Below are 62,597 nucleotides of genomic sequence, written 5' to 3'. Positions count from 1 at the left end.
AATCAAATAACAATAAGTTGTGCAAATAAAGGTTTATGTAAAAACATTATGTGACAAATGAATTAATAGAATATAAGAAATTAGTATACAAGAATATAATATAGAATGTATAACAAGAATTTATGGGTTAAATGTTAAATAGAAACATATGGAAATAAGAGATAAGATATGTGAATTTGTGATAAGAATTATATGATTAGGAATTATGTAAATAAAACGACTTAAATGATGACAGTAGAATGTGATATAAGCTAAGTGGTGTAAAATAAATGATTATAAGAATATGAAATAGTAAACACTCATATATGATACGATGATATATGTGTATGTATGTATTTATTTTATGAAAGTGGATATGAGGTTGTATGATATGATATCATGAAACATGCATTCATTGTTAGAAGTTAGAGTTTATATTATATGTTTTATATGTCTCACTAAGTCATAGATTTAGCGTGTGAATGTTTCACACGTAGGTTTTGTTGAGAATAAGGAGCAAAGAGGAGCAAGACATATCAGATTCTCCTTCCCAAAGATCATATCAAAAAAATATTTTGAATTATATGTATTTTGTTTTATTGAATGTAGTTGACATGTAAGATAAACGATTTGAATTTTATATGCTCTGATAAGTTTGTAAACTTTTATTTTGAGACAATATGAAGTTTTGTTTTAGGGGAAATTTTCATTATATTGCAAAAGTAAAGGTTTTGGAAAAGTCAATGTGATACCTCGACTCGGATTCGGGTCGGATACGGGTTTGGGGTGTTACATGTCACTCATTTCTCAGTCATTGTGAATGTTGTACATGCCCCTATTTTTCCATCTTGGCATTTTAATCAGATGCAAACAAAATGACGCAACTAGCATAATCAATTGCTAGACCTTTTAGAACACTTCTATTTTGGTTCTCTGAAATCTTCCATTTGTTCAAGCTTTGTAGACTCCATCAATAGAGGTAGTGCAAAAATATCGGTCTAAAGACAAAATTCCTGAGTGCTTGTGTGAAGTTGACTGTAATAAGTATTTATAAACTCCTTTAGTTTATTTTCACCGATACTCCTTATTTAATTAAATTCAATTTAATTTGCCTTTGTATGGCTAGCTGAAGTCTATCCATAAAGCCAGAGCTTTTAACCAATTTCTTTAGAAGAATAGCTTAACTTTATTAAATATATATATATATATACATATATATATATATATTAGCGTTATGGATATACAAATTGAATTTATTAAGCTCATCGAGAAGAACTTGTTGTAGTTGAAAGTAAGAAAATCTCATCTTTAGAGTTCAATTTCCAAGCAACTGACATAAACTAAATTTATCTACTCGACTATTCCATCTGAAAAGATTATGATCATCATTGAACATCATCAATAGAAGTATAATCTAATCAATTTTGTAACTTTATACGCAAGATGTCCCATTTTGTCCTCTCTCACGCATACATGAATAGGGTTGTAAATGAGACGAGACAGATCGCGAGCTATTCGAGATCGACTCGATCAAGGCTCGATAAATACTCGGATCGAATGGACTCGACTCGAGCTCGAGCTCGACTTGAGTTCTTAACGAGAAACGAGCTACTCGATATTCGACTCGAAAAGCTCGTGAGCAGCTCGAAAATATAATATATTAAGATTTTATTTTAAAAAAATAAATCAATAATAATATTAATATTTATGTATTGATTGTTTTTAAAATACAATAAGATTTCATGTATTTAAGGTTCATGTTCGAGTTTGAGGCTTTAATCGAGTTAAGTTTAAGATTTTTTTTTTCATTTCGAGCCTTTTCGAGCTGCTCACGAGCTTCAGTTTAGGATTTCGAGTTCGAGTCGAGCTTGAAAATTTTAAGCTCGCGAGTTTTCGAGTCGAGTCGAGCTCCATTTCAGAGTTTTCGAGTCGAGTCGAGCTCAGCAATACTCGAGCTTGACTCGACTCGTTTACACCCCTATACCTGAATGCCAAGCCTTTTGATTGTCTCTTCATGGAAAAAGAAGGCTAGCTTGGTCCATGTAAGATAAGGGTGTGATGTTTGGGTGTATCCTCTGGAGCAGGATCAAAGGTCTTTGTTTTGCGAGAGTTCAATCTTGTCACTTTCCAAAAAGGCCATAACTTTAATTATTTAAAAAGCTTTTAACCCATTTAATATTTAAAAAGGCCATTTAATATTTAAAGAGTTTCAAGATTGAAATTTACTCACTGCTCATAACCTTATAAGGTAGCATTTTAATTAAGGTTCAAAAGTTAAGTGATTTACACAAAAAGAAAATAAGAAAATAAGTTCAAACAAGACAATATGCTTGCAAGTGCAGCAGATGTTCCTGGAATATGCAGTGGCTTCCTCTTGGTTCGCATTAGAATGCCCCATTGCCCATTAAAGGACCATGACCCTGAATATATCAGATTCTAAACCTTGAGCTTCAATGCCCCATAATTGTCAGTAGTGTGTTGTCAACACCGTTTTTCGCCCAGTAGGAGAAAGATCGATACTGATTCGGGGTTTTTCTCTTTGAAAATCATTTCGAATGTGAGGAGTCGCCACCAATCATTTAAGGCGAGATTGGAACACCGTAAAAAACTGGGTGATTTTAATAAAACATTTTATTTTAATAAAATATCAAGTTTTAGGGTCTGTAAAAATCCAGAAATCAGGTTCGGGAGTCAGTTACGCGTGGGGAAGGATTAGCACTCCCACAAGCACCCAAAAATTGGTACCTAGTTGATTACCCTATATTTAAAATTATAAATTTTGACTTCGATCTTTATTTAATTTAAAAATCATTAAGGATGCAAAGTTTGAAAAGGGTATTCGTTTATTGAGACCGATAGCATTCGCCCCCAAGCGTAAATGCGGGAAATCAACTATTGTGTCTAATAACCGAACATTGTCTCGTTTTTAGAAAACACGATATGGTTTTGAAAAGGATGTAGACTTATTTAGGGAATTACCAGTAGTCACCCCCTGAGCATGATCGCAGAGGTATACTATTAATTCCTTAATAAGTGAACAATGCCTTAAGTTTTAAAAACAATGTAATCAAACAAAATTTTATTCAATCTTAATTATACTAAAAATAAGTTAAGGTTTTTTCTAACCTACGATGTCAAATTATGAAAATTAAAGAACCTAGGGGCTCAAACCTAAATATGTAAGTTTTAATATTAATCCTATTCGAGTTTAGTTAATTATTGAGTAGAATAACTGAAATGGTCCCTCGAGCTTTTAAGTGAGAGCAGCTTCGAATTATCCCTTAAATTAAGAGACTAATTTGAAATCTAAGTTAAAATAGAGGCTCTAGTTAACCTATTTAATTATGTCAATATTAAGAGTTTAATCAAAGGCAAATGACTAAAAGGATCAAGGTCTAAAGAATCAAATTCTAAAAGATTTAAAAGTTTAGGACCTAAATAAAAAATTTCTAAAGTCAATGATTAATTCTAAACTAAATACCTAATTATTATCTAAATTATTATACCTAAATCGAATAAAATTTCTATTTATGCCTCCACGCCGGCCTCCAACCACCGGCGTTATTGACCGTAACTTGATCCTTCTCGCCCACCGGCCACTGCTGAGGTTTGAGTTTAATCATATGGCATGCTAGATAACCATCCTTACTAGTTCCCCTCTCATCGACATTTACTATATAAACAAGACAAACATTATAATACCAATGTTTGGGAAATCCTACGCATATTTAAGATATATTTATTATGGTGCTAGATCTGTTTATTATGAACTAGACAAGGCTTATAATGGCAGCCACATTAGTATAATATGAACAAAACTGAAAGCCTAGCAATGTTCCTGTATTTTCTATGTAACTTGCAAATTTAAATCCATACTTCTAGATTTCGAAACTAAATTGAATACTAAAAAAGAGAAGCTTAAATTGTAGATGTCACATAATTTACAAGCTAAACTATATCAGTTAAACATTTCTGTTTATAGTTTTCAAAAAGGATTAAAAGAATTAATCAAGAAACATCAGCAAAATTTCCACTACAAGTGAATCATAACAGAATACAGAGGGTATCAAGAATAAAAGCTTATATAATATAGCAAGTGAGAATTACGTAAACATCAAATAATTATATCGAATATTAGTAAATCAAGTTAAACTGGAAGTGCATAGATCAATGAACGAAATTAGAAACAAGCTTGAAAGATCCACAACCTCCACATAATCACACCAAACAGATAACACCAATGATACTCCATATTATTTATTCCTGCACTGTTAGTAAGATTTAAATGAAGCCAGTCCAGTAAAGGGGTTAAGAAAAATAGCGTGTAAAGATGATGCGAGATTAGGTGATGCCAAAGTGATCGGGTATGCTGACAGTCCCTTAACACGTGGAGGATGGTATCCTATCCTACTCGACAAAGAGGACACTGGTCATCATGCGATATTCCTCGCCTCTTCCGTTCGGCATCCGTCATGAGGCGACGGTGGAGTACAAGTTAAACTTTAAATTTTTGTTTCTAGAGCATTGAAAAGGAAACTAAGATGCATAGAAAGAAAGATAGAGAAAGAGAGCCGAAGAGGAGGAGAATGAAGCCAAAATAAAAATGAAAATGGAGTCAAACTATCTCCCATTTTTTCATATTTCTCGGGGAAAATCCCCCTTGTTGATACATGCATTTGGCTTTTTTATAGCCAAATTTATAATGATTTTACATTTTAAAATCATGTAACTTGGTTGGTGTGATGATGTTTTGATTTTTTTAGCTTATCTTCTAATAGTGGGTGGTAATGGCAATAACAAGTGGGCATAGGATGGCTGACAGCTTCACGTGGGCATGGTATGGCCTGATTAAAAAATGGTGTTCACAGCTGCCCCTCTTTGCTTATTTTCGTGAAACAGGAATGAAGCAAAGATAATAGAGCACCATTTTTGACTCAATCTCTTCTCTTCAAGTCGCAGGTTCTTCTGGAAATATTGATCCCTCAAGTGAGGTGTTGTTGATTCAACTATGTGATGAATGAAAATGTCGATCCACCTCTTTCTGTGATGGAATCAAAACAAGGTGTGTGTGCTAATCTACCTCCTTCTGTGATAGAATTGAGCTAAAAGTTGGCGTTGATCCAACTCCTTCTGCAATGTATTTGAACGAAAATAAAAATGCCGATCCATCTCCTTCTGTGATAGAATCAAACGAGATGTTGTTGCTGATCTACCTCCTTCTGCGATAGAATCGAGCTAAAAGTTTATGCTGATCCAACTTCTTTTGCGATGGATTTGAGCGAAGTAAATGTCGATCCACCTCCTTCTGTGATGGAATCGAATGAGATGTCGGTGTTGATCTACCTTCTTCTGTGCTAGAATCGAGCTAAAAGTTGACGCTGATCCAACTCCTTCTACGATGGATTTGAGCGAAAATAAAAATGTCGATCCACCTCCTTCTGTGATGGAAATCGAACGAGATGTTGGTGCTGATCTACCTCTTTCTGTGATAGAATCGAGCAAAAAGTTGACGCTGATCCAACTCTTTCTACGATGGATTTGAGCGAAAATAAAAATGTCGATCCACCTCCTTCTGTGATGGAAATCGAACGAGATGTTGGTGCTGATCTACCTCCTTCTGTGATAGAATCGAGCAAAAAGTTGACGTTGATCCAACTCCTTCTGCGATGGATTTGAGAGAAAATAAAAATGTCGATCCACCTTCTTCTGTGATAGAATCGAACAAGATGTCGATGTTGATCTACCTCCTTCTGTGATAGAATCGAGCAAAAAGTTAACGTTGATCCAACTCCTTCTGCGATGGATTTGAGCGAAATAAAAGTCAATCCACCTCCTTATTTGATGAAATCGAACGAGATGTCAGTGTTGATCTACCTCCTTCTGTGATAGAATCAAGCTAAAAGTTGACACTAATCCAACTCCTTCTGCGATGGATTTGAACAAAAATAAAAATGTTGATCCACCTCCTTCTGTGATGGAATCGAACAAAAGTTGAACAAGTTTTTCTCCTTATGAACTTCTTCTCCCTCTGTCGGATGAGTTCTTCTCATTATGAACTCTCCATTGGAAATGTTGATCGGTTTATCTTCTCTCTGAAGATTTTTAAACATGCAAAAGATTATCATGTGTCAGTATTAATTGTGTTTGAAGTACTCAAAGGTATTGACCCAAAGGTCCTCGAATCTTCTTTAAGATCCACTTCTTTAAAAATAAAGACGTGAATTGATTCTTTGTTTAGATATTCCTCTTCAACATGGGATTATGAAATGAAACCTCTGCTAACTTTGGAATTCCTGTCAAATATTCAACATCTGGATGAAAATGAATAAGAAACATATTTTAAGATAAGCTTTCTCGAGTGAGATAAAATTTCTTATTTCAAGGGAAAACTGTCTTAAGCGAGACGAAGTTGGTTTTAAGAAAAGCCATCTTAAGTAAGATAAAATTTCTAGTTTCAAGGGAAACTGGCGCAAGCGAGACAAATCTTCTGTTTCAAGGGAAACTGTCTCAAGAGAGACAAAATTTTCTTCAAGAGAAACCGTCTCAAAAGAGACAAACTTTGTTTCAAAAGAAACAGACTCATGCTTTTGTTTTGAGAGAAACTGACTCAAAAGAGACAAAACTTATTTTTGAGTAAAAATTATCTCAAGTCAGAAAAATTCTTTTTTTTTTGAGATAATCGTCAATAATTCCCTGAAAATCAGACTTAGTTTCTAAAAGCTAGTTTGAAAACATCCTGCCCGAGGGTCTTATGGATGGCCCGAAGAACTTATCATCTTGCTCGAAAGACTTATAGATGGCCCAAAGAACTTACTCATCAATAAACCCTTGAAAATCAAGCTCAGTTTCTTAGTTGTCATCAAGGAACCTCTATATATCACGTTGGTCCCTCAAGCCTTATCATCAAGGAACCCCTACATATCACGTTGGTCCCTCCAGCTTGTCATCAAGGAACCCCTACATATCACGTTGGTCACTTCAAGCTTGTCATCAAGGAACCCCTATATATCACATTGGTCACTCAAGCTTAGTTTCTTATAAAAATTCATTGAAAATTGTCATCAAGAAACCCCTGAAAATCAGGCTTAGTTTCTTAAAAAATCTTTTGAAAATATCATGTTGTTTGGGCAACGTGCCCCCACATCAAAGTAATGATTCTTCTTAGATTGGGCTCCTCAATTCTTGAGGTTCTTCCAATCATAATATAATTCCCTTCATTCAAGGCTTGAATATTTTCTTTTTCTTCTCTTCTTTTCTTGAAAAATATACAAAAATATACTCTGGTGCATGAAATGTGAATGCAATAAATATCTATCTGTAATGCATGACTTTCTTATGTGCAGAAATGTTTATCAATAATCCTCTTTTGACTTTAAAATGGAGATCTCAATCTTCCTTCACTTGATCACTCTGGTATGGAGTATGCCCCCAACATCAGCATGGTTAAACTAATCACCCGGAACAATCATATCCCTCTAATCTTCTATCTTTTGTCTTGCTTTTTCAACATGATTCTAGAAGAAGTGAATTCTTGTTGCGATCAAGTAGATGACTGGGCACCTTACACATTTTTGACTTGACCTTTTAATCAGAATTGTTTCTCTACAGTTATTGGATAATTACAGCGTGAATGATTCATTTCTCTGGGTAAGCTCTGCTTGTATTCATCTTTCGACCCTGGCACTCCAAGCGACAGAGGTCATTCATCATGTCTGTTTGGAATCTTGTGATCTTAACGAAATCTTGTTTAGGTAATTCCCCAATGCGGGTACTCATGGCTCTCTTTGTGCCAAAATCATGATTTCGAATGGTTTCACTCTAGTGTCACTAATCAACAATGTTATTGAATAGCTTGAGGGCTTCTCTTCACGATGCCCCAACCAGATGGACACTTAAGAAGTGATCATAACTGTCTTTTATTTTTTTTTCATGAGCTGGGATATGTGCCATATTAAACTAAGGTGATCATCTGCTTCTGATAGTGTCGTGATGAAGTATTAGTAATTTTGTCCTTTAGTTCTTATGATTTCTCAGACTATCTTCTTTCAAGAAATGCTTCATTATTCTGGCATAGTTTGCTCTTTTCTTTGCTAGAGGCAGAATGAGCCTCATCAGCTTCAAAGACCTTTTTTCACTTGAGATTGTCCTGTTTGAAAATGTTTCTCTTTTCTTTTATTTTGGAAATGTGAAAAAATGTTCAATAAAATTCAAAAATGTTTTCATTTTCTTCTGCCTCATAATCAAAACAAATTATAAAACAAGAGTTCATTGATTATCAAATAAACCAAATTTTCTTTTAATCTTTCAAAAATTATATACATTTGAAAACTGTAAAGATTAATGTTGGTAAAAGCCTCATGTTAACTTGGGAAGGTAATGTGTTTCAAGCTAGCTTCTTGCGTTCTTGATTCTGGCGTTCATTGATTCGATGAAGCAGTCGTCACGCTGTTCTTATGGAAATTTTCACTAGATCTCAGCCCTCGTGAACGCCTTTGGACTGTGCAATGCTTTATCAAGAGATTTATAAGATCGTCCTTTGTGTAGTGGTTGACAACCTTCATGTTCGAGCTGCCTTTTCAAGTTTTCAACTCGAATCCTCATTTGGTTTCAAGAAGTCATCTAAAATTATACGTCTTGAACCCTCCTTTTATTATTTTTCCCTATCATGCAAAAAATGTTTTAGAAAACTAATTTTGCAAATAAAATTAACCTTGAGGGGCGGAATGAAATCTGAAGATAGTCTCTCCACTTAGAAATTCATGAATGATTAGAAGGGACTTTTCAGACACGTAATGTAGGCTAAGGCTCACGGTTATGAAAGAAAGGGATAAACAGGCCCAAATAAGTGTTTAAGGGTTATTAAACCAAGGATCAATTTGTCTTGATGTCTTCAATTTTGTCTTGCTGAATTTAAATCCGCTTGTGTGTCTTTTATTCTCTTTTCTTTTCATGTTCTCTGATCTTCTGGCGAATTGATTATAGATCTTTGAACCGCTCGTCTTGAAGTATTGGATCTGTCTATTTTCTTCTTTCTTATTTTTTCTTTTTTCTTTTTATCTATTTTTTTCTTTTTTTCTATATATTTTTTCTTTCTCTCTATTTTATCAACTTGATTTGATCTTCGAGCGTTTCATATTTGGTCTACCTCGTGGTATCTTGTCATTCCTCACCTTATTTCATCATGAATTGCTTCTGTAGCAAAATCTAGATTGATGATCTTCACTCATGCGAGCATATGTCCTTCATCTTTGCCCCCTAGTGTGGAGGGTGATCCTTGGTTAGGGTTGAATCAGAATAAACAATATTATAGGCTCAAAAGGGTACAATGGGTATATATACATATAAAAGGATAAATGAAACAAAGCTGTTCATCATCTCATACACAGAAGTCTTTGTAAAAGAGGTATCCCCAGGGGACGAGTATTCAGGATTAATCATATTTACATGAAAACAATGTAATTAATGCATGATAGAATTATTTCAATGATTTCATATATTTCTTCTTCTTCTTCTTCTTCTCCTTCTATTTGCCCCCAGTTATTCAAATTCTCTCGCAACAATTTGATCTGCAACACTCTATCTTATCTTTATTGCATAAAAGGTCCTCGTAATGCCCGTAGGATTTAAGGTTGGGAAATGAATGTTGGTTCTATGTCTAGGAAGGGAAATGTATACTTTAAAGTCATAATTCTGAAAAAGGTAATGTTATGGAAATGTTATTCGTTTATTGAGACCGATAGCATTTGCCCCCAAGCGTAAATGCGGGAAATCAACTATTGTGTCTAATAACCGAACATTGTCTCATTTTTAGAAAACACGATGTGGTTTTGAAAAGAATGTCGACTTATTTAGGGAATTACCATTAGTCACCCCCTGAGCACGATCGCGGAGGTATACTATTAACTCCTTAATAAGTGAACAATGCCTTAAGTTTTAAAAATAATGTAATCAACAAAATTTATTTAATCTTAATTATACTAAAATAAGTTAAGGTTTTTTCTAACCTACGATGTCAATTATGAAAATTAAAGAACCTAGGGGCTCAAACCTAAATATGTAAGTTCTAATATTAATCCTATTCGAGTTTAGTTAATTATTGAGTAGAATAACCGAAATGGTCCCTCGAGCTTTTAAGCGAGAACTGCTTTGAGAGACTAATTTGAAATCTAAGTTAAAATGGAGGCTCTAGTTAACCTATTTAATTATGTCAATATTAAGAGTTTAATCAAAGGCAAAGGACTAAAAGGATCAAGGTCTAAAAATTGAATTCTAAAAGATTTAAAAGTTTAGGAACTAAATTGAAAATTTCTAAAGTCAAGGATTAATTCTAAACTAAATACTTAATTATTATCTAAATTATTATACCTAAATCGAATAAAATTTCTATTTATGCCTCCACGCCGGCCTCCAACCACCGGCTTTATTGACCGTAACTTGATCTTTCTCGCCCACCGACCACTGCTGAGGTTTGAGTTTAATCATATGGCATGCGAGACAACCATCCTTACTAGTTCCCATTTACTATATAAACAAGACAAACATTATAATACCAATGTTTGGGAAATCCTACGCATATTTAAGATATATTTATTATGGTGTTATATCTGTTTATTATGAACATAGACAAAGCTTATAATGGCAGCCACATTAGTATAATATGAACAAAACTAAAAGCCTAGCAATGTTCCTATATTTTCTATGTAACATGCAAATTTAAATCCATACTTCTAGATTTCGAAACTAAATTGAATACTAAAAAGAGAAACTTAAATTGTAGATGTCACATAATTTACAAGCTAAACTATATCAGTTAAACATTTTTGTTTATAGTTTTCAAAAAGGATTAAAAGAATTAATCAAGAAACATCAGCAAAATTTCCACTACAAGTGAATCATAACAGAATACAGAGGGCATCAAGAATAAAAGCTTATATAACACAACAAGTGAGAATTACGTAAACATCAAATAATTATATCGAATATTAGTAAATCAAGTTAAACTGGAAGTGCATAGATCAATGAACGAAATTAGAAACAAGCCTGAAAGATCCACAACCTTCACATAATCACACCAAACAAATGACGCCAATGATACTCCATATTATTTATTCCTGCATTGTTAGTAAGATTCAAATAAAGCCAATCCAGTAAAGGGGCTAAGAAAAATAGCGTGGAAAGATGATGCGAGATTAGTTGAAGCCAAAGTGATCGGGTATGTTGACAGTCCCTTAACACGTGGAGGATGGTCTCCTAGCCTGCTCGACAAAGAGGACACTGGTCATCATGCGATATTCCTTGCCTCTTCCGTTCGGCAACCGTCATGAGGCGACGGTGGAGTACAAGTTAAACTTCAAATTTTTGTTTCTAGAGCCTTGAAAAGGAAGCTAAGATGCATATAAAGAAAGATAGAGAAAGAGAGAAAAAGAGGAGGAGAATGGAGCCAAAATACAAATGAAAATGAAGTCAAACTATCTCCTCTTTTTTCATATTTCTCGGGGAAAAGCCCCCCTTGTTGATACATGTATTTGGATTTTTTATAGCCAAATTTATAATGATTTTATATTTTAAAATCATGCAACTTGGTTGGTGTGATGATGCTTTGATTTTTTTAGCTTATCTTCTAATAGTGGGTGGTAATGGCAACAACAAGTGGGCATATGATGGCTGGAAGCTTCACGTGGGCATGGTATGGCCTGATTAAAAAATGGTGTTCACATGTGTCCAGAGCTTCATATGTGGCACATTGCATTAACATCATAGCCTTTGGGAAACGGGGGTTCCTTTGGCCTAGATTGTACTGAAGTCACCAAATTTCTCTCAACCAGTGTTGGAATCAATTCTTCGTATGTCATCAAAATCGAGTCAATCTATTTTTTTCTCGAGTTATCTTATGGTATTTACTCCCATGATTAGTTGAATAAGATCCCATTGTATTGACCTCAACTTTTCTCTCAGCCTCCACACTACTATTTCCCTCTATTTTTCCATTCTTGATAGCTCTTTCGATCATTTCCCCACACATAACGATGTCAGAAAAACTCTTGGTTACAACCCCTATCATGTGGTCAATGTAGGGAGACTTTAATGTGTTGACGAAAAAAAAGGTAAACTCTTTTTCGATCACTAGCAGACGTACTTGGGATGCCATGTCCCTTCATCGTTATGTGTATTGTCGGAAGCTCTTGTTGTACTTTATTTCCATATTTTGTAGTGTTATTCAATCAGGGGCCATATCAATCATGTGCTTGTACTGACCTAAGAAGGCATGAACTAAGTATTTCCAAGATATAATTTGAGTACGATTCAACTGATTACACCATCTGAAAGTGGGCCCAGTCAGGTTGTCTTGAAAACAATGTATCAACAACTTATCATTCTCCACATGGCCAACCATTCACCTGCAGAACATAATGATGTGCGACGAAGAGAAGGTGGTCCCATCATATTTCTCGAACTCATGAACCTTGAACTTCAGCTGAAGGACGAGGTCAGGGACCATACTTATTTTTTTGTAATCAAATCCATGAAAATACTCGACCATGTCCCTAAATTTTATTTTTTCATCTAAAATTTTTAATTGTTGGATGAGATCATTCTTGACTATTTCATTCAAATATGTGACCTCATTGATAGCATAGAAACCATTGGGTTTTGCTCCAGATGTAGCAAGTCAGTTAATGTGGATAGAATCTCTAGCATGATGTTAAAGTGGACTTGACGTTTAGATTCTTGATACATTAGGGTGACTACTGGAATATGAATGGTCTTGAAACACGAAGAACACATATGGTCATAAAAAAATATTCTTAGCCTTAGCCACATGTTTTATGAGTATGTCTTCCATCTTTTTAAGCAAACCTTCTTGTATATTTGCAATGTCAGCCTCTATTTGATCCAGTCTACCCTTTACTTCTTTTTGCATTTCTCTTTTATATTTCTCACGAAGAACACATATGGTCATAAAAAAATATTCTTAGCCTTAGCCACATGTTTTATGAGTATGTCTTCCATCTTTTTAAGCAAAACCTTCTTGTATATTTGCAATGTCAGCCTCTATTTGATCCAGACCCTTTACTTCTTTTGCATTTCTCTTTTATATTTCTCAATCTATTTTAGTCGATCATTAATTTCTTTATCCATCTTTTAGTTCATGTAGATGCGAAGTGTTCTTGCTTCTAGCGAGGGCCAAGATTACTATGATCGAAAATTTCTTCTTATTATTTTGGGTTTTCTTAAAATGAATGAATGTTTTAACATATAATTTTAAGAAATGTGTAAAAAAAATCAAACAATGTAAATGAGATGCATGTATGTAAAAGGTATTGATCTTAGAGTAACGGTTCCTAGAACAATTCTTGAAGAACTGACAACGTCTTGATACTATAGGAAAGTGAAAATCAAAGATTATCTAGCTCTATCTCATGGCTACTTAACTCCTATGAGCGGCTAGATGATGCATCGTACTTCGTCAGATTTGGGCACATTTAAAACCTTCAGAGCTTTTCTTCATCTCCTGTGGCAAAGGTTTGTCGACCCAGTTCATTATCTTTTGCTAGTTCCTTCAACATTGAATTTTCTTTAGTCTAACTTATCTCCTCAGTAGGTAAACAACCTTCTAATTCTCGTTACTTTGCATTGTTCACATAAGAATCTTTGAAATTTTATCTAACCTAACGAAGAGAATTGTTGTGGGCATTGTTATTTCAAGAACCTTCTGAATGACCAGCTATTTCAAAGATCAATACCTTTAAATGATATGTCATGTTTATGCAAAATAAATCACAACAAAAACAATTAACAAGGTAAAAAGATATCAAGTTAGTAGAAATGATAATCAAAGTAATGTGAAAAAAAAACTAAATACAACTCATAGATAAGACTACAAATAAAATACACAAAGGAAAGTAAAGTCCTAACTGCATGCCTTCTAATTCTCTTAGGTTATTCACATGGTTCTAGCGGGATAAGATTACTAAATTCTCTACATTAAGTTATATTCTAGAAAAGTTCCCAAACAACCCTTACAAACTACTAAGGATAATAAAGACTTCAATTTTGGCCATTATAGACTTGTGAATCGAATTTAATTTAGGGGATCACACCACTAAATGCGTATCACGAAACTAATACCCGGACATACACTTAGAATACTTTACAGAGGTAATTTATCCAATCAGCACGCGGAAGCCCAATACTCCTGTGAGGTGTGACGTTTCCCCTACATAGATGAAATGGGATGAAGCTCAGGTATAGAGCTTTAATATACGATGCAAAAATCCTACTTATGCTCAATCAAGTGAAAGCATTAACTAGAGGGAAAATATTTTTCGATTTAAAAAAAAACATAATGAATCATAAATTAAATAAATTCAAACTCAACACATTCAAATCTTGAATATAGGGTAATTGACTCGTGACTCGACTCTCAATTTTTGTTTTTGAAAACAAAGCATCAATAGCGGAGTCGCCACCAATTATTTTAAGGTGCGATTGGAACACCAAAAATCTGGTAATTTTAATAAAACATTTTAATTCATTAAATAATACCAAGTTTAGGGTCTAAAAAACAAGAGATCGGGTTCGAGAGTCAGTTACGCATAGGGAAGAATTAACACCTCCACAACGCCTAGAAATTGGCACCTAATCGATTACCCTATATTTTAGAATTTGGAAATTTGGAGTTCAAAGTTTTATTTAATTTAGAAATCACTATGGATGCAAAGTTAAAGAGGACGCTCGTTTATTAAAGACAATAATCTTCACCCCTAGCATGAATGTGGGGATCAATTATTGTTCCCAATAACTAGACATTACCTCAAGATTTAAAAAATGAACGGTTTTTTAAAAGTACGTTGACCTACTTCGGGAATTACCAATAGTCGCTCCCAAAGCATGATTGCGGGAACTCTACCATTAATTCCTTAATAAGTCAACATTGTTTTATGTTTGAAAGAGAAATGCAATCAATCAACATGTTTAAGAACCTAATTATACTAAGTGAGTTTATTAAAGGATTTCCTAACTTAAGGTGTCAATTTATGAAAATTAGAGAACCTAAAGATTAATCCTAAAGTGAGACCTCTAATATTAATCCTAGTTAATTTTAACCAATTATTGAATCGAACAATCGAGATGGTCCCTTGGGCATTTAGGCGAGGGCCAACTCAGGTTACTCCCTAAATTAAAGGACTAGATTGAAATCTAACCTAAAGTGGAAGTTTTAATTAAAGACCTAATTAATTATGTTAAAAGAATGTCTAATTAAAAGTTCAAGGACTAAAGTTTGAAAAGTTGAAGGTTAAGGCTCTAATTATTAACCCTAATTAATTATCCTTTTATTGAATCGAATAATCAAAATGAGCCATCGGGCATCTAAATGCAAAAGCTAAATCGAATTATTCCCTAAATTAGAGTCTAAGTGTGAGAAATATAAATCTAAGGTTTAAATCTTAAAATCTAAGGCTATAATTACTAACTAAACTAAGCAACTTGAGCTAAAAGATTAATCCCAAAAAAATAAAACAAACATGCATTTAAAAAATAAAAAAAACACTAAAACTATACAAAATTGATTTTAAAGATTAACTACTTATATACAAATTACCAAATAAATTTATAACACGAAATTAATATTAGGGTTAGTTTAAAAACAAATTAATTAAGGACTAAACTGAAACACACTAAATAGTTTAGCGACCATATCTTAATGAAGCATACAAATCAACATAGTGACCAAATTAAAACCAATCAAAATTAAGCATAAAATTTTAGAGTTAAAACAGTGACTTGAATGTAAATACGCACTAAAATAAGAGGGACTAAAGCATGATCGTCCCTTTTTTATAAGCCTAAAATGAACTAACAAATGAAATATGAAAATTACAAGATCAGGCCAACAAGATTAAAATAAGATCAAAACAATCACTATAGGTGACCAAAATGCAAAAATGAGGAAGAGTTAGAGGGATCATAATGCAATTATACAAATTATATATCTCAACAAAAATAGAAAGGAAAACCAAACAATCAGGACAGTAGTTTTGAAACTAACATAAAAAAAACCAGGGACTAAAGTGCAAAGACGCGACAGAAGTTGAAGGACTAATGCGCGATTCACCCCTAATATTTTAGTATAAAACACCCTTTTTTTCATTTTTAACCTAATACCCTAAAAAAATAAAACTCTGTCAACTCTATCATTTCCCTCTACTCAACCGAGAATCGAACCCTTGCCAAAACATCACCACCGACTACCATAAGCGATGGCCAGATGAACCTTAACTACCCCAAAACAACCTTCTAAAGTACCATCTAACCTCCTAACACTAAATCTGACGATCGAGAACCTAAAATAACTAAAAAACCCAAAAAAAAAACCCAACCTTCCGACTTCTTTAAACTCTAGTAATCGTCGACGGCTGAGTGGGCCCAAACCACCCTGAAACCTCATGATCTACGACTTAATACCCAGATCTAGGCCAAAAACCAACATGCGAGGTCCTACGTCCTAGAGACCACTAGAACCCCTTGACTATTCTACCCCCTCACCAACGACTTAATCCCGACGAACCGAGCTCCGATGAGATGTTCTCTCCCCTCAGGTAAACTCTTCTACCACTTTTTTATTTTTCGATTCGAATGTAAAACAAAAAAAATTACTAAAGGAAATGGAATAAACCTTGAAATCTTTTCTGGTTTTGTATTGCTTTCTGAAAATGGGGAAGAAGTAGATAGATTTTTACATTTTTCAATGGTGCTTTTATATCTATTTTCTGATATATTTCAAAAGTAGATGATGATAATAATAATAATAATAATAATAATAATAATAAATCTAATTTCTACTTGCTTTGACATTCATCATTTCCCTGTATATGGTTGATTGCATTTTTAATGCCCTGAATTTTTTGGGATTTTGTTGAGATCTTTAATGAGATTTGGTTCCAATCAACTTGAAGACAAAGGCGAGAATCAGATTTGGCAGCGACAACGACTGCTATCAAAGATAGATGGTGGCTAACCCTAAAATTAGTACTAGAGTTAGCCACAAAGGGATAGGGTTATGGGCTTTAGGTTTTTTTTGAGTTTTTAGCTTTAGGCCCAATGAAATTGGTTTGATTTGTAAATGTAAATAATATTTAATAATATTATTTTTTTATTTATAATAATAATAATAATAGTAATGGATCGAGTAAAATATAGTGATTACACAATTCAACTATATTGAAAACAAAACTAAAAAGATCATTCAAATTTTCCAAAAAAAAAACAGAGAAATAGAAAAACAATTATGTTAAAAAAAAAAATCAAAATATAATTAAAACAGTTAGGCTTAACCATGGTTTGTTTCCAATTTCACATTGGAGTGAAGCATATACATACAGTCATTTTCGAAGAAGATAAACATCCATGGAAGCTTGATATTTCTCATAAATTGGTTTGGTTCAATAATTGACATTTTGCTTCTCCTTATCTTAGAAGAAGCATGAGGATTATGAGTAGCTGATATCAAGTTTCCAACTTGCTTGACATTAGATTCGGTTGGGGGGGGGGGAAGCTACTTGTCTAAATCTAATTACAGGCTTTAAGACCCTCGTAGGCTAGTTAAAGGTAAAAACTGCCTAGAACATGATCATTCAAGTCGAGATATCACTCGCAACCGAAGAATAGAGGTTGGTGATGACTCAAGCTACCATATTTGATAGACATTTGTCTTCAAATTATGAACACTAGTTCAGTTTCGACCAAAATATAATCATCATTAAGTTCCCTCATCTACATAATATCATTTCACCTTGGATGTGCAGAGCTCCTAGTTACCCTTTTCGTATCAGCCGGAGAACTACATCCGACAGTGTTTGCATCATCATTTTGGCTTAGCCTCTTTCTCTTGGATCTTAGAGATGATCGACTCTGGGCGGGCCTGGAAGATGGCTGGCTTGGCATGGGATCAGTTTCTTCTTCCTTGTGTTCTATGGGTTCTGCCTTGGTTGGCTGGTACTGCCACTGAGTATCACAACTCGGACAAACTATGACACCCTGCAATTTATCAAGCCAAACCTCTGAACTGACATGAAAAGTAATTATGATTGGAAATGAAGACGAAAATGTGAAGAAAAAAACTCATACTTTCTGAGAAAATATCTTTTTTAGGCAATACTCATGGATTCGAACTGTACAACCTTCTTTTGGGCACAATTTGGCCTGCCAAAGATAAATGGAGTATTAATATGTATATGAAAGCAATCACTACACCATCAAAGCTTCAATATGTCAACCCTATACAAAATATTTCCCATTAAATTTGTTAGGACATTTAAAGGAGAAAAATGCAATTGTGGAAGTAACCAGACTAGGAAACTGAAAAATAACTGATATATTAACCAGGCCAAAAAGGGTATAGGAAGCATCCAAACTACAGACAAGGCGAACAATGAAAAGAACCTTCAATCCAGCTTCATTGCACACTTCACATGAAGGAACACCATTATTATTGAACCAACCACGCAGATCAAGAATGGACCTAACACCAACTCCAATATTATCATCTTCAGTGTAACAAAGCCACTTGTCTTTCACAAGTTGATCAAGAGTTTTTTCCTTCTGGGACATTGTGAAGTTTCTGAATGCAGCAGGAATGCCGAGTGAACCATCCTGTGATTGCAACCCAGAAACGACAATAAAAAAAGCAAGGTTTTTCATGTTTCAATATGAAAAATTGTTAACATAAACCATCGTTCTAACTTATCAAATGGTTCACAGGCCAAGCATAATTTCAGAAAACAAAAGAGTAGCAAATTGAGAGATATCATACTTGTTTGACTCAATAATCAGTTAAACATTCAGCATACACACTATGTGAAATGTCAAAATCTTCAACAACCAACACAGACAGGGGAGAAGCCAAAGGATCCAAACCCACTAGGTTTTTGGTATACTCTTCCTTTTTTTATTAGTTTAGGATGACTACAAGATAGTATATGATCAAAGTCCTTCAACCATTTGGCATTGTACTTCTGTGCATGCATGGTGCTCAAACCTAAAACCTTAAAAAAATAACAACAATTCCTTAACCATTGAGGTAGCTTAGTTTGTGCAAGTTTTTGGTAGAAAAAGGTACAAAACTACTTTGGCTGCGGAGGAAAATTCATAATTGGCCCCTCTTTTACTCCAGCACCCCCAACATAAATTCCTGGCTTTCCATTTAAATATAATCAAACAGTAAAACTCTGGTCAAGCATCAATCAATCATCAATAAATATGAATCCAATCCACACTATATGTGCTCGTGAGATGTATAATATTGCTTAAATGAATCTGCTTTAAGAAAAAATGTAAAGCCATAAAAAATGGCACACATATAAGTTGATATAAAATGGTAAAACCTGGTTCTCCAATTTAATATTGAGAACATCAATATTGCAGATGCAGCCGTCGTGTGTAACATCTTGTGCTATGGCTTCAACCTAGATTGACAACCAAAAACCAAGATTTTCAAGACAATGCATAATAATATAGATCAAACTCATGAATATGCATAAAAGAATTAATACTTTTCAAAGCATAAAGAGAAATCCCGTGTTCGATATAAATTGAAAAAAAGGAGGGGAAACTTGAATTACAATAGCCTTAAAGAAAGCAATTTGTGGGACAGAATATTTGGTTCCAAGCTTCGATTGATCGTCGGAAACATTGTTAACAAGTCCATAATAAACTCGACCATCATATGGATCTCTACATGCCCTTAAATCCAGTTGAACATACGAAAGCTCCCTGTTTATCTTGAGAAGATAATCATTGAATTTTGTTGCATGGGTACCTAAAAGAGGACACAATTTTTTTCCCCTTCGAGATAAGTAACGGGGAGATTTTACTGTTTTTTTTTCCTTTTTGGAAAAAAAGGGGGGAAGAAGAAAGAGAACCTGTGTTTTCGCCGGTGATGGCAGTGAAAATTGAGTGGAACTCCTTCTCCGTAAGAGGGCCGCGTTCTAGCAGCGATTGAATGAGTGTGTGGTGCTTCCAGCTTAGCACCGCCATGATCAGATTGGTGTTCCCGAGGAACGGAATGGGAAATGTAGAGATTTACCAGGAAAACCAAGCGAGTTAGGGTTTAAATGGCGGGAAGGTTTTCAACTTGTGTATTTATATTTGTCTCCTCTCCTAGGCGGTAGGCTCGGCCCGTTGGATAAGTAGAGATTTAAGGCAAAATGGGCTACAGTAGACTAATTATTTAGCCTAATACTGCACTACATATTTTATTTTGAGAATTATTATATATAATAAAATATATTTTTATTAAAACTTATTATTTTAATATAATAAATTTTAATAAAAAATTATATTTTTTAAAATTTATCATGTTGAAGTAATGAATTGAAATAAAAAATATTAATAGGGTACACTCTAACATTTTCGTAGATCTCCCAATTAATATTGAGTTGACTTATTGGGTAAATTTTTTTACCCGTCTAACCTATTGGGTCAATTTTACTGAGTTTTAATGACGAAATGAGTCAATGATATAGTGGTAAGATTTAATGTGGTTTAAGTGATAAAGTGGCAGAATTTTATTAAAAATTGCAATAATTGATCCATAAAATAAATAAATATTAAAACTGCATATAAACTTTCATCAAAATAGGAACATTGTTCTCTCTTAAAGATTTAGATTCGAACAATTATTAATATAAAGTGTGTACATTATTATTATTATTATTATTATTATTATTATTATTATTATTATTATTATTATTATTATTATTATTATTATTATTATTATTATTATTATTATTATTATTATTATTATTATTATTATTATTATTATTACTATTAGTAGTAGTAGTAGGTTATGCATTACTGTTATAGCCTTTGAATAAGAGATTTAAAGTGCGAATTCATGTATCATTATAGATAACACAATTAAAAACCAAAAACGTTCAATTAAAAGTAGGCATGATGATTTGCATTTCTTTCAATTTAAATTTAGAAATTCATGTATCCTTAGAACCCCACACATCTGAAGATCCTATTTTCTATTGGGTGATGACTTCTGTGAAGGCGGTTCTAGAATGTCCACGCTTACCACAACATTCTTTCATATGGCTCTTGCAACCACCACCCAATTCTCTCTTCTCCACACCCGTACAAGTCTCATGCATTGTAATGTCAATGGCAGTGTGAGGTGGGTCACATGCCTTTTGCACCTTTTTGAATACGTTACCATGAGGATGGTTATGAGATGAATGGCAATGGCCGGTTTCACATCCATGTTGGTTTATATGTGATGCAGTTGAAGGCTTACAACATTTTCCTGCAAGTTTGTGTGTTCCCTGTAAAAAGGACCATGCTATTGAAGATCACCAACAAACATGTGCCGACATCATCAAGAACCGCTGCCCACACAAGTGGATGACCAGCAAACGCCAAAGCAAGAATAGCTGCCTTAGTACTGATTGACAAAACTACATTCTGAACCACTTTACTGCGAGCCTTTCTCGCGAGTTGGATAGCTTTCGGTATCTTTCTGATGTCATTCGACATGAGAATCACATGGCCAGTCTGGGCTGAACCCGAGATGCCCATTGAGATACCGATATCAGCTGTAGCATGTGCCGGTGCATTGTTGATGCCATCTCCAACCATTGATGTTGGCCCTTGTTTCTTAAACTCTTTGATTATTCTTTCCTTGTCTTCCGGAAGAAGTTCTGCACGGATCACATCTAGGCCATTCCCCAGCTGCAAGTAAGACAAATTTAAGTGTGATAACTTTTCGTCTTAACCTAAATAGAATATCCACAACAATAGCAGCATTTTTATCTGCACAAAGTTTCCTGTGCCATCATTACTACTTGGATTGTGTGAAAACATTTCTAGCAGTCAGTGGCAGTGGTATATTACATCAAAACATGAAGGCAAAGGGCTTTTATCATGTGTTATTGGAAGTGCACCTGTTCTTGTACGTGCATGGCTGTTGCTTGATTGTCTCCTGTAAGCAAAGCAGTTTTGATCCCCATTGACTTTAGCTCATTTACTGCCTCTGCTGCACCAGTTTTACAAGCATCTGAAAGACTTAAGATTCCAACAGTGTTTGCTCCAGAAAACACATATCCAATGGTCTTGCCTTGCATCATTTTGGCTTGCAGATTTGGAGCTATACACATGATACTCACATTAGAATGTGATAATATTCTGAACCGAGGGTGTCGGTAAAGTTTTCACCTGTCCCATAGGCTCTCTTTGATACTTTTCTGCTCCCAATGTAAATATCTCTTCCATCAATTCTCCCGTAAATACCTTCTCCAAGGAAATTTTGATAATCCTCCACAGTTTCAGGCTTTGGTTCTGTTGCGGAAGACGGCTATCGGATAGAGCAAAATCGCAACTGATAATTTGAGAAAATAAAAATGAAGATAAAAAGAGACACAAAATTTACGTGGAAAACCCCTAAATAATATAGGGTAAAAACCACGAGCAACGGTAGAAGAATTTCACTATGAGAAAATAGGAATTACAACCTCTCTCGATCTACCAAGGAAAAAACAATGATAATTCTCTCTTGATAAAAAGGAGAAAACAACTCTCAAGAAACTCTCTAAATTCTCTCTAGTATTGGAAGAAAGCTAGAATGCTTTGGGATGGTTTTGAAGCTAAATGAACTAGGGTATTTATAGTTAAAACTTAAGGACTAATCTTATAAATACCCTAAAGTTTAGTGACTAAAGTTTATAATTTACCCATTTAATTTTCAAACATTATTGCACCTAATTTTGACATTGTTGCACCTAATTTTGACATTGCAATATTAGGTGCCTAACTTGAACCAATTTTCCAAACTTTGACATTTCAACAATCTCTCACTTGAAGATTTGATTGGAACAATCATATCTTCACACCATTCTTTCTACCTTGTACCATCATGTTGCTTACGTCTCTGACAGGCCACAAGAGGATCGACACCAGGTAAATTTATCAGCATTGATCGCCTTCGTCATGAAATCTTCTATGTTGTCTTTGGTATTGATCTTCTGTATATCTACCGTTCCTTCTTCCACCTTTTCACGAATGAAATGGTATTGAACTCGTATGTGCTTAGTCCTTGAATGAAATGCTGGATTCCTTGCTAGATGCAAGGCGCTTTGACTGTCACAAAACAGAGAGACGTACTCTTGATTGTGCCCAAGCTCCTCCAATAGCATCTTCAACCAAATTGCTTCTTTACTGGCTTGTGTAGCTGCTACATATTCTGCCTCTGTTGTGGACGTAGCCACAACTGACTGCAATTTTGAAACCCAACTTACAGCTCCACCAGCAACTTTGAACACATATCATGTAGTAGATTTGCTTTTATCCAAATCCCCTGCATAGTCAGAATCTACATACCCATTAATTAGTAAGTTTGATCCTCCGTAACATAATGCAACATTTGAGGTCCCTTTGATGTATCTTAGGATCCTCTTTACTGTATTCCAATGCTCTTTTCCTGGATTCGCCATGTATCGACTAACCACTCCCACTGCTTGTGCAATGTCTAGTCTTGTGCATATCATAGCGAACATTAAACTTCCCACTGCTGATGCATACGGTACTCGAGACATCTCCATCCTCTCTTCTTCACTGCTAGGACTCATACTGGAGGATAATTTGAAGTTAATAGGAAGAGGGGTAGAAATTGGCTTACAATCTTGCATGTTGAATCGTGACAAGATTTTCTTCAAGTAATTCTTTTGTGAAAGCCAAATCTTCCTATTACTTCTGTCTCAGTGAATTTGCATCCCTAGAATCTTGTTTGCTGATCCCAAGTCCTTCATTTCAAATTCCCTAGCCAGTTGTGCCTTCAATTCTTCAATATGATCTTTGTTGGGTCCTGCAACCAACATGTCATCTACGTACAACAACAATATAACAAAATCGTTATCACCAGACCTCTTGAAATAAGCACAAGGGTCTGCATTAAGTCTGTTGTATCCAAGGCACATAATAAAGGAATCAAATCTCTTATACCAACACCTCGGCGCCTACTTTAGACCGTACAGAGATTTGTTCAACCTGCAAACCAAGTTCTTCTTTTCGTCTTCTTCAAAACCTTCAGGTTGGAGCATATAAATCTCTTCTTCAAGATTTCCATGAAGAAAAGTTGTTTTAACATCTAGCTGCTCTAGATGTAAGTCCAATGTAGCACACATTGCCAAAACTACTCGAACTTTTATTAGTCGAACCACAGGAGAAAATATTTCATTGAAATCAATACCTTCCTTTTGAGCATATCCTTTTACCACCAGTCTTGCACGATACCTCTCAACTTGATCGTTACCATTTCGCTTGATTTTGAAGACCCATTTGTTACCAATTGGCTTCCTTCCTTGTGGTAGTGGCACAAGGTCCCATGTATTATTTTTATGAAGGGCTTCGATTTCTTCTTGCATCGCCATCATCCATAGTGAAGCATCTGAGCTGTTTATTGCCTCCTGGTATGTTGATGGCTCACCGTCCTCTGTTAAAAGGCAGTATGCAATATTACCTTCTATAACATAATCCGAGTGCCAATTGGGACGTCTTCTCACACGATCTGATTGACGAGTTGTTGGAGCTTCAGAACTCTCTGGTACTTGTTCATCATGTGCTGGTTCTGCTTCAGAAGAATCTCCTTCTTCAAACTCTTTTTCCACATGTATCTGAGTAGTCTCTGACTTTTCAGCGCTATCATCGTCTTCTTTCTTTGTAGTTTTCTTCTACAAAGATAACATCTGCTAATGATCACTTTGCGGGCAGTGGGATCCCACAAGCGATACCCTTTACTCCATCAGCATACCCCAAGAATTTGCATTTCCTGGATTTTGGATCCAGCTTTGAAATTTCTTGGGCGTTGTACATCACGTACACAATACTTCCAAATACATGGAGGTTTGAATAATCAACTGGTTTACCAGTCCACATCTCCATTGGTGTCTTCAGCTCTATTGCAGTTGATGGAGCTCGATTCACCAAATAACAGGCGGTATTGACTGCTTCTGCCCAGAATGATTTTTCTAGGCCTGCGTCCCTCAACATTGCTCTTGTTCTTTCTAACAAGGTTCTGTTCATCCGCTCTGCCACTCCATTTTGTTGAGGAGTGTTCGCCACTGTGAACTGTCTTTTGATGCCTTCTTTCTTGCAAAAGTCATCAAATTCTTTGCTTGTGTATTCTCCTCCATTATCTGTTCTGAAACACTTGATCTTATTTCCAGAATCAAGTTCCACCCGCGCTTTGAAGTTTTTGAAAGTTGAAAACACGTCTGACTTCTTCTTAATAGGGTGCACCCAACATCTCCTGGAGTAGTCATCAATAAATGAGACAAAGTATTTTGCTCCACCTAGGGACGTTACTGGTGCTTGCCATACGTCAGAGTGAACCAATTATAGAACACTTTTGCCTCTAGAATTTGATGTGTTGAATTTCAACCGGTGCTGCTTACTTGTTATGCAATGCTCACACAAAGGAAGTGATACCTTTGTTAAGCCTGGAAGTAGCTTTTGCTCCACAAGGACTTTCATTCCTTGTTCTGACATGTGTCCAAGTTTCTGATGCCATAGCATTGTCGAATCTGAACTACATGAGGCAACAGAGGCTTCTGCTTCTACCAAAGTCTCTCCCTTCAGCATGTACAAGTTTGCAGCTATTTTTTTGCCTTTCAGTACCACAAGCGCTCCACGGAACACTTTCATGATTCCTTTTCGTGTTTCAATCTTGCTTGCATTATTATCCAACAATCCGTAGGATAATAAATTTTTCTTCAGGCCTTTCACGTGCCGCACATCTCGAATAACTTTAATTGTTCCGTCATACATCTTCAATTTGATGGTTCCCACGCCAACGATCTCTAAGGCATGATCATTGCAACTATAAACAGATCCTCCTGAGACAGGTTCATAATGATGGAACCATTCTCTTCTTGAGGTCATGTGATATGTTGCTCCCGAATCAATGAGCCATATATCTGCAAATCGTTTTCTTCCTTCCACGGTGGTTGACGCTTCACAGCATAGAGCATCTCCATCATCTGAAGTGTTTGCGGTATTGCCTTGTGGATTGGAGTTTTTATTTAGACTCCAACAATCCTTCTTCAGATGACCCTTCTTTCCACAGTTGTAACACTTTAAATTCTTTTTGCTCCTCGACTTCGATCTACCATGTTTGTGACTGCTGCTTTGGCCACGTTCTGTTGATCTCCCTCTCATCGTTGTCAATGCTTCTGCTTGTTGCAGATTTACTTGTCTGTCTTCCTTGTTCTTGCGCTTATTTTCTTCTTGTAGAACAGCAACTGCAACGTCATCGAAGACTAGACTGGTGACATTACTATTTGTCAAGTTGATGATGAGTTGATCATACGAATCCGGTAAACTTTGAAGTAGAAGTTCAGCACGTTCTTGTTCTCCTATTTTACAGCTTAAAGATGTAAGCTGAGAAAATAAAGTGTTCAGTGTATTTAAGTGCTCCGTCACTGAAGTAGATTCTGGCATACGGAGAGTGTACAATTTTCTCTTAAGGAAAATTTTATTGTGCAACGATGTGGCCTCGTACAGTTTGGTGAGATGATCTCATATCTCCTTAGCTGTCTTTTTCTCCTCGATGCTTGACAATACTTTATCTCCTAATGCTAGATGAAAGTTTGCCATAGTATTTCCGTCCATTTCGATCCATTTGCTGTCATCTGCAAAATCCATCGGCCTTTCACTGATAGCCGCTAGACACCCGTCTTTCCTCAGGATGGCCTTCATCTTTAATTTCCACAATGAGAAATTTCTCCCATTGAACTTTTCAATATCAAATTTCGTTGCCATAGCTTCTTTTACGGATAGCTCCCACTATTTCACTATTGTGAATAGTTCTTTGGAACCTTCAAAGAATGGGTAATAACTTCTTACTTTCTTATGTTGGAGGATCCACCTTTTGGTGGCAACCACAAAGACAATAAGCAGATATTACACACTCTAATCTAGCTCTGATACCAATTGTTGCGGAAGACGGCTATCGGATAGAGCAAAATCGTAACTGATAATTTGAGAAAATAAAAATGAAGATAAAAGAGACACAAAATTTACGTGAAAAACCCCCTAAATAATATAGGGTAAAAACCACGGGCAACGGTAGAAGAATTTCACTATGAGAAAATAGGAATTACAACCTCTCTCGATCTACCAAGGAAAAAACAATGATAATTCTCTCTTGATAAAAAGGAGAAAACAACTCTCAAGAAACTCTCTAAATTCTCTCTAGTATTGGAAGAAGGCTAGAATGCTTTGGGATGGTTTTGAAGCTAAATGAGCTAGGGTATTTATAGTTGAAACTTAAGGACTAATCTTATAAATACCCTAAAGTTTAGTGACTAAAGTTTATAATTTACCCATTTAATTTTCAAACATTATTGCACCTAATTTTGACATTGTTGCACCTAATTTTGACATTGCAATATTAGGTGCCTAACTTGAACCAATTTTCCAAGCTTTGACATTTCAACAGGTTCAATTGAATGTGATCTCCCGTATTTTATAAGTGCAGCTGCCATTGGATGACTTGACTTACTCTCAATGCTTGAAACCCTTTAAAAATATTGTAACAAATATTAACATCCAGTGAAGTGGGGAGCATGTTAATAGTGCCAGAGCGGACAATATACATTCAAATAAATTTTTTTAATCGAAAGTAACAAACTAATCTCATAAAAAATGTATGAAATCCCTTACCAGTGAAGCATTGTGTTGAGGCTTACATCTCCAGAGAGAGATCAAAAATCGATGACAACAAATTCATCCCTGGTAAGAGTACCGGTTTTGTCAAAAGCTGTGATGTTAATCTTGGAAAGAGTTTCCAAGTAGTCGGGCCCCTTAACCATAAACCCTGATATTACTGCTCTTGTAAGTTCACAAAAGGTGGCAACAAGAGTGGATAGGATAAGCTCACATGGGCATGCTCTCACCAATACAACCAATGCCAAGTGAAACCAGTGGTGAAGGTTATGCACTCGTAATGAAGCTGGAATCACAACAATGCCCGTTGATACCACTCTAATTGTTGCACATAAGATGACTAGTAGTATTATGTTTGCACTTGTTCAAGAAAACCAAAAGCAAACGATTTCAGTGATAGGTCTAGATGAGAATGAAAAAACATGTGGTGTAGAACTGAGCACATTTGTCTATAAATCTTTGGGTGGTAGATTTGCTTTTTTGAGCTCCCTCCACGAGCTCTGCCATTTTAGCCACTACTTGTTGAGCATATTCAGAAAGTTTGGAAGCTTAGGTGCTAGCTCATCATAGTTGATTGTTAGGCTTAACAACCTCGGTTATTCTGCTACTACACATTGTATAAATAACAATGCAGTGCTTTGTAAATAATTTAATGAATAAGATTCAAGGTTCTTGTTGTTCTTCTATCTTTCTTTACTTAGCTTTCTCAACATGGTATCTTTCGTTATTGATCTTGGAGACTTCTTTTCTTCGTTGCTTCTCTGATAGCTGTTAAAGAGCTTTATTTCTTTCTTTCTCTACTGTTTTTCATCCATGGCTGCTGAGGATATTGTGCACAACTTTGATCTTAGAGAATCTTCGAGAAATAGTCGCTCGTTCACAAACAAGAAAATCAACATTGTGCTTGATGAAATAAAATTTATGTTGTGGATACAACAAGTTCTCTTAATAGTGAGGAGTCATCGCTTGGAACGATTACTCACTGGGGAACTTAAACCTCCACCGGCACAGATCTAGTCTGGAGATGGCAGTCTTGAGGTCAATGAAGATTACGAGATCTTTGTGGCACATGACAGTGCTTTAGCTTTATAGTTGCTTTCTACAATTAGTGATCATATACTTCCTCAGTTTGTTGGTACAGAAACAGATGTAGATGTGTGGTCAATTGTTCTCAAATTCTTTGCCAATCGGTCTACAACGATTATAATGAGTCTTCACTGCAAATTAAGGTCGATTAAGAAAGGTGATGAGAGTATGAGGTCATATCTTACTCAGATCAAATAAGTTTGTGATGCATTAGTTGCGTGTGGCAGTGCAATTTCAGATCTTGAACAAATAGCCACTATATTGAATGGCTTGTCGTTTGAATATCAACCATTTATGATAGTTATTACGGCCAGTAAAGAAGCTTTTTCTCTTGATGGGGTAAAATCTGTGCTAGTTGATGCCGAGGCACATCTTAAGAGTTTTCAGCTTCAAAATCATGTGTCGGTGAGTGCAAATATTGTTCATATGCAGAACAACAATCAAGATCATGGTCGTTCTAATTAGTATAATCAACCTTATAGTTCGGGTGGCAGGTCTTGTGCTAGATCAGGAGCTCGTGGTCGTGGAAGTTCTAGACTTCAATGACAGTTATGAGGTAAGACTGGTCATTCGGTAGATAGATACTGGCATCATTTTGATCAGAATTTTCCAAGATTGTTGGCACACAAAGATGAATCTACTGCTATGTATGTTAATTCATGTGAGGTGGCCAATGGTTGTCTCTCATGCAACAACAACAATACTCATGCTCAGGTTCATGTGGTCTCACCAACTTCAGATAAGTGGGTTGTAGACTCAGGAGCCACACATCATGTCACTTCTGAGGCTTCTAAGGTGGTTGATGGCTCGAACTATACTGGTCTATGTAAGCTGGTTGTGGGCAATGGTCATGTTTTAGACATTTACAAAAATGGATATGTCATACTCAATACTAAGAGTCGAGCTTTGTTTCTTCATATTTACTTCATGTTCCATCTGTGACTAAAAACCTTCTTTCTGTCTCAAAGTTTTCTAGAGACAATGATGTCTACTTTAAGTTTTATTCAAAGAGGTGTCTGGTTAAAGATGAAGGGACTGGTGTTGTTCTAATGCAAGGACAAGAGAATGGTGGATTATATCAATTTGATGCCACAGTAGATGATCAACATAATGGTGCATATGATTGTTTAGAAGTAAATGTAGTTAATAAATTTTCAGCTCATATAAAAGATGCTTATGTCTTGTGGCACATGACACTTGGGCATCCTGCTCATGCTTCACTTGTAAAGGCTTGTAAGAACATTGGCATTATTTTTCCTACTGATGCAAATTCAGTTGATGGTGATATGTGTGTTACATCACTACAGCAAAACTGTTCTGTAGCGGCGTTTTTAGCGCGTTTGTTGATAAAATGCCACAAAAGTATTACATATAGCAGCGTTTTCAATCCAAACGCCACAAATTGAGACTTTAGCGGCGTTTTTTGTAAAAACGCTGCAATAGAGTATAAATATAGCGGCGTTTTTGTTAAAAACGCCGCCATAGGATGGTATATAGTGGCGTTTTTTCAATAAACGCCGTAATTAATAATAGTTTTTGCGTCGTTTTTAGACAAACGCCACAGAAAGGTTAAACAATAGCGGCGTTTATAGTAAAAACGCCGCAATATAGTAGACATGTAGCGGTGTTTTAGCAGCAATATATTTAACATTTAGCGGCGTTTATACAAAAAATGCCGTAATAGAGTGGTAAATTAGCGGCGTTTTTGTATAAACGCCATAAAAAACATGTGATATAGTGGCGTTTGTTAAAAACGCCGCAAAATGTTAAATATATTGTCCTCTCTTTTCTCTCACCCAAACCCTAAAATCATTTCAACTCTTCTTCCCTCATAGTTTCTTCTCTGGTACAACAACGACCCTTACACGATTCCAAGCGACGTCGTCTTTTGTCTATCCGACGACCAAATCGGCCCTCTCACCGACGAACTATAACACAATTCCACGATTTTATCCCTCTTATCACTAATGATCTTTTTCAATTTTGTTTCGGTTGGTAATCTGAAAATGGGGAAAACCCAGAAAGCTAACAGCTAACATATTTTAGAAAAAAAGAACAGGTCTTGCCTTGAGTAAGAGAAATTATCGTCGGAATGTCTACGTGGCGTCTTTGCTCTGTCGATGGATCAAATTATCGCTGGGAGGCTATCGGTCCGGTTTCGCCGTCGAAACTCGATGATGACTCGACAGGAACTCATATTGCTCCATACCCTTCCATGGCCGATCTCCTACTTGAAGGTAAAATTCTATGAATCTTTATGCCGCTATATTTCCCTTTTTGTACGGTCACTCAAATTTCATAGATCGTACGTATGTAGGATCTTCGAAGCTTATTGAGAATGATGATAGAGAAATGGATAAATACCCTATGTTTAGAAACGAATTTGGTAACTCTGTGGCGTTGAAAGAATCTTCAATTGCAAAAGCAGTATCGATCTCAATGAAGACGATATTGCCTCTACTGTTACTCCAAGTAAACGTTTATATCATCTGTTTAAATATATTTTAATGTTTGATTCAATTCCCAAGCACCTCCAATCAAGTTTTATACTGTAGGTGGAGGGTCGTTATCTGTTTCAAGTGAAGCACTGAAGCGCGCAAGGAGTCTTCTTGGTGAACCGGAGGTAGGAGATTTATTTGGTGAAATGGATGAAGAGTTTCTCCATATAGAATTTACACGGAGGAAAAACTTAACGATGCGTCGTCAAACAAGGAAAACAGTTTTCCTACGTCCTTTCCCCACGAAGGAGCAATGAAGACTAAATTGTACTGAACAATATGGTGAAGACTGTTTATGCATAAGTACTTTAATATTTCTAAATTATAATGTATGTTGAAGACTGTTTATGCATAAGTACTTTAATGTTTCTAAATTATAATGTATGGTGAAGACTGTTTATGCATAAGTACTTTAATGTTTCTAAATTATAATGTATTTTGTTGTTAAGTAGTTTTATGCATAAGTACTTCTGTCTTAATTAAAATGTATGGTTGTAACTTTAGGTTATGTATAGAAGAAATGAAATATTTAAAATATGATAATCTTATATAAATAAAGGTATTTAGCGGCGTTTGTATCCAAAAACGCCGCTATATATTACACATTTTGCGGTGTTTTTAGATATAAACGCCGCTAATGAGTAGTATAATAGCGGCGGTTTTTTACAAACGCCGCAATAGGTGTATTATATAGTCGCGTTCTTATAACAAACACCGCAAAATATTTGTATTTTATTGGCGTTTTTAAATAAAAATGCCGCAAAAATTGTTTATTAATGGCGTTTATAACAATCGCCGCAATAGGTGTACTATATAGAGGTGTTTTTTACCAAACGCCGTAATATATTTGAATTGTTACGGCGTTTCTAGACACAAACACCGCAATATATATGGACATTAGCTGCGTTTATTAAAAAAAACGCCCCAATAGAGTATAACTCTAGCTGCGTTTGTATTACAAACGCCGCAATTGTTACTTAAATCCTGCGCGAGCATTTCCCCCTTCAAATCTCATTCTAAACCTAATTTCATCGGAAAAAAAATGCTCCCCGTTTCCATTCGAATCCGTCACCACCTACATCGTCGCTGGTAGTCTGTTCATCGACCCTTGTTTTCCCTCTTCCTTTCTCGACTTCGTTTCCCCTTTTAGAGATTTTTCTTCTTCTAGGAAAACGGCTCGCGTTGCTCGTAGGCAAAAGCGTGAGGCGGTTGCTGTTAAAGATGTATTTTTTTTGTCCGTTAGTTTCAGCAACGATGGGCTTGTTTCAGAACACAAGGAATTTCAGCTACAAAATGAAGTGAAGAACAACAACAACGGGGTGGGGTCTGAAGCCAAACGGAATGTTAGGTTAACGCGACGTAGCGCAGTCAATACTACAAAGCATTTGTGGGCTGGAGCCATTGCGGCCATGGTTTCCAGGTAACCATAACGAATTTCGTTCGTAATTTAGCTACGCGTCTTTTCATATTTGCCTAGATTTCCCATGCATTTCTAATTATTGTTTGAAATATCATAGAACGTTTGTTGCTCCGTTAGAGAGATTAAAGCTGGAATATATAGTGCGTGGTGAACAAAGCAATATATTTGAGCTTGTTAAGAAGATTGCTTTGACGCAAGGATTGTTTGGATTTTGGAAAGGGAACTTTATTAATGTTCTTCGCACGGCTCCATTCAAAGCTGTGAATTTTTATGCTTACGATACGTATAGGAAGCAATTGCTTAGACTGTCTGGAAATGAGGAGACCACAAATTCTGAGAGATTCATTGCTGGTGCTACAGCCGGCATCACTGCTACTGTTCTCTTCTTACCGCTTGATACTGTATGTTGAAACCTAATATTTTGTTCTTGACATTGTTCTATCTTCAATTTATTCTTAGTCGTGTAGCCATGTTCAGTTCTTGCCTGTATGCACTTCTATATTTTAAATTATGGGCAACTGTTATAAATAGCACATGGGCAGCTGCTAATCCTTTGTTTTATTGGAGGCTTAACAAAGTTGTAAGAGACCAATTTTAATGTTCTCTTCTAGTCTTAAGTCTTGAGAGTACAGTTTCTGGACCTAAAGATCAAGATAATTTCCGCTATTGTAATAGCACTGTCATGTCTAACATTATATTTTCTAACCAACCAAGGTTAAGGATAGTGGCTCCAGGGACTTCGTACTTTGTTAATTATTATAATTCTATATGGTAGCAAAGTGTTATTTGATATTTCTACAGAATAACAAAGTTTGATTCTAGCTGGAGAGTTTTTAACGCTTAAAGATATATTAAAAATGTGTGACATGTACTCAAACTAGATTGAAATATGATATATTCACCAATTGAGGATTGCTATTTAGACATGTCATTGCTTTCGTCACTGTGACTAGCTATACTCAGGAGGTCAATTTTGCTGACTATGAATAGTTTCATTTTGTTCATGTCCTTCTGTAGATTTACTATTACCTTGAAATAAAATATTAAAACATAGATCGTACAATATATTCATTGTCAAATAATTAAAAGTCTATGAACAAATCCTACAGTATATTCATCCTAAATTTAATTTTTTAAAAAATAACAGCCTATTCCTGCATGTCAAAACCGTAGATCGTATATGAATCTATAGGTGTTTGTTTATTATAGATATCATGCCGAGGAGAAAAATAACTGATTTGCGGGTTGTTCGAGCTTCTGAAAACCATGACCAAATAAATAACTAGGAATCGAATGCACCTGAGTCTTCCGAAGTTCCTGAAACTGTTGAAGGAGAAGTAGAAATTCAAAGTAATCTTCGAAACATTATTTACTACTTTGTTTATTTTCAAAACTGGCATTTAATAATTTATTATATAGTTGAAAATGCTGGAACGCGCAAGACTCGAGGACGTACAACTTTAAAGGAATTATACCAACTTCCTCCTGGACATCGTGTCAAAGTTTTAAGAAATGATGTCGGTCAACCTATTGGCCCAGAATCACGTCTTCTAGCAGGTTACTTAGGCATAGTTGGACGTAATGCGAATATGTTACCGATCAATTACGATTCATGGCGCGAAATGTCTAATAGTAACAAAAATCAAGCGTTGGATTTTGTTAAGGTAATAATGTCATTATAATAGATACTCTATAGAAATTCAATACTAATTTATACTTACGGTGCACACTTATTTGCTGTATAGGAGAAATTTTCTTTAGAGGTCTCTGACGATTATGTGAAGCAAGCGTTAGGGAAGAGATGGAGGGACCACAAGAGCTCCTTAAAGAATAAATACTTCAAGAATGATCTTAGCCTTGAAGAGAAGTTGCAAACAGTCCCACCAGGAATGCTCAGGTATCAATGGGAAGATGCAGTCAGATTTTAGAGTTCAAAAAAAGGACAGGTATGATGTGTTTTTCAGAAATAAGTGTAAATCATCATTAAAAGTGATTGTTTGACATTGTAGGACCGAGAGCATGTTGGTGTTGCTAGCAGGCAACAACAAAAGTTTACGCACACGGCTGGATCGAAGAGCTTTGCTTGTATAGCTCATGAGGAGGTATTATAGATTATTGAAATAGTTTTTTTGTATTCCATGTACATACTAACTCATAGTAATTACATTATGGTACATTGTAGGAAAATACATCCGGTTCTAAAGTTGGTCGAATCCAACTCTTCGACATGACACATACGAAGAAGGATGGCACTCCTTGACTACTGACGCTGCAGAAATTATGGTACTTTTATTGGGTAGATGTTTTAAATTTACCTGACTTTATTTATATTTGTACCATGATATTTTTTATTTTAATTAATTATTCACTTTATTATTAGGAAAAATTGAGGGAGAAAATGGCAGAGTATCATGCTACTGCTTCGAGTCAAAGTATTGTTAATGATGATGACATTGAAAACCAAGCTATTAATGCTGTTTTGGGTCCTGAAAGATATGGTCGGGTGCGCTGTCAAGGATCATTCGTTACTCCCACCAAATATTTTGGATCCAGTTCATCACAGTACATGTCATCACAGTCTCGATCTTCCCAATTAGAAGTTGGTCGTTTAAAAGAAAAGTTGGCTGAGATGGATCAACAAATGGCTAACTTGAAAGCGGAAAATGAAGCAAGAGAAGCAGAGAGAGCAGCAGCGGAAGTAGTTAGAGCAGCAGCGAAAGCAGAGAGAGAAGCAGTGGCATCACAGAGAGAGGCAGTGGCAGAACAGAGAGAAGTAATATATCAGCAGAGATGTAAAGAATTTGAAAAACGACTCAATGATATGATGCTGATGATACAAAAAACACAACCTCAGAATCCACCATCGTAGCCTCATTTATGTTATGAGCATTATGTTAATGTTACTGAACCGTGTTTAACTTAACTTATATTACGTTAATGAAAACTTTTATTTATTATATTGGATTTGATGTTATTGCTGTTTTGTTTGTTGGATAATGGAACAGGTTGAAAAAACAAATTTGGGGTATTAAGCATAATTTTTAGAACTGTTAAATTCTGTGTTATTTAGCGGCATTTGTAACAAAAAATGTTGCAATATACCATACATTTAGCGGTGTTTATGATAAAAACGCCACGAAATCTCAAGACATATTCTGCGGCGTTTGTAGGAAAAACGCCGGTAAAAATAAACATTTACTGCGGCGTTTGTGAAGAAAACGCCGCTAAACATCAACGCCTATTGCGGCGTTTGTCTGCCAAATGCCGTTAAATATCAACACCTATTGCGGTGTTTTTTTGCAAAACGCCGCTAAATATCAATACCTTTTGCGGTATGTTGTCACCTATTGCGGTGTTTTTTTGTTGAAAAACGCCGTAAACTTTAGCGGCACTATTTTTAGCGGCGTTTGTCTTTACGCCACAGTTGTTTTTAACGGCGCTTAATAATGCCACTATAAGTAAAAAATGCCGCAACAAGCCACTTTTGCTGTAGTGCATGTAAAATGGGAAAAAGTCATAAGATTCCTTTTAATGAATCCTCTATAATTTATACCAATCCCTTCCAGCTTGTTTTTTCATACTTATGGGGACCTTCTTATATTGCTTCAAACAATTTTTATTATTATGTCTCTTTTGTTTATGCTTACACGAGGTATTGTTCGGTATATTTGTTGAAAAAAAGGATCATGCCTTACAAGCTTATCAATCATTTCATGAAATGGTCAAGACTCAGTTTAGTGTTGTGATTAAAGAAGTACAATCAGACTGGGGGTGAGTATCGTTCTATATCTCCTTTATTGACAAAGCTAGGTGTTCATCATCGATTGTCTTGCCCACATACCTCATAATAGAACAGAGTAGTTGAGAGGAAACATCGCCATATCATTGAATCAACCCTTGTTTTAATGGCTCAAACATCCTTACCATTTAGGTTTTGGTCTTATACAGTGAACACTGTAGTTCATCTAATCAATCGTCTTCCCACACGTGTTTTGCAAGGAAAATCACCTTTTGAGGTGTTGTATAATAAATTACCAAACTATGAGTTTTTGAAAGTATTCACGTGTAGGTGTTTTCCTTATCTTCGCCCTTATCAAAGTCATAAACTCAGTTATCGTTCACAACTGTATACCTTTCTTGGGTATAGCTCACAGCACAAGGGATATCAGTGCATGGCTTCTGATGGGAGAATTTACATATCGAGGCATGTTATTTTTTATGAACAGTTTTTTCCTTTTGCAGGTAAACAAGATGTTGTTATTAAAAATGGTGGAGAAAACACTACAAAGTCATCCATGCAGCTGCTTGTGGTTGATGGTGCCGAAAATTTTGCATGAGAATGGGTGATTTACACGAAAATCAATAAGGATCAACCACTTTGCATATGGAATCTACCAAGATGTCTCAAAATAGGGAACAAAAAAATTCTAGTACTAGTCCCCTTATGAGTTCAGCTAGGGGGAGTATGGAGCACTCGAATTCGGTTGAGGAAAACACTTCAAATCAGTTACCTAATAGTGTTGGTTTGACTCAAAGTGAGTCACAAGGTGTGATACATAATGGTTGTGATAAAGTACAGTCAGTGGTTTCTCCTATTACTGGACATCCCATGATGACCAGAAGCAAATGTAAAATATTCAAACCAAAAATTTATTCCATGATTCATGCAGAAGCTGAAAAGGAGCCATGCTCGATATATGAGGCACTACAGTCTCCTCAGTGGAAGGCAACAGTTAATGAGAAGTATGAAGCCTTAGAAAGAAACAACACATGGTCACTGGTCAACTTACCTACGGGGCGATCAGTAGTGGGTTGCAAGTGGATCTTTTGAATATAAAGGAATGCTGATGGGTCTGTGCAGAGGTATAAGGCCAGGTTGGTGGCCAAGGGATTTACTCAAGTTCTTGGACAGGATTTTCAAGAGACTTTTAGCCCAGTAGTCAAATCCTCCACTATTAATGTCATGCTAGCACTTGTTGTTCAGAACAAATGGGAACTGAGGCAAGTGGATGTGAACAATGCGTTTTTAAATGGTGATCTTCATGAGGATGTGTTCATGCAGCAACCTCAGGGTTTTGAGAAGGAAGCACCAGATAGGTCTCGATTGGTCTGCAAGTTACAAAAGGCGTTGTATGGGCTTAGACAAGGCCCACGAAACTGGTTTGCTAAGTTGAGAAGTTATGTGATTAGCATTGGTTTCAAGAGTACACATGCTGACAACTCACTCTTCGTTAAGCAAAAAGGACGAGTACTGTATATTCTGGTTTATGTCGATGACATAATCATTACTAGTTGCTCGAATGATGAGATTGATAAAGTAGTTGATTTTCTAAGAAAGAAGTTTTTCTTAAAAGATCTTGGTCAGTTGAATTTTTTTCTTGGTATTGAGGTTAAGCATACAGGTAATGCTATTTTTCTTAGCCAAAAGAAATACATCATGGAGCTGTTAACTAAGGCACGAATGGATGCAGCTGGCTCAACGCATACACCAATTATATCTTCCCTTAAGCTCTTCAAAGAGTCAGGTGATGAGTTGAATGATGCAAAAGAGTATCGAAGCCTGGTGGGATCACTTTTGTATGCTTGTCATACGAGGCAAGATATTGAATTTAGTGTAAACAAGCAGGCTCAATTTATGCATGCACCCCGAGAACAACATTTTGTTACTGCAAAACGGGTTCTACGTTATCTTCGAGGGACTCTTGACTATGGGTTGGTGTTTTCCCTGAGTAATGAGTCGTTTCAACTCATAGCATTTGCAGTTGTTGATTGGGGCTAGTGTAGATGATAGACGTTCAATATCTGGGTGTTGTGTGTATCTAGGAGGTAATTTGGTTATGTGGAGTTCAAGAAAACAGAAGACTGTGTCCAGGTCTACTACTGAAGCTGAGTATCGAAGCTTAGCAGATGTTACATCATATGTAATATGGTTGGATGCATTGATAGTAGATATGGGAACTCGAGTGCAACCTTCACCAGTCATTTGGTGTGATAACTCAAGTAAAATTGCAATGAGCGAAAATCCCGTGTACCATTCAAAGACTAAGCACATTGAACTTGATGTTCATTTCTTTAGGGAAAAAGTAGCAACAGGGAAGTTGAAGGTTAATTATGTACCCACTAAACATCAGGTGGCAGATGGATTAACTAAAGCGTTAATAAAAGATCACTTTGTTGTTTTTCTACAGAAGCTAGGAGTGTTATCATTTGAAGAGTTGAAGCAGCAAGGAGGATGTTGAGCATATTCTGGAAGTCTGGAAGTCTGGAAGCTTAGGTGCCATATCAGCATAGTTGGTTATTAGGCTTAACAACCTCGGTTATTATGTTACTACAAATTGTATAAATAACAATACAGTGCTTTGTAAATAATTCAATGAATAAGATTCAAGGTTCTTGTTGTTCTTCTATCTTCTTTGCTTTCTCAACACGCAGTCTTCAGCTACGGCAGTGGTTTTGATGCTAATGTAACCATTTAGATTGATGGTGTCAGCCCAGACAGTTGAACCCTTTTGTTTGGGGACAGAAAGTGGTTCACCAGGGTTTTCTCATCCACTTCACACTCCCCATCCACCACGGTTCCATCAATGGATATAACCTCACCAGCTTTAACTGCCACGACAGTGTTCAGTTTGACTTCACCCGCGTCCACTTCTTCTCCACTCTCTGCTATCACCGCTTTTTAAGGACTAATGCTCATCAATGACCATCTAACTGCAGCAGCCTGACATAATTATGGCTTAAAGGTGAGAGAGGGTGCCCATTCAAGGGGTACATAATGAGTGAATATGTAGCAAACCTTATGGCTTGCTTTTGACTCAAGCCATTCTGCGGTGGTGAAGAGGAACACCATAGTGGCGGCTTCAATTTAGTCTTTCATTACAAGGCTCCCTATCATTGCAACAAACAAATTACAGATACTGTTTAAGTATCAAGCTAAGATGACTATTAAATGAAAAAGGAACATCACTTTTTCAGTTAATAAAAGCATGCCAAGGATAATGTCGGATCTAGAAATATTTTTTAAGGTAAGCACATATGTATTACACTACAAAAAAAATTCAAATTACCGACAGAAAAATTCCGACATATTTAAAATCTGTCACAATTAACCGATGAAAATAAATTATTGCGTCACAAAGTTGTGACCTGATTGTAGTTTTGACCGAATTGTTTTTTCGTTCAGAAAGTTTGTTCATTTCAATAAAAAATATCAATTTAATTTATAGCAGAACAATGATTCCGTCGGAAATTTTGTTCACTTTAATAAAAATATACCAATTTAATTTGTGATGGAATAATCATTCCATCGAAAATAAAAAATAAAAAAATATTATCACCACCTGTAAACAATTATCATTTATGTGCATTTATCCTTTACTTTTTTTTTATCTATATACATTTATAATATATTTATTTATACGTATTTCTCATTTTTTTCTTTATATTATGTTAAATATTTAATTTTTCTTTTATATGTCCAATTGAAATTATAATATATTGATTTATATGCATTTATCCTTTACTTTTTTTATTTATATGCATTTATATATATTTTTTATATTGTAATTTTAGATTGTAAAATGTTGTTTGTTAAATGATTTAGATATCTACTTTAATGACTTATATATAGTATACTCAATCATCTTCTTATAAAAAAATAAATTTTTCCTCTACAAATTTATTGCTTTGCATATACTTAATTATAATATATATAGTACAAATTGTTTCCTTTTTTATATAGTTAATGCAAGTTGCTTTTAATTAATTAATAAACTTCTTTTTAATGATATTGGTAACATAGTTATCATTTTTTTTACATTTATAAGAAAAATAATAATTTAAATTTTATTTTTGGTTATTTTTTTGTAGAACTCTGAAATTTTCTACGAAATTTGTGAGATGAGATAAGTTTGAATTTATTTTTAAAACATAATGCTATCAATTTATTAGTATTATCCTTTTAATTAAAAAGGTGCAAAATATTTCAGAAAGTAAAGAAAATATTTTTGCATGTAACATAGTTTAATATTTTTTTTCATATAAATAAAAATAGTAATTAAATTATTTTGCATGTAATTTACAATAATAATACCATAAGTTATGATTTTTTTTTGTTTTTTAGAAAATTTTAAAAATAGAAATTAAAAAATATTATTTAAAATTTTACTAATTTAAGTATCTCAATTTAATGATACATAGAAAAATGTTTTGGTATTCAGTATGGATCTATCTTGGATGTACAATATTGATAGGCTAATAAATGGTCACATTATTAAACATGATTTTGAGCGACCACTGTTGGAGTTCATCACATTTGCGTTAAGTAAGCCTAGATTTGTGGATCAACGAAATATTAGGTGTCCATATAATCGACCTAAATGCAGAAATAAACATTTTTGAGATCCATAAATGGTTAAAGTTCATGCGATCAACAAAGGGCTTGTTCCATATTATTACAATTGGGTGCATTATGGAGAGACACATTTTTCTCTCACTGGTTACTATAACCATATGACGGGACCTTGTACTCCAATTCCGGAGTTTACATATGATCCATGTGGTAACAATCAAGGACGAAGTAATATTTAAATATTGACAGAGGCCGAAATATTAGACTATTTAAGAAAAATATAAAGAAATATTAGGTATTTAAACTCGAAATTCAACATGAACCAAGCAATCTTAGCGATTAAGGGATTGTTGTTATCCTTGAGGTCCCGAGTTCAAGCACTTCTGTAGGGGTATGAGCGTTTATTGTCAAATAGTTGAAAGTATTTGTACAAATATTATCTTGTATTCAACCTAAATTAAAAAAAAAACTCAAAAGACAACTTCTAATTTGTCTAATGTTAAACTTACAATGACTTAAATTGTAATTAGACCAAATATTTGAGAACACAGACTTATCATTCTTTAGTTCGGCCCCTACTTGATTAAATATTTAATAAATTTTTATATTTTTAAATTTAAATATTTATTTTTATATGAACCAAAATACTATTAAACTAAAATTATATCAAATATAAAAATTTTAACAGGGGTCGATGCCCCCTTGGGCCCTAAGGGAGCTCTGAACCTGGTAACAATCATGATTCCCCTGAAGTAGATATTGGTGGTCCTGAATTAAATGCATATATGTCATAAGATGATCAACCATCAATTGGTTCGATGCATATGTTTTACGATAGACTTGGTGCTTTTCTGAACATATTTGACCCTGTAGCAATGAGTCCAAGTTATCAATGGTTTCTGAATTAATACACTAGGAAACACAATATCATATTCCTAATGCATGCTACGATGACCTTTGTCGAATAATGCAAAGGTTAATGCCCGAAAATAGTGTCATGACTGAATATTATCTTATGTTTGTTGAATTGTAATGGTTCAATACTTTTATTTGCTAATCAATGAAAATCCAACAAGGTTAGTGCACTTTTCCTCCCTTAGGAATTAGAGGGAGGTTTTTAGAGACGACTACCTTGTTTATTTTAAAAAAGTTAAAGTTAAAATTATATTTTTACTTTTCTTTAAAATTATGCACAATATAATTACCTGAATAGATTACAAAAGTAACAAAAGGATTATTATTCTATTTTTATTTTATGTGATAATTTTAAAAGTGTTTTAATTTTGTGACAGAATATGTGGACCCTCACAAATTTGTGACGGGTCCACATATTTCGTCACAAAATTTAGAGTTTTTTTTAAAAATACCCGCCCATTTCCTCCAATTTCTATCCTTTGAAACATAAAATTTGTGACGGGTCTACTTTTTCTGTCACAAAATTGTGTCAGGTCCACATATTCTTCACAAAATTTAGAGTTTTTTAATTACCCGCTCATTTCATCCAATTTCCCTCCATTGAAACATAAAATTTATGACGATTTCATATGTTTTGTCACAAAAATTAGAGGTTTTTTACTTACCCGCTCATTTCCTCCAATTTCCCTCCATTCAAACATAAAATTTCAAACATACCTATTTTGTACTCTTTTTTTCTATTTAAACCTATCTAAACTCATTTTTCTCTAATTTCTTTTTTCTTATTTTTTCTCTTCTTATTATCTCATTTTTTTCAACAAAAATAATTTAGATAATACTTATTGAAATTACATTTTATTACAATCTATTTTACTAGAATTTTAAATAATTTTTGAAAATTTTAATTTGGTTGTTTAGACATTTAATCTGGCTTATATAACTCGCCAACTCCCTCTCTCCAATATAGTTTAGATATTTCATTTCAACTACTCAAACAAATATGACTACTCAATCTAGCTTGTCCACCTTCATTTTGTTGCTTGTGACATTGGAATTCAATATAAAGGAGTTACTGCATGAAGCATATATTTTCTGGTCGGTGCACTTGGTAAGGGTTGGATGATTTTTTATATGACAATTTAAAAAAACATTTTTTAGAAAAAGTATTTTAAATTTGTGACTGAATTTGTGAACCCGTCACAAATTTCTGACAGATCCATCTATTCCGTCACAAATTTGTGATGGGTCCATATGTTCTTTCACAAAATAAATATTTTTAGAAAAAATATTTTAAATTTGTGATGAAATTTCTGGTCTCACCACAATTTTTTTACAGATCCAAATATTCCGTCATAAATTTGTGATGAGTGTACATGTTCCGTCATAATTTTTTGGAGTTTTTTTTCCCGCTGCCACTTCCTTCAATTTCCCTCCATTGCACCATAAAATTTTAAATTTATCCGTTTTTTACCTAATTTTTTCCTATTTAAACCTTTCTACACTCTCATTTATTTATTCTCATTTAATCTCTTCTTATTAACTCATTGTTTTCTCCCCAAAAGTTCTTCTCTTAATTTTATCCTCTTTTATTATCATTATTATCAATATTGATGTAAGTTTTAGTTTGTGTTCAATTTAATTTCTTTTAATATATACTTTGTTCATTATATTATTTTTAATTAATCACTAACATCTTTCATTATATTTTACAGGTTGCTTGCAAATTTTTAAATTATAAAAAATTCTTTAGTAGGCAAACTTTGTATTTTACTTTTTATTATTATTGAATATTGTATTTTTATATATAGTTTACACCCATATATTTTATATTTATTAGAAAGATTAAATTGTGAAATATATGTTGTAAATCCATATTTAATTTTAGTTAATATAGTTAATTTAATTTTTCGTTATATATTATTAATTTTTTATTAAGGATTTTTTAATATTATTATTATTATCTACTTTTTTTAAATTAATGTAATTATTTCAATTATATTATTATTTTTTGTGAATTAATTAATTAAATAAAAATTTGGATTCATAATATTTTGGAGGGAATTATAATTTTTTCAGGTATAATCTCGATATATTTTCCCTCATTTTTAAAAAATATTAAGATTTAAATTTCTGACAGAAAACATGTAATCCATCGAAAATTAAAAATTTAGTTTTTCTTTTTATATTTTTAAATATCCCGATTGAAGAGATATGTTCATCAGAAACATAAAATATTATTTATATATAACATTCCGACGAATTTTAAATTTTCTGACAGTAATATACTGATGGATTTTCACCAGTAAACTTTTGGCGAGTTACTTTATTCCCTCGAAAATATTGGTTTCAACCAGCATTTTACTGACCACTCTCTTCCCTCAGAAATTCCGTTAATAAAATCAAATTCCATCACAAATTCGCTCGGAAATTCCTTCAGCAATTGCACATTTTTTTGTAGTGTTAATAACGAAAAATTTCGTATGGGGTGAGTACAAATAAAATTTCGCAGTGAACACATTTAGTAAAATAAACAACTAACATAAATTGACACTTTTAATAAAATGAATAACTACCATAAAAAATTCGGATTCTAAAGTGGGCACGTTAGGTTCAACATACATCCACCAGGGGCACTTTATTTAGGGTAATTATTTTGCGCTTTGGTTTTTTAATAAGGTCAAAATATTGATATATATCTTTAGTTGATATTTAAGAAATTCTAAAAAATAAATAAAGTTATTTTTTTCCTAACTATGAAATTGAAAGATTCTATCCCTTGTATGACTTTATTTTTAACTTTTTAAATAAAATTTTCATGTGTAAAAGAATTGAAGATTTTGAAATCTTTAAAAAGTTCAAATTTCCTTCTTTTTTTTATATTGCTCAGGCAATAATAATGACTTTCGTTTTATGTTGATGTGGCAAACAGCAATAACAATAAAAAACGATTTATTCTTGTAATCACCATTTTTACCTCTCCATTCCAGCAGCTCCACGTTGCATTTTCAGCAGCTGCAGCAGCTCCACGTAGCAGCTACAAACCGCCTCCAACGACGCTCGACCTGCTGCCTCGCCTCGCCGAAGTATCCAGAAGACTCAAAGTTGCCGTCCACGTCGCTGCCCTATGGTGAGTCACTACCATAGTTTGGTGACTCACCTCAAGGGCCATTCTTTACCCGGTTCGAATCCATCACCAATGACGGTTATAAAAACCATCGACCATGCCTGCAAACAAAAGGAAAATGAGGCAAGCAAGACACACAGATAGCAAGAAACAGAAAGAAACAGAGAAAGCAACGAACAAAAAGACAGAGAGAGATACGAACATCAACCAAGAACCAGGGGAGCAACGGACAGCAAGCAACAGAGAGCAGAAAACCCGAAAGAGGACAACAAGAATAAAGAACAAAAAAAAACAGAGAGAACTCACCGTAGCCTCCACTTGTTGCTGGAAACCAAACGTCGAAGGTAAAATTTTTTTTTAGATCTATAAAAATATAAAGGTTTTTGGGGAAAACAAAGGTTGGAATCGACATTAGGAGGCCGGGATTGGTATTTTGGGGTAATTTGGGAGTTCCGACCACCGTGAGCGGTGGCCGACGGTAGTGGTCGGCGTCGGAGCATGGCCGACGGCGGTGGTCTCTCCCTCTCCGTTTTAGAGAGATGGCAGAGAGAATTTCATCTCTCTCAGTTAGAGAGAGAGATGAAATAAGAAAATATGAGAAGAATGGCATAAAACGGACGGTTTTGGGGGTTTTAAATCCCTCTCCAAACGACATCGTTTTGGAGAGGGACCTTTGAGTAATTTAGATTATGGATAAACCCTTTCTGAAACCTTTAAAGTTTGAATACTTCCATCTTAGTCATTAAATTAAATTTTTGAGCATTTTAATTTTGTTCCCGAATTTTAGTTTATTATAATTTAGTCATTTACAAAATTATATATATTTTAGGTAAAATAAAAGATTTAGACCTCTAATTTTAATATTTAATATTTTAATCCCGAAAGCATGTTTTAATTTATCTTAATTTGATATTTGAATTTAATATAATTTTATTTTAATCACTAAATTAATAAATGAGTAAAATAGCATGTTTAGTCATTTGTAAACGTTAAATGATTAATTACGAATTACGACATTTAATCTTAATATGTTATAATTTAGTCCTTAATTTTAATACTTTCATTTATTTTACAAATTTTATTACTTTTTAATTTAATCTTATAATTTTAATTTTCTTTATTTTGGTCACTATTTTATTTTATTATTGCCCCTTTAATTTCACTATTTTATTTTATTATTTTTTATCCCCTATAATTTTAATAATTTTTTATTTTTGTTTCTTATAATCAATTATGATTAAATATTAAAGGTTTTGTTTATTGATTATAGATGTTAGGTGATAATAATTATAAATATATTGGTAATAAAATCAACATGAGAATAGTATGTTATTAAAGATATTCAACTACTCTTGACTTCTTAAATTATTAGTCACGCATGTATAATAAAGTATTCAAAGATGATTGTGTTTAAAATATATATTTACTTTATTGAAATATATTTTATTATTAGTCACGTGTTGTAATGTATTCAAATGGAAATATATTGGTGATTATTGGTCATGTTTAAAATATATATAAATATATATATTTATTTTATTTTATTTAAATTATTTTTTAAGAAATATTATCATATTCTTTTTAATATTTATTTATTTTATATCAAACAAAATAGTTGTCTTAAAGTAATTGGATGTCCATTTTTTGATATTTTTTATTTATTTATTTTTTAATATATAAATCTATTTTTATATTATTTTTAGATAAATTTTTATTAAAATTTATTTATTTTTTAATATTAAGAAAGGAGCTGTCTTAAAACACCTAGAAGCCCTTTTCTGATATTTCTAAAAAAAATATATATTGTTTAATAAAATATATATATTAATATATTATCTTAAAATTATATTAATAAATTTAACAGAATTATGAATTAAATATATCTTTGAATTTTTAAAATTCTAATAATAGAGACAATTTATAGTTAATAAAGTACCAATTTTGGGCGTTGTAGGGGTGCTAATCATTCCCTAAACGTAACCGACCACGAATCCCTTTTTATTAATAAAAGAATGAATTTTGGTTAAACGCAGATCAGTTTATCTTTTAACTGATGTTTTCTTAAAAACTCTTTAAAAGATGATTTTTAGGTATTCGACCTACCTGACTCAAAAGGCCGATGGCGACTCCCAAATTATTTTAAAAACCATTTATTCACATCAATTTTCCCGCCAAAATAATATTTCGTGCCCGGACGAAAACCGGTTACGACAGCTTGGCGACTCCGCTGGGGATAAGTCAGGCTTTTAAAAATCAATTATAAATTGTCTCTATTAATTATAAATTAAAAATTCATATATTTAATTTATAATTCTTTTTTATTTATATACATATTATTTTTATAGTATTTATATATATTATTAATATTTCATTTTATTTGCAAGTATTTTATTTCATTATTTATTTTTCTGTCAGGGGTTTGAACATTTCTCCTCACACACAACACTTGCATCGCATACCATAAAGCTCTATAATTGAGTTTGTCCCTTTTAAGTGGGAGTGAAAGCAACACCTTCGTGAGAATTTATTCTCCGTGTCAGACCTAGCAAGTAACTTTCGGGGTTCATATGCTCTACGTCTTCGTGAGAATTTATTCTCCGTGTCAGGCATAGAGAAATGTATCCCCTCGAATTGAACTCGATCCATTTAAGTCTGTAATGGACTAGGATTGAGGGTTGACAACCCAAGGGGGCATCAACAAAGACAATTCGAGTACCTTTACTCCTAGAACTGAAACTATGCATATAATAAACCCTAGAAATTCACCTAATCTAAGACAATACTGAACCTCTGTTCATAGGTGTACACAAAGGAGAAATAAGCTCTAGCTTTTAATTTATTTAATTTATTATTATTTTTTCTCCCTGAATAAATGCATGCGAACTAGAAATCATGCGGTTAGGTTAATTTTTCCAAACAAAGCATGGAACTAGAAAGCATGAGGTTAGGATTTATTATATACCATGATAAATAAATTTTTCTTTCAATTAGTTGGTATTAACCATTTTATTTTTTTCTTATTTTCCCATGTATGTTATTTTTGCTCTAATTTGTTTAAATCATTTTCTTTTGTTTGCATTGCATGATCATGACCAAAAGGTGTTAACTGAAAAGACTGTTCATCAAATTGGAAAGAAATCATAAATGGACAAAAAGTTTTATAATCGAACAAAATATGACGCGGCCAAGGAAAGACATCCTAAAGAAACTACGAGGATCGAGGGAATTTCTATGCACACAGAGAACCAGTTATATTAATACCAAAAGTATTACACAAAGATCCTACCAGATTGATACCAAAAGCAGTCTATGGTAAGAGCATCAGTCAGGGAATTCAGAGTAGTGGAGGTTTTTATGAAGCTCAAGCATGTTATTTGAAGGACTTGAAGGATCAAAACAAGAAATTGAGCACAAAAATGGAAGCCATGCATGAAGATTTCCAGAAGATCAGTCAAGCCTTTCGAAATGCTGGCATAGGAAACACCCCAGAAGAGTGGATCATAGGGGTCACCAAGCTGAAAAAGAACTGCAACATATATGAAGATCTTGTTCAAGAACTTCTTAGACAGAAAGGATCTCTTACAAGGGAAAATGAGCAACTTCGAGAAGTGACACAGAAGATGAAAGAGAATGTCATAGAAGAAGTTGCAGTCCATACAAGCAATATGGTTCTTAAATGATAGATTTAGCTGATTTTACAAGGAGATAAAGCAGACTGAAGACTCAAATTTTTGAGCATGAATGGAAACTAATTAAGCTTTGGAAAAGTTAGGAGTAAAATATATCCCTATATGTAAAGTTTTGTTTGATGTACCGAAACTTTTGCGTTCAATGAAATCTGTTCTAAGATGATCACTCTTGAGTAACACCTTTTCATACATGCATTTGTATTTTGCATTTGTACATTTTTACGTTTGTATTTACATTTACATTTTTAAATTTACATCATGCATTAAAACATATTTAATTAAATAATAATGTTTATTTATTTTCAATATCAAAGAAAAGGGCATTCTTAATATAACTGGATGTCCTATTCTGGTATTTTAAATAATTTACATTTACATTTTTACAATTGCATCTTTGCATTTGTATTTTTATGTTTGCTTTTGTATTGCACAATTTGTATTCTTATTATTACATTCATATATTTACATTTGCCTTTGGCATCTTTGCATTTTTTGTCATAATACAATAAAACATTCATTAAAATAAGGATTTCAAACGAAGTGATCTTGGTTTTTCCTTGAAGCAAGAACGCTCAGCACGACACAAAAAAAATGTCAAAAGAAACTGAAGATAGTCTAGCCAAATTTGAGATAAAGCAGAAAGAAATACAAGAGGAATTGAGGAGCAAGTTGGCACAAATCGAAGCTAATTCTCAGATCGATCTACTGAACAATATGAAAGAAATGATTGATAAGCATTTGACTGCTGGAAAGAGTCTTGTTGAAAACCCCACAAATTCTTTGGGTGTTACACCTGTTTATATTCCTGAGTTCACCTCTGTACCCCAGGAAATTCAATCATCGATTTAATTCGCTGTTAAGAACTCACCATATCAAGCTGGAGCATCGTTCCCCACTGATTGTCCTACTACTTCTGAGTTGAAGCCTGATGAATTTTGTATTAGTAATAAGGTCCTTGACCTAAACAAATCAGTTGAGAAGGAAAAATTCACTCAACAACTGGAAAATATAGAAGAGGTGATAAAATCTATAGAGACAGTTGAGTCATTTTATGGGTTTGATGCCAAAGAACTAAGTTTGGTCCCTGGCCTGGTTATTCCACCAAAGTTCAAGGTTCCAGATTTTGAGAAGTATAATGGGACCACATGCCCTTCATATCATATCACTATGTATTGTCGTCGTATGACTGGCTATGTAGAGAATGAAAAATTGTTGATCCACTGTTTCCAAGACAGTTTATCTGGGTCTGCATCCAGATGGTATAATCAGCTAAAACATACTCAAATACGTTCTTGGAGGGACTTATCTCAAATTTTTTTTGGGTCAATACAAGCACATGACTGATATGGCCCCTGATCGAACAATGTTGCAAAGCATGAATATGAAGTGCCATGAAAGCTTTCGACAATATTCACAACGATGAAAAGACGTTGCTTCTCAAGTACATCCACCATTGACTGAAAAAGAGTTCACTACTTTGTTCATCAACACATTAAAATTTCCTTATGTTAATCACATGATAGGGGTTGTCCCTAATAATTTCTCTAACATCATCATAAGTGGAGAAATCATCGAAATGGCTATCAAGAATGGCAAGATAAGAGGCTCTGACAATACTAAAGTCAAGAAAGAAGCTAGGGTTAATACAATGAGGTCTTATTCAGTTAAACATGGTGCCAAACCTTATAGAGTGATCAAGAAGAAAAAGAATGTGCAGGGATTTCAATTTCCTCCCTTCCACTGTTCAAGTGAAAAATTGCATCCAAAAATGCTCTCAGCCAGATCAATTACTCCACAACTTGATCAATCATAGTGGCCTCCAAATGATAATTGAACCTATAAGGAAGTTCCTTGGATAAATCAGACTAGAATTCCAAATTGTTCAGCTAAGGTTCCTGGTAACCTTAAGGGAAATTTCCAAGACCCTTTAGAGCAAGCAATTCAAAAATACAAGATAAAAGAAGGGGTTAAGGTTCAATGTTAAGAAATCGTTGTTGCAACAGAAACTAATGTAACCAAATCCTACGAAGAATATCAGGCACAAGAAAATGGGAAAAGAAATCAAAAGGCTCCCATGGATGTAATTCGAGATTGGCCTATAGGTCTAAGAAAGAATGAGGCATATATAACCCAGAAGACACCTCAGATACCTATATCAGATTTTCCGAAAACCAGTAAGGCAAGGGGAAACTTAAGGAGTCTGGTTAATACTACCCCAGTTATAGCTGAAATGAGCATTCAGAACCCCCTCAATAAAATGAGAGCATTCATTCGTTCAGAACGATCAAAGAAAGTGATAGCCTCGCGAGCAAGAAAAACTCTAAAGGTGTTTCAAGAATCTATCTCAGACCTGTACCCTCATTTTGTTAAAGCTCAATACATTACACCAAGATTGGTGAAGGTGTCACCAAGGCCTTATGCTCATTACTATGATCAAAATAGCTTCTGTAATTTTCACTTGGGAGTATCTGGACATTCAACAGGGAATTGTTGGTCACTGTTAAAGGAAATAGAGACGCTCGTCGATAAGGGAGTCTTGACACAAGAAATGATCAAGAAATGGGGAGCAAATAAGGATAAAAATCCTGGGCCAAGTACATACCCAACAATAGAGGAGCGATGAGTCATGATAAATAAATAAGTGGAAGTGTTATCTACCACTATAGTACTTTTCTATTTTCAGCATCTTGTTTGAACTTGTTTTTTTGTTTTTTTCTCCGCCTTTTGTGCAAAAAAAATAAATTGTGTTGCTTTTATGGTTTGAGCAAAGAATCAAGTTTAATCTTGAGATTATTGAGTATCAAGTAGATTAAATATTCTTTTAAATTTGCAAGAGTTATAGATCTATTGGCAAGTGATAAAATTATATCTTCAATATCCCATCCAATGCCAATTACTCAAACCAAATCCTGATACTACATTTATCTGAGACTCTGAAGAAATGTCTCTACCTGTTTTTGAGACACAAACTCTAGATGTTACCTTCTCGGGTAGAGTCGATTGATTGATGATACAACCTTCCACCATATACATGACTTTATAAGTCACACATTTGTCCTTCCAAATACAAAACCCATAAACCAAAAGACCTCAAAAGAACCAAACTTTCAACTATTCGTAAATTTTACTGCAAGAAGAGACGAGAAGAGGCATCATGGACCAACTCATTGATGATAATTTCGAGTGATTAGGGCATAATCAAAGAAGAAGGGGAAAGTGATTGATTGAAATAATATATCATGCATTAATTACATTTTTCATGTAAGTAAAATTAATCTTGAATATTCATCCCCTTGGAGATACCTCTTTTTACAAAGGTTTCTGTGTATGAGATGACGAACGGCATTGTTTCATTTATCCTTTAATATATATATATTATATATATATATATATCCTTTGTTGTCCCCACTTGAGCCTGAATGATTTTCTTCTGATTCAACCCTAACCAAGGATCACCCTCTACATTGGGGGGTAAGGTAAAGGATATTTGCTCACAAGAATGAAGATTGTCAATACAGTTTTATTATGAAGACAAGTTTCCATGAAGTCAAGAAAGTTTTGAATTACAAAGTATGTCAAATACAGAGTGCTTGAAGATCAATCCAATCAAGATAATGGAAAATCTCCAAAATGCAAAAGGAAAAGGAGATGCTCAAAGCAGTTGAAATATTATACTCATCCAGCAAAGAAAAAAAAATAGAAATAAAAAAAACAAAACAAAAAGGAAAAGAAGAAGGAAATTGAATCAGATGGGTGACTTATTGAGCCTCAAGTTACAAGGTTGATCAAGTACGAACAAGAAGAGCAAGAAATGCTGAAGATATGAGAAATTGGAAATGAATCCAAAATTTGGCAGTCTAGAGGGATCCAAATGATGGAAAAATCCCCAACAAAGCAGATCCAAGTTAAGCAAGGCAAGATTGATGGCATCAGAATGAATTGATCCTTGGTTTGATTACCCTTAAACACTTATTTGGGCCTTTTTATCCCTTTCTTTCGTAACCATAAGCCATGGCCTATGTTACGTACCTGAAAGTCCATTCTAATCATACATAGATTTCTAAGTAAAAGATGATATCTTTAGAATTCATTCCGCCTTCCAAGATTGATTTTTATTGCAAAATTTTTTTTTTTAAATCTTTAATGCATGTTATGAAAAATGATAAAGGGGGGGTTCAAGATGTAATTTTTAAAACACTTGAAACCAAAGAAGGATTCGAGTTGAAAACCTACAAAAGGCGGCTCGAATAATGAATGGTGCAACAATGACATAAGAGACGATCTTAAGCTCTTAATAAAGCACCGCACATCTCAAAGACGTTCCTGAGAGTAGGGAAACAAGAAGCATCTCTACAAGATGGGCATAACAACCATTTCTTCAAGTTAGTGTAAGCAAAAACGACATACTGAACCAACTTGAAAGAACCTACTTTACCAAAATCCACCCACACCTCAAATCAGTCAATAATTTTGACACTTGCCATAGGACTATGATTTTTGAATGATTTAAAAGTGTAGTGATTTATTTGATATTCATTAAATTCATTGTTTATTATTCGATTATATTGTGAACCTGAAAGGGGTAATACTTTGCAAAATTCTTTCATTCTTCAATAAAGAAAGGAGAAAAAAAAAACATTTTCAAACAGTACAGTCTCAAATGAGGAAGGTCCTTAAAGCAATTGTTGCTTATTCTACCTCTGTTGTAGAAAAAGAATGAACGAAGCCAGAAGAATGAAGCGCTTCACATTTTTGAAGGCAAGTGGTCCAAGAAGCCAGAAAGTCTGGAGAATTGAACTTGTGACACTCTCCTATGACATTAGCAATTCATCAAGAAAGATTATCGTTTATCTCATGCTGAGGGCGATAAGCATCACCAGACAGATTATTTTCCCCAACCATCAATTCATGTTCTCTAGAAGATTACATCATAAAGCCATGAACAAGTTACTACCTGCACTCTGGTGTTAGCTCAAGTCTTGATACATCATTGCTACTTCTTCTACGCCGATCACTTTCTTTGTCAAAATGATATCCATTATGTCCTTCAGAAGATTGTTGAATTTGAATTGAGGACTTATGGCACAGAATAAGACGTTGGAACAAATTCTACATTTGTATGCCGTACAGGATTCTAAAAGTTGAGATAACCAGTTTTACCATCAACTAAACCTTTCCATGGTTAGGGAAGAGTGGGATATGGCAGTGTGTATTTTGGAGCAGCAGAATAGACAGTCACTGTGGCAGTCATTGCAAGAAAATGCACTAACAAAAATCTTCTAGTTTATCATGATGATGTTTATTTCTTCCAGTAAGGTTGTTACGCTGGATAACACTGACAACAAGGTCGAATTCGCCAAAACTACTCATCAATTGCTCCAACCGATCATCATTCAGTTCTTACACATCTGTTTTCAAAGATATGCCAAGACAATAGAAGGCAATCTCTACATCACTGATTCCAGAGAAAAGGGACAGGACATTGATAACCTAGAGGAACATGTTTCTAATGATCCTCCTCCTCGTGTATGGTTTTTAGGGAAACATAGAAGCATTTCCACTTCATCAGATTCAAGTGGAACAATTTTATTCTTTTTAACCCATACCAGATTCCATTTTCAGCACTCATCAAGAACATACTTCTGGACATTCGAAGGTGGCTCATTGTCATAAGCTTCAAGAGCCTTACAGGAAGGCCATCATTTCTTTGTCAATGGAAAAACATCAGCACATGGAGGAAGCAGAATAAGAGAAAAATCTGTTCTTAATTGGCAGAATTATGAATATAGCCCTTTTCAGTGTAGTAGCATGAAAATGCTTCGAATCTACAAATTCTAGCTCTACATCGATAAGTATTATGATATTCCAGTCCAAACATTAACTGGAGCAAGTGCCAGGTGATCATAGTAGAAATAAGAAGACTCAATAGCATCTTCTGGAAGTGTTCTTTGAGTTATCTGATCTGATTTGGTATGAACCCCAAAACCAATCATTGGATTTAAAAGATGAATTTGCTCATAGTAGAAATAAGGAGACACAATAGCATCTTCTGGAAGTGTTTTTTGAGTTATCTGATCTGATTCAGTAGGAACCCCAGAACCATCATTGGAATTAAAGATGAATTGCATGATCGTCTTCATTAAGAAATTTCTTTTCAAGCTTCCTATGCTTATTCCTTTTCCAAAATCATATCCCAAGTTTCGCCTTTGCTTGTAATTGGATCATTGCATAATGGCTTCCTATCTTCTACCATAAGAAGTGCATCAGTAACCTTAGCCATTTGATCAGCACATATAAAATCTGTCAATTCTGCAATTGATGAATCTGAACCACATCTCTCCATGGTTATTGAAGCCTCAACCTCTGAGAATCCCATTTTTGTCAAGTATAACAGTTTACTCTCCTATCAGAATCAGAATTCATGATTTCCTCGATATCAGAAGAACTATCAATATCTGTGAAATCATCCTGAAAGATCGCTTCATAATCAGATGAGTTGTTATCAGAATCAACATGTGCATGGGTATGGATTTTTTATGAGCCTGTACCATGTATATGTAGTCTTGCTATTGCATCAGATTACTGTTCGCATAAATTGGTTTCTCTCCCACAGAAAAGTATATTTCAGAGATGGCTTTCACTGAAAGATGATAAGACACTGTGTCAGCCTGGAACGGATTACCAAACTATTTTCACTGCTCTGTCTGACTAAATCCCTCCAGATACAGAAAATGGCCACCTCATTCAGAAGATACCTATCTCAGACGTTTCTGTCAGAATGATTGAATTCTTCCAGTTACCGGACAACACTACTGTTTAGTGACGCCAGAATGAGAGTATTCAAGATAAACAGATTTTGGGCACGAATAAAGCCACAAGTACCTACAACAGTGCATTGTCAAAATTGAACCTTGTGATGGATCATAACATTTCAGTCAAATAGCATTGAGAGTGAATCAAAGATCTAGAGAGATATCTTGAAGGCCCATTCAACCAGAAATAGATATTGGGGCATTTTGAAGGCTCGCAGCAATATGAATATTTGGTCATTTGAAGGCCCATCTCAACAAGAAGTAATGTTAAGCATACTTTTAGCATCTGTATCAGCCAATGTTGGGGCAGCTGAAGGCCCACATCATCATCTGTCAAGATCATTGACTTGAACAAATATGAGAGATAAAGATATGAAAATGAAAATGTGAAACAATGACAATGAAGCTGACTACATAATTGCTTCGTCATCAGGCAGTTACATTATGATCATGTGTTGAAAAAATATCTACTCAGCAAGTATATTTTGAAAAACCTAATATTCTTAACCGTATGTCACATGACAGTGTGTTCTTGATAAACTACATTACGGTTGCATGAATAAAGATGATCCCAGGAAGACTACTCGATCCAGGGTTCAGTTCCTCAAGATCTCAGCATTGAATTTGGCCTTCTGTGTGTCGGTGATAATTGAAATATTTCTTTGAGATTCCTAGCAAATAGTTTCAACCATACTTGAGATTATGAAGCTGTTTTTCACATCAGTTTTTGCTTGCTTGATGACATTGAAAGGGAGACTCGACTCTCACTATATACTGTTATTCCCGTTGTTTTTGGGATCATCATTACTAGCCAAGATGAATTGAGTTTCCATCTATTTTGGGTTTTATCATGTGTTTTCATCCCCATCAGCAAGAATTCCCACGGATATCTTTCATACATAGCTCTTATAGTGGGTGTGTTTCTAATTCCTACAACGCTCATTACAGAAGAAACGTGATCAATATCACACTTGCCCTTGCTCGAGATGATATTAAGATCAGTTGGTATCTTTTATTCAACTCGACACTAGCATATCGTGAATTTGACCAACTTTTTGGTTATACCAACATCTCACTTATATCCCCACTGAGTTTTGTTCTCAAGTGATCTTGTGATATCATACAAAACTTTGAATACTAGCAAGAGCTTCAATAATTGAGAATCTGAGCAGAGTCCACAGCAAAGGATGAATGCGTTGTCAAATGTTTTATGTCCCACAGAAAGGATGAATGTGTTGTCAAGTGTTTTACATCTAAGCTGAAACCACATGAGAAAGAATATGTTATCAAATGTTTTACGAACCAGTTCTGATGTTGAACCAATGTTGTGATCTATGGTTTCCATTTTTGATCCAAGATGAAGTTTGTCTTCTTCACTTGAAGATTATAAGATGAGATATGATGAAGATTTATTCCGCAGATGGAGAGCTGAAATTTTAACCACAAGAAACTAGTTAAATATGGAGACATATTATATGGTCCAAGTTGCTTTGTTCGAGATCCAATTAGATGTGGAGACATGAAAGGAATTGGAATAAATCCTCCTTGTGATATGTTTCAAGAGTCAAATTAGAACAAGCTCTACTCTCCTAATTAATCCTTGCTGAGTCAGGCATATCTACATCTACACTCTTCAAAGATGATAGATTCTCTTTTAAAGATGACAGATTCTCTTTCAAAGATGAAAACTTTATGGGATTTCTACACAAGTCCAAACAATAAAGTTGGTTTTATCCAAGACAAAATGGGGCATTAAGGTCATAATCTGACTACGACAAGAGTTCCACGAATAAAACAATTCTTCTGAGACTTTCATAAAGCAAAGAATACATAAAGATACAAGTTGATCAGATAGTTCTTCAGAAATGCAAGCTTGATAGCATAAGTTGCTACACTGATATCCAGAGTTGACCCTGTCAATAAATGATGAAGTGGAGGAAAACCGAGTTCACCATTTTGAAGTCAAATGAAAAATTGCATCAACATTCATGCATCATATTTAGACATTTGCAAAATAGGAGCATTTTTCATTCATTTTATCCATGTTTAAAATTTGATAGGAATTTCAAAGATTTTAGCAAAGATATGAATTCATCATTCGATGATTCAGCATTACCATTCGAGTTCATATGAGAAGAACTCATCTGAAGAAAAAAGAAGAAGTTCATAATGAGAAGAACTTGTTCAACTTTTCGCTTGAATTCATCATTCGATGATTCAGCATTACCAGTTCGAGTTCATAATGAGAAGAACTCATCTGAAGAAAGAAGAAGAAGTTCATAATGAGAAGAGCTTGTTCAACCTTTGTTTGATGCTATCACAGAAGGAAATAGATCAGTATCAGCATTTCCAGAAGAAGTTCATAATGAGAAGAGCTTGTTCAACCTTTTGCTCAAATCCACCTCTTTTAAGGATCAGCATTTCCAGAAGAAGTTCATAATGAGAAGAACTCATCTGAAGAAAAAGAAGTGCATAATGGGAAGAACTTATTTAACCTTTGTTCGACTCGTCATAGAGAGAATATATCAACATCACATTGTTTAACCTTTTGTCAAATCCATCAGAAGGAGGTGGATCGTCATTCCCAGCAAAATGTTCACAATGAGAAGAACTTATAGCTCAAAGTTTAAACTTTCAAGCTAAAAATGGTGTTTTTATGTCTTTGCTCCATTCCTGTTCCACAGCAACGAGCAAAGAGGGGCAGCTGTAATCACCATTTTTACCTCTCCATTCCAGCAGCTCCACGTTGCATTTTCAGCAGCTGCAGCAGCTCCACGTAGCAGCTACAAACCGCCTCCAACGACGCTCGACCTGCTCGCCTCGCCGAAGTATCCAGAAGACTCAAGTTGCCGTCCACGTCGCTGCCCTATGGTGAGTCACTACCATAGTTTGGTGACTCACCTCAAGGGCCATTCTTTACCCGGTTCGAATCCATCACCAATGACGTTATAAAAACCATCGACCATGCCTGCAAACAAAAGGAAAAGGAGGCAAGCAAGACACACAGATAGCAAGAAACAGAAAGAAACAGAGAAAGCAACGAACAAAAAGACAGAGAGAGATACGAACATCAACCAAGAACCAAGGGAGCAACGGACAGCAAGCAACAGAGAGCAGAAAACCCGAAAGAGGACAACAAGAATAAAGAACAAAAAAAAACAAAGAGAACTCACCGTAGCCTCCACTTGTTGCTGGAAACCAAACGTCGAAGGTAAAAAAAAATTTAGATCTATAAAAATATAAAGGTTTTTTGGGGAAAACAAGGTTGGAATCGACATTAGGAGGCCGGGATTGGTATTTTGGGTAATTTGGGAGTTCCGACCACCGTGAGCGTGGCCGACGGTAGTGGTCGCGTCGGAGCATGGCCGACGGCGGTGGTCTCTCCCTCTCCGTTTTAGAGAGATGGCAGAGAGAATTTCATCTCTCTCAGTTAGAGAGAGAGATGAAATAAGAAAATATGAGAAGAATGGCATAAAACGGACGGTTTTGGGGGTTTTAAATCCCTCTCCAAACGACATCGTTTTGGAGAGGGACCTTTGAGTAATTTAGATTATGGATAAACCCTTTCTGAAACCTTTAAAGTTTGAATACTTCCATCTTAGTCATTAAATTAAATTTTTGAGCATTTTAATTTTGTTCCCGAATTTTAGTTTATTATAATTTAGTCATTTACAAAATTATATATATTTTAGGTAAAATAAAAGATTTAGACCTCTAATTTTAATATTTAATATTTTAATCCCGAAAGCATGTTTTAATTTATCTTAATTTGATATTTGAATTTAATATAATTTTATTTTAATCACTACATTAATAAATGAGTAAAATAGCATGTTTAGTCATTGTAAATGTTAAATGATTAATTACGAATTACGACATTTAATCTTAATATGTTATAATTTAGTCCTTAATTTTAATACTTTCATTTATTTTACAAATTTTATTACTTTTTAATTTAATCTTATAATTTTAATTTTCTTTATTTTGGTCACTATTTTATTTTATTATTGCCCCTTTAATTTCACTATTTTATTTTATTATTTTTTATCCCCTATAATTTTAATAATTTTTTATTTTTGTTTCTTATAATCAATTATGATTAAATATTAAAGGTTTTGTTTATTGATTATAGATGTTAGGTGATAATAATTATAAATATATTGGTAATAAAATCAACATGAGAATAGTATGTTATTAAAGATATTCAACTACTCTTGACTTCTTAAATTATTAGTCACGCATGTATAATAAAGTATTCAAAGATGATTGTGTTTAAAATATATATATTTACTTTATTGAAATATATTTTATTATTAGTCACGTGTTGTAATGTATTCAAAATGGAAATATATTGGTGATTATTGGTCATGTTTAAAATATATATAAATATATATATTTATTTTATTTTATTTAAATTATTTTTTAAGAAATATTATCATATTCTTTTTAATATTTATTTATTTTATATCAAACAAAATAGTTGTCTTAAAGTAATTGGATGTTCATTTTCTGATATTTTTTATTTTTATTTTTTTTAATATATAAATCTATTTTTATATTATTTTTAGATAAATGTTTTATTAAAATTTATTTATTTTTTAATATTAAGAAAGGAGCTGTCTTAAAGCACCTAGAAGCCCATTTCTGATATTTCTAAAAAAAAATAAATATCTTGTTTAATAAAATATATATATTAATATATTATCTTAAAATTATATTAATAAATTTAACAGAATTATGAATTAAATATATCTTTGAATTTTTAAATTTCTAATAATAGAGACAATTTATAGTTAATAAAGTACCAATTTTGGGCGTTGTAGGGGTGCTAATCATTCCCTAAACGTAACCGACCACGAATCCCTTTTTATTAATAAAAAGAATGAATTTTTGGTTAAACGCAGATCAGTTTATCTTTTAACTGATGTTTTCTTAAAAACTCTTTTAAAAGATGATTTTTAGGTATTCGACCTACCTGACTCAAAAGGCCGATGGCGACTCCCAAATTATTTTAAAAACCATTTATTCACATCAATTTTCCCGCCAAAATAATATTTCGTGCCCGGACGAAAACCGGTTACGACAATTCTTTTGATTGTTGATTTGTATTTGTTGATAATAAAATAATAATTATTTAAAATAATAGAGTGATGTACATTGGTTGAAAAGGTTACGTAAGTTTGATTTACCACTCAAGTTTATTATTATTATTTTTTATAAATTTAGGATAAGTATATATTAGTATATGTTTAAATATAACTCTAAAAAATTATCATCAAACGCTCACACTTTTAATATTTATTATACTTGAAAGTGAAACATCTATGAATAATAATAATTCTTACTGCCGTAGTTGCATAGTTCGTGTAAGTCTCATAGTTTATTCTCTTTTATGAAAAAACCCCTAAACTTTATGATTAAAAAGGTGTATGTATCCAAGTAAAAAAAGCATGCACGCACCCTTTGATTAAAAAAGAAGCATGCATGCATGCAAGCGTCAACTCCCAAAGCGTAATTTAAGAAAGAAAGTAAAGATTTAATGAATAGGATTACCTGCTGTTGGCATGAGAATGTTGATATCCAGCCTGAAATGGGTGATGCCGGCGTAGCCCTTGAAAAGAATGGGGCCGATGCCAGCAAACACCGCTGCCGCAGCTACCCATTGCAAGGGACGGTGCACATACTTGAAAAAAGATATCAGAAGTAGCAACCCACAAGCAACCACTAAAGGACTTGGCCATTTCTTTTTGGTACTTTATCTCCCCATCCCCATGTGCTCTGACATTTGCTTCAAGCCTTCTTGATTTAGAGCCCTTACGGCTCAAAAGTAACATCTAGCTCAAGAGCCGTTTCGGACACAACAAATAACTATGTTGAAGAAGAAGAAGAGGAGGGTTTACCGATTCGAGTCTGAGAAACAAAGAGATTATCGTGGAGAACAATGAGGGTTCTGGTAGGAACAATCACATATACTTGTTTCACCCCTTCAACCGATTTCAATATGTTTTCTATCAGCGGAACCTCAGAGGAACAGCATAGTCCCAACACATCAAAGTAGCTCTTCTGCAGTTTTTTCTCATTTCCACCCATTCTATTTCTTCTGCAAAAATTAAAATTTAAAAAGCTGATCCATTTTGAGCAAAGAAAAAATGGAATTCCAAAGAAACATTAAAAGAGGGTACTGTTGAGGATCTTAAACGTCTTAATGATAATGGATTTCCAAAGAAACATAAGTTGACCAATGGAATTCAAAAAAATGTTTAAGTAGAGGAGATATTGGAGTTGGAAACATTACCTTGGTAGTCAGAGGAGTGATAGAATTGGTTCAGAGGCAGCTAGGAAGGGCTTAAGTAGAGATGATCGCCTCACTGCGATGACACGATCAAGTATGAAAGATTGCTAATGGAATTTTTTTTTATTTTGATCCAACTCAAATATTACTTTGTGTTGTTTCATATGTCTTTGTCCTTCATGTTGCTTGTCTAATTCAAAATATGAAAAACTTTATCTGATTGAATATAAATTATATCTGTCTTCATATTTATTTTCCTTTCCTATATTCATAAATCAAATTATCTAGCTTTGTAAATAGATTTTTTTTCATTTACCATATTTTTGATGGTTATAAATTTTTTATATAATTAAAAATTTCATACATTAGATTTAACTTGGAAAACTCCATTCCGATGTCCTGGTTTGGTAGTTGAGGACTACATGCAACATTCCATAAGCATGAGTCGTTCACGACTTAGAATTGACGCAACGCAATGCTTGTTAAGCATTTTTAAAGCAAGGGTGGATTTTAATTTAGGGTAAACGACGCCAATGGTCACTAATGTTTGGGTAAGTGTTCGTTTTCATGATTGATGTTTAAAAAGTCACAAATCGGTCATTAATATTATTGTAGACTTTTGTTTTTGTCCGGGTCTCATTATTATTATTATTATTAATACAATATTTACATTTATTTTTGTAGGCCCAAATCAAATTACAGACCCAAA

General features: G+C 34.3%; 1 protein-coding gene and 1 pseudogene across 1 annotated transcript; both read right to left on the bottom strand.

Moving 5' to 3' along the window:
- Positions 1-17,475: 17,475 nt before the first annotated feature.
- LOC120119411 (non-structural maintenance of chromosomes element 1 homolog) lies at positions 17,476-20,073 on the bottom strand. The gene is made up of 6 exons (XM_039139226.1): positions 19,902-20,073; positions 19,602-19,798; positions 19,351-19,445; positions 18,424-18,649; positions 18,109-18,183; positions 17,476-18,018 (listed from the first exon to the last, which is right to left on the bottom strand). Exons 1-6 carry the CDS (start codon positions 20,014-20,016, stop codon positions 17,770-17,772), a joined length of 957 nt encoding a protein of 318 aa, XP_038995157.1. The 5' UTR covers positions 20,017-20,073; the 3' UTR covers positions 17,476-17,769.
- Positions 20,074-21,261: 1,188 nt separating this feature from the next.
- Positions 21,262-61,692, bottom strand: LOC120119404 (annotated as a pseudogene).
- Positions 61,693-62,597: the final 905 nt, after the last annotated feature.

The sequence above is a fragment of the Hibiscus syriacus genome, unplaced genomic scaffold (genome assembly GCF_006381635.1).
Source record: "Hibiscus syriacus cultivar Baekdansim isolate YM2019G1 unplaced genomic scaffold, ASM638163v2 tig00000991_pilon, whole genome shotgun sequence".
In the NCBI taxonomy this organism is placed as follows: Eukaryota; Viridiplantae; Streptophyta; class Magnoliopsida; order Malvales; family Malvaceae; genus Hibiscus; species Hibiscus syriacus.
This window is presented reverse-complemented; position numbering and strand designations above follow the sequence as displayed.

Coding starts and splice junctions, on each gene's coding strand:
- LOC120119411 (XM_039139226.1), bottom strand. CDS start 20,016: ATGGCGGTGCTAAGCTGGAAGCACCACACACTCATTCAATCGCTGCTA. Junction 18,650..19,350: donor AACCAGGTTTTACCATTTTA/TATCAACTTATA, acceptor TATTGTCGTTTC/TGGGTTGCAATCACAGGATG. Junction 18,019..18,108: donor AAAAGATATTTTCTCAGAAA/GTATGAGTTTTT, acceptor GATAAATTGCAG/GGTGTCATAGTTTGTCCGAG.